General features: G+C 39.9%; 15 non-coding genes across 15 annotated transcripts; all 15 read right to left on the bottom strand.

The window, feature by feature from the left end:
* Positions 1 to 9,208: 9,208 nt before the first annotated feature.
* Positions 9,209 to 9,280, bottom strand: TRNAE-UUC (transfer RNA glutamic acid (anticodon UUC)). Its single transcript has one exon. It is a non-coding gene; the product is annotated as a tRNA-Glu (tRNA).
* Positions 9,281 to 11,620: 2,340 nt separating this feature from the next.
* On the bottom strand, positions 11,621 to 11,692 carry TRNAE-UUC (transfer RNA glutamic acid (anticodon UUC)). The gene has a single exon. It is a non-coding gene; the product is annotated as a tRNA-Glu (tRNA).
* Positions 11,693 to 14,484: 2,792 nt separating this feature from the next.
* TRNAE-UUC (transfer RNA glutamic acid (anticodon UUC)) lies at positions 14,485 to 14,556 on the bottom strand. Its single transcript has one exon. It is a non-coding gene; the product is annotated as a tRNA-Glu (tRNA).
* Positions 14,557 to 16,022: 1,466 nt separating this feature from the next.
* On the bottom strand, positions 16,023 to 16,094 carry TRNAE-CUC (transfer RNA glutamic acid (anticodon CUC)). The gene has a single exon. It is a non-coding gene; the product is annotated as a tRNA-Glu (tRNA).
* Positions 16,095 to 19,331: 3,237 nt separating this feature from the next.
* On the bottom strand, positions 19,332 to 19,403 carry TRNAE-CUC (transfer RNA glutamic acid (anticodon CUC)). The gene has a single exon. It is a non-coding gene; the product is annotated as a tRNA-Glu (tRNA).
* Positions 19,404 to 21,026: 1,623 nt separating this feature from the next.
* On the bottom strand, positions 21,027 to 21,098 carry TRNAE-CUC (transfer RNA glutamic acid (anticodon CUC)). Its single transcript has one exon. It is a non-coding gene; the product is annotated as a tRNA-Glu (tRNA).
* A 735-nt stretch (positions 21,099 to 21,833) lies between these two features.
* Positions 21,834 to 21,905, bottom strand: TRNAE-CUC (transfer RNA glutamic acid (anticodon CUC)). Its single transcript has one exon. It is a non-coding gene; the product is annotated as a tRNA-Glu (tRNA).
* Positions 21,906 to 30,941: 9,036 nt separating this feature from the next.
* Positions 30,942 to 31,013, bottom strand: TRNAE-CUC (transfer RNA glutamic acid (anticodon CUC)). The gene has a single exon. It is a non-coding gene; the product is annotated as a tRNA-Glu (tRNA).
* A 2,541-nt stretch (positions 31,014 to 33,554) lies between these two features.
* Positions 33,555 to 33,626, bottom strand: TRNAE-UUC (transfer RNA glutamic acid (anticodon UUC)). The gene has a single exon. It is a non-coding gene; the product is annotated as a tRNA-Glu (tRNA).
* A 7,997-nt stretch (positions 33,627 to 41,623) lies between these two features.
* Positions 41,624 to 41,695, bottom strand: TRNAE-CUC (transfer RNA glutamic acid (anticodon CUC)). The gene has a single exon. It is a non-coding gene; the product is annotated as a tRNA-Glu (tRNA).
* A 750-nt stretch (positions 41,696 to 42,445) lies between these two features.
* On the bottom strand, positions 42,446 to 42,517 carry TRNAE-CUC (transfer RNA glutamic acid (anticodon CUC)). Its single transcript has one exon. It is a non-coding gene; the product is annotated as a tRNA-Glu (tRNA).
* An 8,440-nt stretch (positions 42,518 to 50,957) lies between these two features.
* On the bottom strand, positions 50,958 to 51,029 carry TRNAE-UUC (transfer RNA glutamic acid (anticodon UUC)). The gene has a single exon. It is a non-coding gene; the product is annotated as a tRNA-Glu (tRNA).
* Positions 51,030 to 51,942: 913 nt separating this feature from the next.
* TRNAE-UUC (transfer RNA glutamic acid (anticodon UUC)) lies at positions 51,943 to 52,014 on the bottom strand. Its single transcript has one exon. It is a non-coding gene; the product is annotated as a tRNA-Glu (tRNA).
* Positions 52,015 to 55,391: 3,377 nt separating this feature from the next.
* TRNAE-UUC (transfer RNA glutamic acid (anticodon UUC)) lies at positions 55,392 to 55,463 on the bottom strand. Its single transcript has one exon. It is a non-coding gene; the product is annotated as a tRNA-Glu (tRNA).
* An 805-nt stretch (positions 55,464 to 56,268) lies between these two features.
* On the bottom strand, positions 56,269 to 56,340 carry TRNAE-UUC (transfer RNA glutamic acid (anticodon UUC)). Its single transcript has one exon. It is a non-coding gene; the product is annotated as a tRNA-Glu (tRNA).
* Positions 56,341 to 72,089: the final 15,749 nt, after the last annotated feature.

The following is a 72,089-nucleotide window of genomic DNA, read 5'->3' as shown; positions in this document are numbered from 1 at the left end:
AAACAGTCTCTTTTAGGATCCTAAAAAAGATTACAAATATGTGTAATCCTTTGCCAGGAATACACATTTGTATGTGTATTCCTGGGGTCATCACTTGGAAGAGACTGCTCTTGTACACTAGTGAAAAAACACAACATGTTTAGCTTTGACTTATGACAATCTTTGGTATAAGGTGTCTTGAACAGCCGTGAATATCATAGGTAAAACAATGTTTTGCATCACACCAGCTGTTCCACTAATTAAAATGAATTAAATGTATTTATTATAACTAAATTACAGTATATTGCAGGAAAAATGAACAAAAGTATTAAAATATATTGCAAAAGAGATAAAATACATAATGCAAAGCTTCTCTAGAGCTTTTGAAAGTACATATTTCAATAGAACTAGTACAGTATTATATACCCTTGTGGGTACAGTATTATATATTGTGGGAACGGCAATCCTACCAGTTGGTATGATTGCTGTTCTCCCCACACTGGGTGAAAAAGACCTGAGTTTGAATCCTGTCAATGATGAATTTTTATGGGTCTTTTTCACAATGTGGCTGAATTAGTCTATCAGGTGAGGGTAGCGTGGATCTTTCTCCTGGAAGCTGGTTTTTGTCCTGCAAACAGAAAATCGCCCTAAGAACACAAACGATGTGGCCTTGGTTGCCAGTGCTAAAACCCAACAGTATTACATGAGCTCTTTAAAGCAGTTTTTGTGGCCAACCAGTGGTCTGATACTTAATTTCTTTGAACAAATGTGTTTTGTTTATAACTACAAGTAACCTATAACTTCTTGGCCATTTGTAGTTATAAACAAAATATGTTAAATGTGCAGTAGAGCTAAATATACATTGGACAAAGCCTGTGGATTGAGACCTGCTAAAAAAAATATGCAAATAAGAATAACCAGGCTATGAATTGCTGACCATTGGCCCCAATCACAAAGTCATTGCCCCTACAGCCATTTTGGAACTTTCTCTTTTCCCTATCTCTTCAGTGTTTGGGTTCAACAGTTACCATGGCTTTTGTCACATTTGTCAACAATTTGTAACCAGGTTATTTGGAGTTGCTGTTTTCACATTTGTTACCAGGTCTGATCCAATGTGTGTTTAGGTTTTGAAGTGAGAATATCAGTTACCGAAATTACATTGGTCATTAAAGTACACTCCCAACATCGAAGAAATCAGTGGCTGTCACATGTCGAGGCAATACAGTGCAGATAGTTACTGAGGAATAGTACAAATGCAGTTTGGTGAGGAAATGAACCAACAAAGTTACCTAAGCTAATATGAGCACAGTATGAAAATATTGGACTCTGTTCTGTGGGAGTATTCAGTGCAACATTGTCCATTGCCATTTGCCATGCGATTTTGTTCCATTACAGTTTTTCTTTTATTTATTATTTTTTTTTAACACAGAAAATTTTCATGTGGCAATTGAAAAAAAAAAAAAAAAGGGGGGGGGTGGACACTGCTGGTCTACAGTACTAAAAATTGGTATGGCACCTCCGTAGCCAGGTGGGAAGGAGCAGCAGTGCGTAGCACGCTCTTCTTGATTAGACCGGGTTTCGAGCCTGTCACCACCAAATACGGAGGATGCGGAAAGGTCAGGGAATGACCACCGCATATCCCGGAGCAATATGGCCTTAGTTGCTAATGCTCCTAAAAAACCATAACAACTAAAAATTGGTCTGCCAGCTGGAAATCCTTTGTGCTCACAGTTTATTCTTATAAAACAGATAATGTGCTGTGTCTAAATCAAGGATTGTTCTGAGATTGTAAGGGCAACTTTGCCATAATTCATCAGCTCACTCAGTCATCAGACTTCAATCTGATTTAGCAACTCAAATGATGGGAATAAGCTGTTTGCAGCAAGGACTGGCCATGGAATTTTAGACAACTTCAAAATGGAATCTATTGTGCATGTGTCGATGATTTAAGGAGAGGTCTGCACGGACCCAATCCTGGCGCTTTGGCCCGAGGGCCAGGCAACACGAAGGATGTTCGGGCTCGGGTACAAAAAATCGTAATGAATTGTTGTCATCTTGGACCTTTTTCAGGCTCTTACATTTTTTAATATTTTTTTAAGAAAAAATGTGCAATATTTATCTATTTTAATTGACCAGTAAGGCCCACTTTGCTGACATCTCCAAAATTCACTGAAATTTGTACTCTTTCGTGGAAATGACCTGCCAGCACTGAAAGAGTGCAAAACTAATTTAAGTAGCGTCAGTGTTGACTTTATTTCTGCACAATTTGCAATAAAAAGCGTGTAAAGAGAAGGTGGATATCTATTCGTTTTAAATTATATTAACTATATGGTATCGGTGTAAATACACCATAGTTAACCTGTATATTTGAACTACGTATGTAGCGTAGAGGGCATCGTTTTAATTGTATCTCATAATGTGGTTGCCTTCACAATGAGATAGCTACTATTGCATTACTTCAAATAAATAACGCTTCTCTAGTAGAGAAGACTACTGCTATTTATTTTCAGCGGTACCACCACCCAGAAGATCGTTTTGAAGCTGTGCGGCTTCATCTGTGGGCGGGCAGGTTCGCTACGTACGTAGTTCAAATATATGGGTTAACTATGGTGTATTTACACCGATACTATATAGTTAATTATTAAAACCCATAAGGATTATGCCCTGTGCATTTAATTTTCCAAATAAATTATATTAAATATAGTAAATTCAAAATTTCTTACATTTTATATTTAATACTGATAATTTTATTGTTATATAATTATTAATTTTGGATCTGAAAGTTTTTTTTTATTATTATGAAACTTCAGAAACTAATGCTAGTGATTTTATTTATATAAAGTTTGGGCTGGGCCGGGCTGGTTAAAATGTATGCCCGTGCAGACCTCTTGGCTGTTTTGAGATCGTAAGGGCAACTTTACCATAATTCATTAGCTCACTCAGTCATCAGACTTCGATCCAATTATGTCAGTGTGTGTTGGCTTCATTTCTGGATTCTGCTTTGGAATTTTATCATTGAGCCATGGGTGAAAATTGCTACTACAATCAAAAACTAATGGTTAGCCTTGATTATAATTAAGAGTACATACAAAATCATTTAGTATCAGTATTAATTTGCCTCAATGTATACTGTGTTAAATGCATTAATAGCCATGGTAACTGTTCAGAGCAAGCATGGTAATGTCTCCAAGACTATGGGAAAAGAGTACTACAAAACCAGTGCAACATTAATTTCTGCTACATGAGCCGAAATACTGTAATATTGTAAATAAAATCATAAGAAAAAGAAGAGTGACTTTCGTAATAAAAATACGGGCATCTAACACTGCACTTTCAAATACTTGTGAATCCTGAAAAGGATCTTATTTCAGTATATGGCCATTATCCAGCCAAATGTCAACAGGTGTCCCTGTATGACCTGATTTCTTTGTGTTAATTCTATTTATTATGATTTCATTTTCAATGCTAATTTGTGTGTGGCCTATACCTGTCATTTAGCTGGGTCAACATTTAAAGTTACATTTTTGTTTTATTTAACCCATAACATACTTTACGATTTGACTTTTGTTGGTTTGTTAATTTATGTTCAAATCATATAGGAATATCTGGCTTTATAGCAGTGAACAGCTGACAATAAGGTTCTTTTCAGAATTCACAAGTGCTTATCTTCCCTGTCTTTGTGTGGTCAAAAAAAAAAGCTGTATTTGGTCCATGGAAATCAGTTCTGTGGAGTGAGGAATCTCATTACACACTATTCTAATTGTGGGTGTGGAGAATGCCTGGAGGACATGTAGCTAAACTGCACTATGCCAACATGAAGTTCAGAGGGGGTTGAGTTATAAAGTGGCAATTCTTTAGTGGAGACCCATGTTTGTTTCAACAGGATAATAACCATACTGCCAGCACTGTTTGGGAATGGTCAGTGGATGTGAATGTACAAAAGTTAGAATGGCTGGTGCAGAGTCCAATTTCAACTGTGTGAAAAATTAGAACATCAAATAACACCTATGTGGAGGGCCAGCCCAATGTGGGTAACTGAACTGATCACTGCTGTGGGAAGAATGAAGCATTACCTGTTGCAGTACATCATTCATTGGTGAAAAACCTATTAGTAGGCACTGGAGGACTAATACTACTGAAATAAGTGGCAGCGATATGCAAAACCAATGTGTTTCCAAACACTTTCTGGAGGGTAATGTATATACTTGTGTTATATCTTTTAGTACTGTAGCCTGTGAATTTGGTGTCTGTGAGGTATGTTCTTCCTCTCCCTTGTGGTCAGAAGGTGAGCTATGGTCTAAATTAACTCATCAGATTTGGAGTCAAAAATCCACCCAACCTTAAAATGCTTAAGTGTGTACAGTAATGAATACTTCTCATTGTATTTCTGATCAACACAATTGTTTTCTCTGTAACTTTAAAATATAATGGCAAAAAAATTAATTTTTGCATACAATTCCACTCAGAAGTATACAATTCTGTAGTGTGCAAATATTTTTGGATGATACTTTTTTTTTTTTTTTTCATTGTTAACATTATGAGTGCTATTTATTTACAGTTAAAAAAAATTGTCATGTTCACAGTTAACAGCAGGTAAATTTTATAAACAAATGCATTTTCCCATTGTAATTACTAACTTTCAAATAATGAGCTAAACACAATCTTTTCTAATGGAAAGTGTGGTGTTTTACTGGCTCAGTGCTCTCAGTTACATTAAAATTTGGTGGTTTAAGCATAAAAAATTGAAAATACATCTTACCATACAGAAGAAGAGGTACATAGGATTAGACTCATGTTATATCTCTGTGGTGTAAATATTTAGGCTCTAAGATTAAAATAACGGTTATCATATTCGAAGAATACAGAAGATTATGCAGTGCTTAATGCCATGTGAGCCCAAGGGCTAGCCGGGTGGGAAAAGTGCCTGCCTGGCAACCCAAAGATCGCGGGTTCGATTCCCACCTCGGGCTTGGATCAAAGTACCGCAAAAACCTTGGGAGGTGCATTATGGCCACAGAAGCCTATGCGCCAACAACTACCAAAAAAATGCCATATGAAAGGAGTGTAAATTTGAAATACAGGAACGAATATTTTAAAATGTAAGAAATGATTCATTGGGAGTTAAGAGTGCGAATCAGCAAGAAAATATGTTTATGGTAAGGAAACATTGTGTGCTTTATGGTTTGGGAGAAAGTCATTTTGAAATACATTGGACATTAATTAGACATTGAATTAGGAAGAAGAGGGATAATAGTGTGACCTTATGAATAAATTCATTGACTGAAGATATAGTAACTACACTGGTGTGCAAAACTTAAGGACCAACACTATTTCTAAAGGTTACAACCACAAAATCTGATTTTTTGTGCCACTAGGCATCTCCCCAGATGCCTAGCGGCACATCTACACTCACCAAAAAATGTTCACCAGCTGAAGATGGTGCTGACAGAGGAATGGACGATGCTACTGCAAGAACTTATCAACAACAAAGTGGTGCAAAGCCTGCATCGACATTAGGGGTGGCCATATCTCCTACTGAGAACCACCTCTTCCCTTGTTCCATCTCTGGCAGGGATGCATCTGTATCATGGCAGCCAGTGCTATGTTGCCATTTTTGAATAAAGTCCCTCTACCGTTTTGTTTCCGTTATTCTGTCGGTGTTGGTTCCTTTGGTATTCTTTCCCCATATCCAGGCCACTCCTATGAGAAGTTACATGTGAAAACTTGACTGGTTCTTAAATTTTGCACACCAGTGTATTTGTGCAAATCTAATGAATAATATTCCGTTTATATACGTAGACGACCTCTGGAAACCAGTTGTAATCAGCCATCTGCACTAAGCAAGGCTCTGCTATAGTCACCTTTCCTCTTCAAGAGGATCTTGTGGGATGCATGATGATTGAAGCCAGCCCCTTTCAAAATCGGCCATGTGGTAGGCAGTGGCATACCACCACATTATATGATGCCACTCCAAAAACTGCTGTTAAAGGAAGGCTGCAACTAGGTAGAAGGATGGGATCAGTGAACTTTACGGCGTGACATTTTGCGATGCCGCTCGTATAGCACACGATCAATGCAGTTGAAGGAATTTGTTGGTGGCTGCAACAGCTCCTCGGAACTATATGATTGAAGAAGATATGGATATATTTTTTTAAAAAGAATACTAAACATCACTACAGCTCTGACTTCTAACATTTATCAGCACACACTGTCAAATATGTTTAAATATCAAATTTTCAAAAGATATTTTATTACCAAATATGAGTAATATAAATTTTCAGTGTTTAGTTTATTTAATTAGTAAATTCTTTTCCCAGTGATGTGCATTTTATTTGTATCTCATTTTTATCACTTCATTGATTTTGTCAAAAGAATTGAGGAATAGTTAGCAAGGAAATGAGGGGAAAAAAAGGGAAATAACATACCCAAAGTAATACACAGATGAAAGTGTTATCCGTTACATGGCTTGTTCAACTATTATTGGTATCCTTATAATATCCTGATTTACAATATCAGTTAATCGTTTACACAAATTCATCAATTACTTTAGGGGCCACATAGATAAAATGCTGATGGTCGTAGGGATGCAAGCAGATTGCAGCCCACAAAACCAGTTCCTTACTGCTAATTAGGTATTTTTTTGAAATAATATTTCATATTTTTTTTTTTTGAGGAAGGGCTCACATCTGGTGAGTATAGGCTTGGCACACCCAGAGTTCTGAGCTGGATATCATCATTCTTTTCTTTCTCTCAGGGTAACTCAGAATTTTTTTTTTTTTTTTGGCTGGTGCAGCATAAGCCTCGGGCTTCCTTGCACCATATGGCTAATAATAATAAGAAATAAATGTAGCCATTGAATATTAAAAATGGATGTTTTCAAAAAATGCAAATTTATTTTCTGACACACTAGCTTTAAACTAGGAGAGGGGGACGTGTAACACTTGAAGGCTGCAGACTGCCCGATGTAAAGGAGTGGGATATGAATTGGAGACCCCTGATTACTTCATTCCATATTTAAAAACTCAAATTCTTGTTAATATCATAAACTTGCCTCCTGATTAAGGACTTTTACTATACATGATTTATCTTTGTGGATGTAAAACTCCAGTTCAATATCATGAACATATTCAGAAACATTTTGATAATTTATAAAAGATTCATAAATATATGGGTTTGTAAATAAAAACAAAATAGAAAATATAAATTAAAAAAAATCGAAGAGGTTAGCATTCCTGGGCCATTAAGCCCAATGATTAATGTGATATTGCTCAGATGGTGTTTTGTTTACAATCACCAAAATTGAGTTCCTTGAAGAGGCACTGAAGCAGATTGAATTTTTAATGTGAAAACATCTTTGGTGGCACCAACTAAATTTATAGCGAGTAGATCGCGCTTACGTTGAGCCCAGTAGTAGGTAGAGTTTGAAATTGTCCTTAGGAAGGCCAAATTGTTTTCGATACAGCTGTTAAATGTATTTGGATTGAACCTGTCCGCGGGTCACTTTAGTATCTTTATCTATGTATTTGAAAGCCACCGTCAAAGAGTCTCTCGTTCTCAATGTCATCTTTATTGCTACATAAAGGAGATGATACAGACGCAGCATCAGATCGTGTGAGCTCGCTCGTAGCCATCATGAACAGACACGAAATTCTCTCTGAATGTTCTTAATTGGAAATTACTCCTTAAGCTAATCGATGAGTTATTATATGCTAACATAGCTATTTTGACAGGGTCACTGAAGAGTTGGATTTACGGATTAATTTCGACATCGCTTATTTGGATTACACATTTGACTCAGTCCCACATCAGTGGTTACTTCATAAGCTGGAACAGGTTGGAATTGGAGAAAATCCTTAGATGGGTGGCTTCAGAGCAGGAGGCAGAGATAAATGATTTTTCTTCAGATTGGATTAATGTAAGAAGTGGGGTTCCCCAAGGATCAGTACTAGGACAACTTGTTTTCGATATTCAAAAGTGACATCGATGAAGGGATAGAGGGCGTGATGATGTCTAAATTTGAAGGTGATGTAAAGATTGGTAGAGTAGTTAATGTTCACCACCAAGCAGATCTTCAGAGTGACCTTTATTGATTTGAGGGATGGTCAGAAAAATGGCAGCTATGCTTTAATTCAGCAAAGTGTAATGTATTATACCTGAGTAATAGTAGCCCCAAAATAACATACACTTGGTGGAGTTAAAACTCAAGCCAGTAGTGAAGGAAGGGGACTTGGGTGTTATGACACGGTCAGACATGAAGTTCCCCGAGGATTGTAGACTGGTTTAAAGGAAGGCCTATGATATATCGAACATTGCTGGTAGAGATAAGGAAGTCATAATCCCATTATATAAGGCTATTGTTACATCATAATTTTTGGAATACTGTGTTCAAGTATGGAGACCACACCTATAGACATCAAGCTTCTTGAAAGGGTCCAAAGATTGGTGAGATCGGCAAAAGGTCATCCATATGAGGAAAGACTGAACATGTGAGTTGCAGAGCTTGGAAACTAGGCAACTTAGAGGAGATTTGATTGAGGTGTTTAAGGCTCTGACTGACGACGAAATTTTCACGTTTTTATAAATGATTCTAGAACTAGGGGCCATAATTTCAAGTTATGTTTGAAGATGCTGACTGGATTGCAGGAAGTGTTATTTGAGTCAGCAAGTTATAAATTACTTGAATAAGTAACCTACATGGGTGGTAGAGGCTGACAGTTTGGACAAATTCAAAGTTTAGCTGGATACCACAGGAGGAAGGAAATGCATAGGTTGTCTGTTTCCTTTTCTCGTATTAATTATTTATTTTTGCTGGTCCAGAATAAGCCATAGGCTTCCTTGCACCATGTGGCCATTACTAATACTAACATAGTAGGAATTGGTTAGTTAGTAAATAAAAAATTTGTACTGAATGCATCTTCAGCCTCAACTTCAATAAGAAACCCCAAATTTTGCTTAAGTAGTACATTCAAAAAGTTCCTGGAATCACAAATTGGTATTTAAATGGTTTGCACTAAATTAAGTTTGATTAAATTTAAACTACAATATATAATTTTACTTAATTTAATTTTATTTGTTTAAATTAATTTAGTTAAATGATATAAATTTAATAGTTAATTTAATTTAATCGAACATTAACTACAATTAAATGTTAACAACATTTAATTGAAACTGGATATTATAATTAAAATTATTTAAATATTAAATAAACAAAAAGGCAAAGTAAAGAACATTCCCATGCCAGGAATTGAACCTGGGTCTCCTGGGTGAAAGCCAGGTATCCTAGCCACTAGACCACATGGGATGATTTAAAGAGTATATGAAATTCTAATGCTGTCTGGGTTCTGCTGAATGGAACAATCTGGATTAGAATTTCATGTGATAATGTACAGAATTCTATATTAATTTTAGGAGGTAACATTAACAATAACTTGTTGGTGATCAATTTTAATGGACGCAAGATATACACTGGTGTGCAAAACTTAAGGACCAGTCAGGTTTTCACCTGTAGCTTCTCATAGCAGTGGCCTGGATATGGGAAAAGCATACCAAAGGAACCTCGTGAGGTACAGAAATGATAAAGGAAACAACACCGACAGTACAATTGAAACAAAACGGTACAGAGGGACTATTAAAAAATGGCAACATAGCATTGGCTCCCATGATACAGGTGCATCACTCACTGCCAAAGATGGAACATAGGGAAGAGGTGGTCCTCAGTAGGAGATATGGCCACCCTTAATGTCGATGCAGGCTTTGCACCGCCTGTCCATACTTAGAACAATGTTGTTGATAATTTCTTGTGGTAACATCGTCCATTCCTCTGTCAGCGCCATCTTCAGCTGGTGGGTGTGGACGTGCCGCTCGGCGTCTCCCCAGAACGTCCCATATCTGTTCGATGGGATTTATATCAATGAAATGGGCAGGCCAATCCATACCAACAATATCCTCATCTTCCAAAAGCATATCAACAGCTAGCTCCACTATTTCCAAAAGAATATCAACAGCTGCAGTGCGATTGGGTGTGGCGTTATCATCCATAAACACGAACTCGGTTCCAATGACACCTCGGAACAGACACACATGGGGAAGGATTACCTCAGTACAGTAGCGTGCACCGGTTACAGTACCGCCTTCCAGTATCTGGAGTTGTGTACATCCATCCAAGGTAACGCCTCCCCAGACGAGAACACCTCGACCACCATATCGATCCCTTTCAGTGATGTTTGCAGGGTGATACCGTGTTCCAACCTCTTGCCAGATTAGCTGACGTCCAGAATCGCTGCTGAGACTGAATCTACTCTCATCAGTAGAGTACCTTACCCCATTGTGCTGCTGTCGATTCCTTGTGTTCAATGCACCACTGTAAACAGGTCTACGATGGGCAGGTGTTAAAGGGACACAGCGTACTAGCCGTCGGGCAAACAGTCCACCTTTGTGGAGTCTCCTGGCCACAGTAAACCGCGATATCGTGCATCCTGTGCAGCTAATTTTCAATGGATCCCGCTATCTGGTGTTGGTCCCTCTTGGCCTGTCAGAGTATACAGCAGTCATCATTGGATGTTGTTTTTCGTGGATGACCACCACTGGTCCTTTGAACAGCTGTACCTGTCGTTCTGAAGGCTGACCACGCACGTAGGACGATGCTATGGGCAATACCGAACTCTGCAGCCACACTCCTCACACTTCGAGCTTCCCAATTATTCGACCCCAGGTAAAGTCATCCAGATGTTGTCTACTGGCCATTTCGTTGTGTGTAGCACTATGAAACAAAATCGAACGTCTGTAACAATCGTGCTCACCATTCGGTAATTTGCACATAACTGCTGAACTGCTGCTTTTATCTGTTTATGTGAGCCCTCTCATCACGATTCAAATTTTTGCATGTGCACCAGCTTTCTACTGAACGGCCACAGTTATGCAAATCGTCACAGGCTGTTTCGTTTGATTTTGTGGTTGTAACCTTTAGAAATAGTGTTGGTCCTTAAGTTTTGCACACCAGTGTATTAGCACGTCTCAGGTCGGCATTAATTGTTTAAGAAGCATTATCCAAATGAGGCGTCTCATACAAATTGCAGATCCAGCATTTCACATTCTGGAAGAAGGTAGAAGGGAATGCATATCTGTCAATGATATGCAGAAACTTTGCTAGAAAGGATAAGCCAATGGTTAGGCCACATTTTGAGTACTGCATTCAGGTTTAGAGGCCTCATTTTAGGATCTGTTGGAACGGGTCTAAAGAACAGTGAGATTGGTGAAGGAACGAAAAGGTTCAGTTCTGCAAGTAAAGTGTTTGGAGACTAGTCACCTGCGAGGTGATGTGACTGAAGTGTTTAAGGCTTTGATGAATTGACCAAGCCCATTGCTGATGGCATTCTTCCTCTTGTTCAAACTATACACAAGGGTACATAAATTGAAATTGGGGAAGGATAGATGTCCAGAGATTTTCCTTCAGCCAGTGGATGCTGATTGAGGTGGTTTCCTTTCTTTTTTGACTTATACTTATAAGCTTCCTTTACTGTATCATATGCCACTACCACTACTACTACTAATAATCATCTTTTGAATGTGCACAAGGGATTTAGGATGCTCATGGTTCCACTGATTTTAAAACCAATGTATGGTTTGAGGGAAAAAAATGAATTTCCCATGCCGGGAATCGAACCCGGGCCTCCTGGGTGAAAGCCAGGTATCCTAACCACTAGACCACATGGGATGATGGAAAAACTTTTAAACCACCAGACATAACAACCACCCTGTGTACTTGGTAGCAATACCCATCACGAGGTGGAACCACAATCAGGGAGAAATAATATAAGAGCAATAATAATAATAATAATATTATTAATCTGCCACTGAAGAACATGGAAATACATGCTTATTTCAATTTGTTGTTCAGAAATACATGATCTAACCAGCAAGACTTCAAATGATGCGTACGATTTTCACATTTTTAATGTTACAATGACAGATTTAACCTTTTACCCACTTCTCAATGTAATCTACGTTGTAAATACCACTCTTGGAACTTCAGAGATGGATTTAAGGCCTAAAACAATAAAATAATGTTCATGTAAACATTGGTCAAATTTCGCTGTTTCAGAATTACAGCCATTTTTGTGTTCCAGCGACTATCTGTTTGATTACAAGAAATGCTCCAAATGACTACCGGTGTGCCTAAATACAATTCTGCAAAAACAACCTCATCCGCTCAAAAGTGCCAGGTGTCTGTTGGTTCTGGTGCTGATGGGTCTATCGCCATCTAAAAATCATTTTCTAAATTAACTAGTTTCCGTAAGGCGTTCTCTTTCCCCCTCTCCCCCTTTAGAATTCCCATGCCGGGAATTCTAAAGTGGGGAGAGAGGTTCCCGCGGCGTATTAAAAAAAAAAAACAGAGAGAGAGAGAGAGAGAAAGGTTCCCGTGGCGTATTAAAAAAAAAGAGAGAGAGAGAGAGAGGGAGAGAAAGAGAGATTCTCTCTCTCCCTCCCTCCCTCTTTTTTAATACGCCACGTATTTAAAAAAAAAAAAAAAAAAAAAGTTGAGCTTTATTCATCTACAGCAATCATGCAGCAAAATCTATTGTTCTATAAACTTGTGAGGACATAGCCAGACAGTTCGTCGTAAACATCAAATTGAATGTCAAGATGGGTTCGGGCCAGAGGCGTGAATAACTGCTGTCATCTGAGACTGTACAAGTCTTCTCATAAAAGTTTCTTTTGGAAAAGACTGCATCGTTCGGTAATTATCAGCATCCTGCACCAACACTGACTCTTGACCAGTTGAAAGATTAGGCACTGCTTCCCTAAGCCTGGCCCTAGAATCCGTATAGTTTGGGCATGAATACAGTACATGTTGCCAGTCTTCAATCTCTCCACACTGACATAGATCTGTTGTTAACAACCTAAATTTATATAATTTCATGTTCATAGAACCGTGACCTGTGAGCAAGAATGAAGTAAACATATCCGTACTGAACCAGACATTCATCTTCTTGTTCATCAATGTATAGGCCTCGGTGAAGAATTTTCTTGTAACACAGCCAACTGATGAAGTGTCCCATCTAGATTGCCAAAGGGTTATTAGTTAATTCCAAATTCTTTTACGATCATATTTGACATCCGAGTCTAAATTAATTGTGATTCCAAAGAGTTATGAGGGAATTTTACGTTTTAGTCTGTAGGTCAATCCTCTGTAGATCACGTGTAAGTTGAGAGGCAGAAAACCCACTACGACCTGAATTGCGGCCGTGAGTCCGTGCGGCAGGCTTTCAGAACACTTAGTAACGTTATTCTCTGAAGTGTCATCAATTTAGCTTCGAACTTTATAATTTTGACCCTGAACCGTGCGCCTGCAGCATAGGCCATCCCAGGGACAAACACAGATGTATAGTAGAGCCTCAATGATCGTCTGGAGAGACTCCCCTCATTTCGAGAAACTCTAACTACAGCATTGGCAAAGTGTTTAAATTTTGCACCAAAGCTTGACAAATGCGCCTCAAAATTCAATTTATGGTCAATAATAACTCCCAGCAATTTAGTTTCTGTGACTATAGGGATTTGAGCATTGCCGATTTTACACATAGGTGGACGCCGGATGTCAAGTTTAACCCTCAAGAACCATGATCTTGGTCTTGGAAGGACTTATCTTCAATTTATTTTCGTGGATCCAAATCTGTAGGTCTTCTAGGACTATTCTAGCTTATGCTTCCAAGGCAGATCTTGAGTTACCACTAAGAAGTACTGTTAGATCATCGGTGTAAGCCATTATCTTGGTATTTTCAAATTTTCTCTTTATCTAGTCCTGTAACACCACGTTCCAGAATAACGGTCCTAAGATGGATCCCTGAGGACACCCTCTAGAAATTTGACGTAGAATCTGGTAATGCTTGAATCTGACTGTGACGAGTCGGTTTGTAAAGTAGCTCTTGACAAGAAGATATAACTGTTGATGGCATTCTACCCAAGTGTCTTCTTCTTCAAAAGGAGTGTTTCCATCTACAATGGGTTCCCTCAACCTAAAGGTTATTTTTTGGTAGAAAAATTTTCCCATCATAAAGTGCGGTTTAAGGCGCCTTGGTCAGTTAAACCTCGGGCTGTCATGCACTCTCGTACTCCATCCATCCATGTCCTCCTAGGTCTTCCTCTTCTCCTTCTTCCAGCAGGTATCCATTCCAGGACAGCCTTTGGATATCTGGTTAAAAGCTTTTCTTTGATAGTATCAATAATATTCTTTTTCACTTCCATTTTCTCTCTTATGTTTTCATTCCGTTTTCTGTCTCTTCTAGAAGTTCTTGCTGAGCTTCACGAAAAATCCATTTCTGTGGAGAACAATTTGTTTCCGCTCCATACAATAAAAGACTTTGTACAATCGTTTACTACCCAAGTGTATTTTCACATTTCTTAAATGCACTTTTTTATTTGAAATTTATTCATTCCATACTTGAACTAAATATTTTTCAATTATAAACACTTATTGTAATTAAAGTATTAAAAAAAAAAGTAATCTAATTCCCATGCCGGGAATCGAACCCGGGCCTCCTGGGTGAAAGCCAGGTAACCTAACCACTAGACCACATGGGAGGACGGTGACATATGCTTTTTTAACTGAACTAGTACCACCATATTATTAAAAGATAATAGTCTGTTAATTATAACTGTTTTAAATATTGTTGCGTGTTTGCAAACGTTTTCGAAGTAGCCACTCTAAGACGATTTATGACAAATTGCAAACAGAACAGAAAAGAGTCCCCGATCTCATGGGGATCCAAACCAGGAGCACTTACAATAATAAAGAAAACAGATATACAGGGTGTACATAACTTCAGGGATGGATTTAGGGCCTAAAACAATAAAATGAAGTTCGTGTAAACATAGATCAGATTTCGCCTTCTTTCCGAGTAATAGCAATTTTTATGTTCCAGCAACTCCCTGCTTGCGATTACAGTAATGCTCAATATTACTGACCACCGTGTACCCAAATACTAGCCTGCATCACATCATAGACTCCCTCCACCCGCTGAAAAGTCCCAGGTGTCCATTGGATTTGCTCTTCTGGTGTTGATGGATCTACCTCCTTGAAACTGTTTTTTTAATTTAACCAGTTTCTGGAAGGTTCATTTATTCTCTGAAGAGTCTTCTTATTTGGCACATGACGGTTTTTGCTAACTATGCTAATCCAGTTTATGAAAAGAATTGCTGTGAAAAGGCAGAATGAGACATACATATAAATGAATTCTTTTATTATTTTTAGGTCCTAAATGCATCGCTGAAGTTGGTCCCGCATGTTATGATACACCCTGTATATTTACAAAAACTACATGATTTCATCGATTTATGTTTAATTTCTTCCTTTTCAATTATTCAGAGAATTCCAAAAACATAATAATAATAATAATAATAGTTACTCTTGATCTAGGATGGCCATTGCCTTATATCAAAAGCTCTTAAAAATATCTGCTAGTGCCCCAGACCAGTTTTTTTTTTTTTTTAGGTAATCTGGAGTAAAGGCCGTTCCAGGTCGACCTGGAACGGCCCTTACTCCAGACTACCTATAATCATCATGGTAGAGAAACCCAAAATTTGAGGAAAGGTCTACTGTGGTCAAAGAATGGCACAAATCTACAATAATAACTGTGAAACTCTTGTTTCGGTTATGCTTTCATGTATCCACGAAAAAAGTTAAACTCTGAATATTCCGCCCCACATTTCGAAGGAACCAAGATTTCAAAATGAAATCGCCCCAAATCCATTTAAATGGTAACTTCCCCTCAATTGCTGGACAACCCAGCACTGAATGTCATGGTTTTAATGCAGTCATTGATTTATTGAGAGAAGAAGTATGTTTTCCGTGTGCCTCATTTGTTCAGCACCAGTTTCACCTGTGAAGTTCTTAGTGAAACGGATTTCACAGGTACATCAACTTCAAGGTTAATGAATTCAACTCTTTTTCTTTTGAATACGTACAACAAATTTAAAATGCTTATGGTCTTAGTTCCATTGATTTTTAACACCAAGTACAGTTTAAAAAAAAAAAAAAAACAATGAATTTCCCATGCCGGGAATCGAAGCCGGGCTTCCTGGGTGAGAGCCAGGTATCCTAACCACTACACCACATGGGACAACAGAAAAACTTTTAAACTGCACTAGTATGCACAATGCACAATTACATTATTTTAGCGTATTGCGTCCTTCCAGAAAAACACAACTTGGGAATTGCCTATAATTGAGAGAGTTTATATGAAATTTTAATGCTTTCTGTTCTGCTGAATGAAATAATTTCGATTGGCGTCCTCTGAGAAACGCTATAAAATGACATTGAAGTAGACAGCAAGGAAATACCTGCCAGCTGCTTCCAAGAGTGGCATTTACAATGTACACCCAAGAAAAACACGCTTTTCGAGCATCAACATTAATTTGAAATTTTTCTACCAATGATTGAAGTGTATTCGGCGATCAGACGCAATCAGCTTGCTAACTTTTCTGCTGACGTCATGCCCCGCATTTTGAGGCATGACATGAAACTAGCTGCAGCTGGTTTGGTCAGTGTGGGATAATAAAACTAAATGCACAGTGCTATCCTCCCTCTCCCACATAAGGCGCCCTGACCCTATGACTTTTTTCTCCCTATAAAAGGTTTTGAAAAAATTTAGATTTCCCATACCGGGAATCGAACCTGGGCCCTAGTTGAAAACCAGGTATCCTAGCCACATGAGAGAATGTAAGAATTTTCTGGGGTAGTGCATTAGGATTTATAGCTTGCGTCAGTGTAAGATTACTAAATGAAATATTCTGTACTCCTGCAGCATACTCCTTACTCGCCCGATCTTGCACCATCTGACTTCTGGCTGTTCCACAAACTGAACCATCGATGTTGGCATTTTACAATGGACTACATAAAAGAAAACGAAAAAAAAAGGGCCTATGTACACTCAAAAAATATTATTTTAAAATATCAAAAGAATGTTTCCAAGCTTGGAAGACCGATGAAGCAAGCTTGTGTGCGATAAATGATTGGGCCAACACTATTAAAAAAAAAAAAAAGTCTGACTGGGGTCACAGGGAGGATCAATTCAACTACCCAAGGGTCTTTTTCTTCTTCAACAGGGCTGTTTCCATTTACAATGGGTTTCCTCAGCCTAAAGGTTATTTTTTGGTAGAAAATTTTTGGTCAGTTAAACCTCGGGCTGTCATGCATTCCCGTACTCCATCCATCCATGTCCTCCTAGGTCTTCCTCTTCTCCGTCTTCCTGGAGGTATCTATTCCAGGATAGCCTTTGGATATCTGGTTTCTTGCATCCGTTTTACATGTCCATACCGTGTTAAACGCTTTTCTTTGATAGTATCAATAATATTCTTTTTCAATTCCATTTTCTCTCTTATGTTTTCATTCCGTTTTCTATCTCTTCTAGAAGTTCTTGCTGAGCGTCTCCAAAAATTTATTTCTGTGGAGGGCAATTTGTTTTCCCCTCGCCTATTCAACGTCCAGGTATCCTAACCACTAGACCACATGGTAAGATACAACCAGGTTTTTGGGGACTGCTCTAGTATAATATTATTAAAAGAAAAGACTGTACAATCGTTTACTACCCAAGTGTATTTTCACTTTTCGTAAATGCACTTTTTTATTTGAAATTTATTCATTCCTAATTTGAATTAAATATTTTTAAATATAAATATTGCAATTAAAAACTATTTAAATATTCAATGAACCAAAGCCAAAGTAAAGTATGAAAAAATTGGCAAAATAATTATAGTTCCCATGGCGGGAATCGAACGCGGGCCTCGTGGGTGAAAACCACGTATCCTAACCACTAGAATACATGGGATAATGGTTCCATTTCACACTGTATGAGAATTCTGTTTTAATTTTAGGAGATGACATTCAAAATAACTTGTTGATCATGAAATTTCAATGGAAGCAAGACGTATTAGCATTTTAGAGATGCCATTAATGCTTAAAAAGCATGATCCAAATAAGACGACTCATACAAACTGAAGATTCATTATTCTGCATTCTGGAAGAAGATATAAGGCTGGATCTCTCAATGATATGCTGGAGCTTTCTTAAAGGGATAACACAATAGGCCACATCTTGAGTAAGGCATACAGATCTGGAGGCCCCATTTTAGAAAGGATGGTGAACTGCTAGAAAGGGTGCAGAAAGGACAACGAGATTGGTGAAGGGAACGAAAGTTTGGTTTTACCAAGGATGGCTTCCGTTCTGCAAGTTGCTGTTGTTTCTGTTGTCGTTGGGTTTTAGGATCATCGGCGACTAAGGCCATTTTCCTCCGTGTATATTGTCTGTAAATTGCGTGTATTCTGAGGTTTATTTTCTGAAAAAAAAAAAAAGCATAAAAATTCGTCCCGTCATCGACGGGATTCGAATTCAGGTGTTTTCCACCCGGGTGGGGAGGTCGGCGAGTCTACCAACTGTGCTACCCACGACGGCCTGGAAGTTGCAGTGTCTAAAGGGTAGAAACTTTCGAGGTGATGTGAATGAAGTGTTTAAGATCCTTTGATAGATTGAGCAATAGAATTCTTCCTCTTGCTCAGACTATACACTAGGGCAGTGTTTCTCAAAGGGTGTGCCGCGTCACATTAGTGTGCCGCAAAATTTTCCAAGTGTGCCGCGAAATTTAGAAATTTCTTCTTCTATGACTACGTAGGTGTGCCGCGAAATTTTTCTTCTTTGGAAAATGTGCCACGAGAGTAAAAAGATTGAGAAACACTGCACTAGGGTACATAAATTGAGGAAGGATGATTTCAGGTAGATGTGCGAAGATACTTCAGCTTTCGGATGTTGATTGAGGGATGGATAGGTGATGTGGGATTTGTTTTTTTTTGTTTTTGTCGGCTGTACTTTATAAGCTTGTTTTACTGTATCACCCACCACTACTACTAATTATAATACTTTATTATTATTTAGTCTGTCACTGAAGAACATGCTCTTTCAATTTGTTTTTTTTAAATTTGTTACTTAAAAATACCTGATCTAACTAGCAAGACTTAGAACGATGCGTATGATTTTCAAAATTTTAATGTTACAATGATAGATTTCCCTTTTCTCCATTTTTCAATGGAATTTCTATGTACCTCCAAGGTAGCAAGACATCTGGATTGCTATGACAACGGCCGGAGAAGCAAGCAACTGTGAGGGGAAGGGATGGAAGGCAAATTAACACATTACAACGCACCTTTTTGAACATTGTTCCATCCCATTAACACTACCTTTGACCATTGGTGTAGTGATTAGATGAGGGTTAATATCTGCGGCCTTTTCACTTTTTTATTAATTACGAATATTAAAAGTAAGGGCGAAAAAAGCAAGGTTTGTAAATATTAATTATAAAAAAAAATTCCCATGCCGGGAATCGAACCCGGGCGTCCTGGGTGAGAGCCAGGTATCCTAACCACTAGACCACATGGGAAGATACAACTAGGTTTTTGGGAACTGCTCTAGTATAATATTATTAAAAGAAATAATCTATGTTAATTGTAACTGTGCTAATTTTGGCATGTTTGCAAAAGTTTTTTTTTGGCCACTCTGAGCTTATTTATGACAACGTGCAAACAGGACACAAAAAAGAGTCCCCGATCTCACGTATCGAAACCAAAAGTACTTATAATAATAAAGAAGAATAGTGTGTATCGTGGTACCCAAAATAAAGTTCATCTAAACATTGATCATATTTCGCCTTCTTTTGAGCTACAGCCATTTTTATGTTCCAGTGACTCTCTGCTTACGATTACAGTTAATGCTCACAATGACCACCATGTGCCTAAATAAGCCTGCCAGCACATCATCGACCACCTCACTCGCTCAAAAGTTTCAGGTGTCCACTGGATTTGCTGGTGCTGATGGGTCTACCGCCATGAAACTCGCTTTTATTTTAAATGAACTAGTTTGCAGGAGGCGTTCATTTATTCTCTGAGAGGTCTTCTTATTGGCACATGACGATTAGGGAAGATTTTTCTGCATACAGACTATCACTAAAAGAAAAATCGAAAATCACTTTGAAGGAACTGAATTCACTCAAAGATAATAATAATAATTTCTGGAGGTTGCCAGTGTTGGGAGGTGCTCAACACTGTCAATCTCTAGAAAACCATTGAGGAATAAATCAAGAAGTATACGAACCTAAGACAGGAGATCAAAGAGATGTGGCATATGCAACAGGTAACGACAATTCCGATCATCGTGTCAATCACCAGTATGGTGCCAAAGACCCTACATAAGAAAGTCGCAATCCTGACCACCTGTAGGATAGTCAGAGTTGCTCGACCAACAGTAACACTAGACATAACAACCACCCTGTGTACTAGCAATACCCGTCACGGGTTGGAACCCCCAATCATGGAGAAATAATAATAATAATACAAAAAATATTCTTGATCTTGGATGCCCGCTACCTTATTTTTAAAGCGTCTAAAAATAGGGGCCAGGGCCCAACACAAGTGGCTAAATCAGGGTTTCAAGCGTTCATTAAACTTTATCATATAGCAGCAAAAAAATGCGGTTCATTTTGATAATGGGGTGCTAAAATCCATTCAATTCCTATCTGGAACAACCCCTACTCCAGACTACCTAAAATCGTCATGGCAGAGAATCCAAAATTTGAGGAAAGTTCTGCTGCAGCCAGACAATGGAACAAATATTATAATAATAACTGTGTGAAAATCTTGTTTCGCTTATTCCACCGAAAGAGTTAAAATTCTGAATACAATGCCCTTCCTTTCGAATGAATCAAGATTCCTAAGTGAAAGGGCTTGAAATCCCTACAAAGCGGGACCTCACCTGAACTCTAGGAACAACCCTGTCTGAATATTATGGTTTTAAAGCAGTCAGTAATGTATTGAAGGGAAAAAACATGACTTCCGTGTGCCTCATTCGTTCAGTATCAGTTTCACCTGTGAAGTTCTTGGTAAAACTCAAATGAAAATTCAACTCTTTTCTATTGAATATGCACAAAAGATTTATGATTCTCGTGCCCTTTTACCCATTGATTTTTAAAACCAAGTATGGTTTGAATTAAAGAAAAAAAAATTTTTTTTTCCCATGCCAGGAATCGAACCCGGGCCTCCTGGGTGAGAGCCAGGTATCCTAACCACTAGACCACATGGGATGACGGAAAAATTATCTTCTCCAGTGCACTAATATGTAAATATACATCGGTGTACGATTATTAAAACAAATTTTCTCTACTCATTATTTTAGCATATTGTATCTTTCCAGAAAAATACTTCATTTCAAACGCAACTTGGGAGATGCCTATAATTCAAAACGTTTGTATGCAATTTTAATGCTTTCTCTTCTGTTCAATGGAACAATTTGGACTGACATCCACAGAGAAAGAGGGAAAGAAACGTGTGCACCTTGTTCTGAATTTTACCAAACAAGCGATGGAGATAGAGCAACCTTAGCATATTTGTTTTACTAATTCGTTATGTTTCAGTAATACTTTTCCGCAACACGACAGCCTGCGAACGACTTACGATATGCAACGGTCATGTAAAGAGTAGTAGTCACACTTGTCACGTCTTGGTCCTATGTGCACACATCATACACATACACACACACACGTATGTAAAAATACGCGTGTGTATGATGTATGCAAAAATACGTGTGTGTATGATGTGTGTGATATGTGAGTTCATATGTATCAGTAATGTATTGAAGGAAAAAAACATGACTTCCGTGTGCCTCATTCGTTCAGTATCACCTGTGAAGTTCTTGATAAAACTTAAATGAAAAGTCAACTCTTTTCTTTTCAATATGCACAAGAGATTTATGATTCTCGTGCCTTTTTTCCATTGATTTTTAAAACCAAGTATGGTTTGAATAAAAGTTAAAAAAAAAATTCTCATGCCGGGAATCGAACCCGGGCCTCCTGGGTGAGAGCCAGGTATCCTAACCACTAGACCACATGGGATGATGAAAAAATTATCTTCTACAGTGCACTAATATGTAAATATACATCAGTGTACGATTATAAAAACAAATTTTATCTACTCATTATTTTAGCATATTGTATCTTTGCAGAAAAATACTTCATTTCAAACGCAACTTGGGAGATGCCTATAATTCAAAACGTTTGTATGAAATTTTAATGCTTTCTGATCTGTTCAATGGAACAATTTGGACTGGCATCCACAGAGAAAGAGGCGCACCTTGTTCTTAAATTTTACCAAACAAGCGATGGAGATAGAGCAACCTTAGCATATTTCTTTTACTAATTCCTTAAGTTTCAGTAGTCTAGGAATCATCCTGGAAACATCCTGGGAACGACTTGTCCAAGTAACAGGAAATACTGAACCCTGGGGAGTGGTGTATAAAATCACCACAAACAAACTCCCCAGAGGCGAAGTGATGACCGCAACAAAGACGGCGCAAGGAACACTCACTGCAACATGGCAGGACTCAATAAAGAATATACTCAGCAATCTAATCCAAGACCCACCAGGCATACTAACAGAGGACCAGAAAGCCATCTGCCAAGCAAACGAAGAATATGAGACCCAACAACTAGAACCCCCTTTCACAGCCAACGAACTACAAGAAGCGGTATCACAAACCAGGAACAAAAAATGCCCCGGCCCCGATCTCATCGAGCCGGAAATGGTCAAGAAAGCAGCGGAGGTTATGCCGGACCTCCTGCTCCGACTGTACAACACCTGTATCAAAGAGGGCCAGTTCCCCACAAGCTGGAGGACGGCCAATCTAAAACTGATCCTCAAAAATCGAAACAGACACCAGGAAAATCCCAATTCATATAGACCCATAGCCTTATTGTCGACACTAAGCAAGCTTTACGAAAGATTATTACATAAAAGGATCCACAACCACTATAATGAGGCAAACCTGAATTCACCCAAGCAATACGGCTTCAAATCGGGATCTTCGACCATAGATGCCGTCCAAGGCCTAATCACCAAAGCGATGCAGTGTACCAAGAAATATTTCCTTGTCATAGCCGTCGACTTTGCTGGGGCGTTCGACACCCTCTGGTGGCCGAGCGTCCTTTGCAGGGTCAGGGCAGCGAGAACACCAAGCAATTTGTACAGGAGCATCAAAACTTATCTCTCGGACAGAAACGTCCAAGTAATAACGCCCTACAAGAAGTTGACCTGGCCGGTCCGCAGGGGCTGCCCTCAGGGATCTGCCCTGGGGCCGCTCCTGTGGAACATAGTGTTTGACGAGTTCCTCACCATGGACCTGGGGGAGGTGGAGGCCCAGGCCGTCGCAGACGACCTCGTACTGACGGTCGCGGCGGATTCCAGACAGAACCTTGAAACGCTTGGAAACCAAGCCCTTGAAACCTTGCAGAACTGGGCAAAACTACACACCTTAACAATCTCGCCAACGAAGACGAACTCAGTACTATTGAGAGGGAGGTTAAACCTTAGAAGGCCACCACAAATCAAGCTGGCAGGACAAACAATCAAACTGTCAACGCAAATTAAATATCTGGGACTGATCATCGATCAGAACTTATCATTTAAACCGCACCTAATCTATCTAAAAGAGAAACTGCGGAAATACACAGCGCTCGTTGCCAGAGTTACACGCAGGGACTGGGGGCTAAACAGGAGAACCCTGTCCCTGTATTATAAAGCCATTTTCGTCCTGATAATAACATATGGATCTTCCATATGGTACAAGAAAGCAGAAAGAGCAGTGAATAAAAGGATACTGGGCACGATCCAACGCAACATATTATTAACAATAACAAGAGCATGTAACACGGTTAGTACGAGTGCCCTACAGGTCCTTGCGGGGACCCTACACTTGGATTTAGAGGTAACCCGCTGCGGACTTATGTATCTACTAGCCAAAGGAACCCAAACCACCTACAACAGTCTTACCATTGATATCACCAATAACAGGAAAAACGAGAAACAAAAAATAGTGGACCACCTCGTACAAATTTGGCAGAGAAGATGGACAGACGGAGAAAAAGGAGCGGTAACAAAAAAATTTATTCCCCAAGTAACCAAGCTGTATCCCAAGGCTGCCGCATGGCTGTACCCAGGCCTAAACACCACTTTTCTACTCACCGGCCACGGGCCTTTCAAGGCCAAATTAAATGCCATGGGCATAATCGAGGAATCACACTGTCTCTGCGGCGAACTAGAAACATGGCATCACGTTATGCATCAGTGTGAAATATACGAAGACATCAGATGTTAAATGATCACGAAAATTAAATACACCCCTAACACCCAGGAACACCATCTCCTGGACACACCAGAAGAATTTGCGGCCTTTAGTCGTTTTGCCCAGGACGTCTTCTCCAGAAGAAAACTACAAATAGCCATCCACCAAGGCCAACAGGAGTAATGAAACCAAATATGGACACCAAGGAATACGGGAAACTAAGGACGGGGATATCAACCAATGATCGATGACCATTGGAATATGCATCAGAGAAGGATGCTGAACCAATGAAAGAGGAACACAAGGATGCGGCTTGCCCCATGAGTGACAATGAAGAGAAACAGACGTGAGACAAAGGCCATATTGGAGACCTGAAGAGGGCACTCTAGCCCTCTTCACCTATAATTCCTAACTCCTCGGGAGGAGGGGACGGCCACACGGTCCCCCCTTCTCGCCATCCCCTGTTTCCTCTCTGGTGGGGCATGGGCATGCCCCACTGAAACTGGGGCCGCCTTCTCTATTGGCTCCATACTTCTGCCTTTTCCCCCCAGTCTTCTGCCTCCTTCCCCTCTATCTTCACGCTAGCGAAGTCCCACACATCAAAATTAATACATCAAAACCGCCATACGTCCAGCATTCGGCCTAAAAAATTAAAGCGATAATATCCCCACGTCAACGCAAATAATAAAAATCACTTTATTTTATTTTCTTGATGACCATTGGAATATGCCACCCAAAGTTTTTTTTTGGTCCTAGCCGCCGAAATCTCAGGAAACTAAGCGGCAGGACCTGCCAGAGTAAACTAAGTCTACGGAGTTCCTGGCCTGCCTCCACGGGGCGTAAGTGGGGCAACGTTGGATCCCAACAGGGGTCCAGCGGCTAAATGGCCAGAAGAACAACGGTACACGACATTACATGATCCAAGATCCATACACTTTTAAATCTCTGGCATTTACAGTGTACTGTAATACACCACAACGTAAACTACGCGGAGATGGGGGGAACCCCAGGTGCCGCTTGACCCTAAAAACACTTACACTTACTTACTTAGTCTAGGAATCAGTTCGGATTTAAGCCGGGTTCCTCCGAAGTGGATGCACTTGGAAACCTGCTTCGGAAGGCACAGGAATGCAGAAAAAAATACCTACTAGTCATTTCAATTGATTTTGCCGGGGCGTTCGACTCACTATGGTGGCCGAGCGTCCTAGGCAGACTAAGGGTGGCTGCAGTCCCTATCAAACTATAGAAGGTAATGGAGGACTACCTATCTTTCAGGAAAGTAGAAATAAATGCCAACTACCAAAAAGTCACAAGATCTATACACAGGGGCTGCCGGCAAGGGTCTGGGTCTTTGGGCCACTCCTTTGGAACATAGTCCTCGACGAGCTCCTCAACCTGGACCTGGGGCTGGTCGGGGCCCAGGCCTTTGCAGACGACCTTATTCTTACCATTGAGGCTGACTCAAGAGCCCAACTCGAAACCACCGCAAACCAAGCTCTATAGAAAATACAAAACTGGGCTACAAGAAACCAGTTAAAAATTTCACCGACTAAAACCACATCTATTCTACTAAAAGGAACCCTGCAAATATGGGGTCCACCCCAAATTAAAATAGAAGGTGTGACCATTAAACTTGCCAACCAAATGAAATATCTAGGAGTTATCCACAAAAACCTATCCTTTCAACCACACCTACAATATATAAGGACGAAGATAAGACATTACTCGGCACTGGTGGCGAGGGTTACGAGAAAAGACTGGGGATTAAAAAAAAACAACACTAATGTTGTATTATAAGGCAACCTTCATCCCTGCGATAACTTATGCTGCTGCAGTGTGGTACAGCAAAACCACGCTTGCTGTCAATAGGAGAACTCTGGATATGATACAAAGGACCATTTTATTAACAACCACACAAGCATGCAGAACAGTAAGCACACCGGCGTTGCAGGTGCTTGCTGGAGCGCTCCACCTCGATTTGGAGACTGTAAAAGCTGGCTTGCTCTTCCTGCACGCCAAGGGGGTTGCTGCCACCATCCAGGATTTCATAATTGACCCAGCGAGTAGTACAAAAACAGAAAAAGTCCGATTACAGGCCTACCTACTTTGGGAGTGACAACAAAGATGGACCGATACAACAAAAGGAGAAATCAAAGAAAATTCCTCCCCGACCCCAGCAAAATTAACCCCAAGCAACCGGCCTAGTACTTTCCGGGGAAGCACTTGACTTCGCTCCTTACTGGTCATTGTCCCTTTAAGGAGAAGCTGCTTGGGTTCGGCCTTGTTGAGGACCCCAACTGCACGTGTGGGGAGATCGAGAACTGGAACCACTTGGTCTACGACTGCCCAGAATACGAAGATCTCAGAGGCATCCTGATCACAAAGATACACCACCTTCCGAAAAGACTGGAATCCCACTTCATTGACACAGAAGAGGAATACAGAGCACTTTCTCAATATGCGCAGGACCTCTTCCAGAGGAGAAAACTGCTAATTACCATAAATCCTGTCTGACGAAAGACCACCACAAGTTAAACTGTACAAGACCATAAAATACTATCCAATGGAGTTACTACAGAGAAAAACCTTGAGACAAGTAAGTGAAAAACACAAGGATGGGGCTTACCCCATGAGCGACTGGACTGAAATCTACTCAACATGGAAGAAAAGAGACTTAACGCAGCACAGCTGCCAAACGGCATTTGGCGACTTGAAGAGGGCACCCTGGCCACCTTCATCTTTAATACCCATATCCCCGGTGTGGCGGGGGAAGAGACGGTCTTACTGTCTCCTCCCCTTCTCACCGTTCCCACTTTTCCTTCTGGTGGGGCATGGGCATACCCCAGAGTGACTTAGAATTGCCTCCTCTCTCGACTCCATACTTCTGTCTTTTCCCCCCAGACTTCAGTCTCCCCACCCACTCTACCTGCACATACGCAAGCGAATGCCCTACATGTCGGAAGTGATTTAATTATCTTCAAATTACGTTTTTCGCCCATACACCCAGCCTTTCAAAAATTTAGTGTTATTCCTCATCGAATTTACCAAAAATAAATATATATATATATATCTATATATTTTTTTTTTCTCTTTTTTTTTTTTTTTTTTTAGGTCCTAGCCGCCGAAATCACAGGAAATTAAGCGGCAGGACCTGCCAGAGTAAATCTTAGTCTACTCGTGTTTCCTGGTCGGCCTCCACGGGGCGAAAGTGGGGCAACGTTGGGCCTCAGTAGGGTCCAGCGGCTAAACGACCAGATGAGCAACGGTACATGACACTACACATATACAATATCCATACACTTTTAAATCTCTGGCATTTCCCAGCGAACTGGTTCACCCACAATGAAAGCAACGCGGAGATGGGGGAAACCCCTGGTGCCGTTTGACCCTAAACATACATTACACTTTAGTACTTTTTCGCAACACGACAGCCTGCGAACGACACAAGACCTGTGTGCAACGGTCATGTAAAGAGTAGTAGTCACACTTGTCAGGTGACACGGCACGTAACATCTTGGTCCTGTGTGCATACATCATACACACACACGCGTATGTAAAATATGTGTGTGTGTGATGTATGCAAAAATACGTGTGTGTATGATGTGTGTGATATGTGAGTTCATATGTGTCAGTAATGTATTGAAGGAAAAACACATGACTTCCGTGTGCCTCATTCGTTCAATATCAGTTTCACCTGTGAAGTTCATGGTAAAACTCAAATTTAGCATTAGCATTAGTAGAGGTATTTGATGCAAGAAAGCAAGCTTATGCAGCATCAGCTAAAAAAAAAAAAAAAGAAATCACTTCTACTTCACCCCTCTGTTCGTTCAAAATACCTGTCCAGCTGAGCCTTAAACTTATTTAGGCTATTAACTTCCACGACAAGGGATGGAAGTCTGTTCCACCAACCAACTACCCGCTGGCTAAACGCAAATTTCCGCACGTCTATCCTACATCTGTCTTTCCTCAATTTCAATTTATGCCCTCTCAGGTGATTATTCTGAGCGAGAGGAAGAATCCCATCAGCATTGAGCATGCTCAAACCATTCAAGGCTTTATACACCTCTATCAGATCACCTAGCTGGTGCCTAGTCTCCAGACACTGTAATTTGCAAAACTTAAGCCTTTCTTCGTAAGAGCACCCCTTTGTTCCATTCACTAATCTTGTTGCCCTTCTCTGTACTCGTTCCAGCAGCTCTACATCCTTCTTAAAATGAGGCCTCCAGACCTGTATACAGTACTCTAGGTGTGGTCTGACCATTGCCTTATACAAGGGAATAATCACCTCCTTATCCCTGCTAGAAAAATTCCTATATATCATTGACAATACACCATGAGCTACTCTTGCAGCCCGTCTGCACGGCTCAGAGAACTTCATATCTGCCTGCACAACCATCCCCAGGTCCCTTTCATTCTCTACCACTGTCAGTGTAGTACCACAGAGTTGATACGTTGCTCTGGGGTTGCTGGTTCCCATGTGTAGTACTTTACATTTGTCAATGTTAAACTTCATTTGCAACCTCTCAGCCCATCTGCTCAACCTTTCCAGATCCTGTTGCAGCAGCATAGTGTCAGTAGTGTCCTTGACAACATTGCCAACCTTCGTGTCGTCTGCAAACTTCGTCATTAAGCTTGATATACCATCATCAATATCATTTATGAATACAGAAAACAATAATGGACCCAACACTGAGCCCTGAGGGACTCCACTAATAACATTAGTCCACGACGAGCAGTGTCCATTGATTACCACTCTCTGTCTTCTCCCCCTCAGCCACCCCTTTATCCACAGCAGCAATTTGCCTCCAATGTCACACTGCTCCAATCTGTGCAGCAGTCTTCCATGTGCAACAGTATCAAAAGTCTTTCTAAGACCCAAGTATATAATATCAAAGTTATTCCCTGCATCCAGTTCCTTTGTGACTGCATCATTGTATCCAATCAAATTGGTCAGGCAAGACTTCCCCTTAACAAAACCATGCTGTGTCCGAGCTATAACTGAAGTCTTGTCTAAATGATCCTGCAGTGCTTCTTTAACCAGTGCCTCCATTAATTTTCCTGGAACAGAAGTTAAGCTCACAGGTCTATAATTACTTGTGTCAGCCTTTGATCCTCCTTTGTGAATTGGGGTCACATTTGCACATCTCCAGTCTGTGGGTACCTCCCCTGAGTCCAAGGAAGCTCTCATAATTATGGCTAAGGGTTTGCTTACTTCCTCTGCTGCCTCCTTTAATATAACTGGATAGATCCCATCCACCCCGGGTGCCTTTCTTGTGTTTATCTTCTACAATTTCTCCTCCACTTTACTCTCAGTTATTACAAGATTCTCTAGCTTACTGCTAGAGTTGAATACACCTCTGGCTTTCCCCTCGCTAAATAACTCCTCATGTGTGAATGTCGATGCAAAATATTCATTTAGTTTGTTAGCTACCTGAGCAGGATCATCAACAGTTGACCCATCGATATCAAGTGGTTCAATCTGATTCATCCCCTTCCTTCTAGAGTTTACATAAGTAAAGAACTCTTTGCTGTTTTTCTTTGCATCCTTTGCCAAGGATTTCTCGTAATCTGCCGTCGCCTGCCTAACCTCCTTTGCAACTTGGTTACAGATCAACTTGTATCTATCATAGGCTTCTGTGTCACGTGTTAATTTGTATGTATCCCATGCATGTTTCTTCTTTGCCATATGCCTCATCAGTTCATCTGACATCCATTTAGGCCTAAACCTTGAACAATATTTCTTGGTTGGTATGTAAAGCCTAGTACGCTTCCAAGATAAGTTCTTTGAGTGCTTCCCATTTTGCATTTGCTGTTGTTAACATCATCAGTTGATCTCTCTGTATAGAATTTAAATACTGTCTCAGTTCATCGTAGTCGCCTTTACGAAAGCAATACCCCTTCCCTTTACCCCTAATGGTAGTTACCTCTTTGAGTAAATCCCACTTCAGCACACTGTGATCACTGCCACCTAGTGGTTCATTTATCTGCAGATTCTTAATGCATGAAGAATCACTGCTGATAATCAAATCAAGAGTATTACTCCCTCTAGTTGCCGCCCGAACATGCTGATGTAGAAAACAATCATCCAATAAATCCACAAAAGCCCTGCTAGTGTGTGAGTAAGCAGCCCCCAAATTCCAGTCAATATCTGGGAAATTAAAATCTCCCATTATAAGACTCTCTGATTTACTGGCCCACTCTATTTCCCTGTACAGTTCCTTATTATACTCATCAGAGTCATTAGGCCTATAGCACACTCCTACTCTCAATTTTGATCTCCCAATGCTTATGTCACACCAAACTGACTCGACACTGCACTGTCCAGCGATGTCGACTGGCTTCACTTCCTTGGTTTTTATGTGTTTCTTAACTAATAGCCCTCCTCCCTTCCTATCCTGTCTATCCTTTCTGTAGACGTTGTACTCCCCAAATTGCAGTTCTGCATCCCTTATATCTGTGTGACACCACGTCTCTGAAATCCCCACAATATCTGCCTTTGATGTTTTGAGCAATACCTCAAATTCATCAAATTTATTTACTAAACTCCTAGCATTGGTGTACACGCAAGTATACATGCACCTATTTCTATTCTTAGCTACCCTAACACAACCCATGTGTTTATTTGTACCGCAATGATTCCCAGCAGTCTCTGAAATATCCTGCATCTTGTTTTTCGGCCTTCTGCTCATTCCAAATGAAAATTGAACTCTTTTCTTTTGAATATGCACAAGAGATTTATGATTCTGGTGCCTTTTTTTCCATTGATTTTTAAAACCAAGTATGATTTTGAATAAGAGAAAAAAATCTTTTCTTCCCATGCCGGGAATCGAACCCGGGCCTCCTGGGTGAGAACCAGGTATCCTAACCACTAGACCACATGGGATGATGAAAAAATTATCTTCTACAGTGCACTAATATGTAAATATGCACCAGTGTACGATTATTAAAACAAATTTCCTCTACTCATTATTTTAGCATATTGCATCTTTGCAGAAAAATACTTCATTTCAAATGCAACTGGAGAGATGCCTATAATTCAAAACGTTTGTATGAAATTTTAATGCTTTCTGTTCTGTTCAATGGAACAATTTGGACTGGCATCCACAGAGAAAGAGGCGCACCTTGTTCTTAAATTTTACCAAACAAGCGATGGAGATACAGCAACCTTAGCATATTTATTTTACTAATTCGTTACGTTTCAGTAGTACTTTTTCGCAACACGACAGCCTGCGAACGACTTACGATATGCAACGGTCATGTAAAGAGTAGTAGTCACAGTTGTCAGGTGACACGGCACGTAACACCTTAGTCCTGTGTGCTTTTACATACGTGTGTGTATGATTTGTGTGATATGTGAGTTCATATGTGAATGTGTTTAAATGTATATGAGTGTTAGCATGTAGCCGCGTCAGTATGTTTCTCTGTATGTATGGATGTACTTAAATGTAGGTATGAGCGAATGTAAGTACTGTATTAACATACACTGGTGGTCAAAGAAAGTGTATCACCTAAGAATTTCATAATTCTAACTATTTGGTTTTTTGCGATGGTATGTTGCATTAATGGCTAACATCACAAATAGAAATATAAACAAAAGATATTTATTAATAGTTAAGGCAAAGCTAAGTAATATTTGACAAGTGCTCTCAAAATATTCCAAAATGAGCATTTGCAACTTTTGTACAACAGTTTTGCTAAACACGACAATTATGGCTGAAATGTTATCAGAAGCCCTCAATTTGCTCCAGTTTATCATTTTAAATGGAAAACAAAATGAAAAGTTCACCAGGTGCAAACTAATATTTAGATGAACAGCCTCTGGCCCTGATGACAGCAGCACACCGTCCAGGGATTGACAAGATAAATTTCTGAAGATAATCAACTGATAGTTCGTGGTTCCAAACATGAATTATGAAGTCCACAAAGGGTCTTTGGTTTCTTTCTGGCAATGGCAGATTCCACACGGTGCCAACAGTTCTCTATAGGATTCAGGTCCCGGCTGTTTCCTGGCCAGCTAACAGTTGTAATGGACCGTTTTTCCAACCATTTTTTCACCTGTAACAAATGTAAACACACTACTGTTGAACCTCTAATGCAGAAATGAAGCTAAAGTAACTACAAAAGTGCCTGCCTAAACTTTTCGCCCGATGACAAGGAGCAGAGTCGTTCTGAAAGATGCACTGGCAGGTTTAAATGGTCTCTAATGGTTGAATTTTCCTTCCAATATAGCCAGGTATCCATTGGCATTTACGGAACCTTTTATAAACTGCAGGTGACCTACTCCGAAATGCACCCTCATATCATTGGGTAGGGAATTTCACTGTAGACACCATACAGTGTGGATTCTTCACCACGTCTACGGCGAATCGTTTGTCTGCCATCAGAGCCATGCAGGTTGAATTTCTTCTCATCCGAGAAAATAACTGACTTCCACTGCTCGGGGGTCCATTTGACATGCTCCTTACACCAAATTAATCAGGCCTGTTCAATCTCAGTCCACACTGGTGATGAAAGTTGGTGTTCATCTAGAACCAGGAGAAGAAGGTGGAATCAGGATGGCACACAAATCTAACGTCTTGCTGGTCGGTTCTTGAGGCAATGAGGTCAAAGTGCACCACGAATTTCTGTCTAGGGTGAAAAGTATTACTGCTGCTTACTTCGTTTTGACACGTTTCAATGAGAATGTGAAGCGAAGACTATCTTAAAAAATGGCAGGAAGCCTGGATCATGCACCATGACAATATGCCCAGTCACACAGCAATGGCAGTTCAGAAGTTCATGGGTACTAAAACAATCACAGCCTTAAAATTGAACTCTTTACTTTTGAATATGCACCAAGCAAATCAAGGAAACTAAGACCTCACGGTCTTAGTTTCCTTGATTTTTAAAACCAAGTGAGATTTGAAAAAAATTTAAATTCCCATTCCGGGAACTGAAAAATGCAAGAATTTTTTAGGGAAACTACACTAGTATTTATAGCGTGCATCAGTGTAAGATTACTAAATGAAATATTCTCTACTCCTGCAGCAACCTCCCTACTCCCCCGAACTTGCACCTTTTGACTTCTGGCTATTCCCAAATCTGAAAATGGAACATCGAGGTCGTCGGTTCGATACAGTGGATGAAAAGGCCAAAGCAGCCTTATGTACGCTCAAAAAACATGAATTCAAAATATCAGTTAGTTTAAATATCAAAAGAATGTTTCAAAGTTTGGAAGACAGATGGAGCAAGCGTGCGTGCAATAAATGGTTGTGTCAATACTATTACAAAAAGTCACACGGATGTCAATTCAACTACCCAAATATATTTTTACATTTCGTAAATGCACTTTTTTATTTGTACTTATTCATTCCATATTTGAATTCAATATTTTTTTCAAAACCACAGTAAAGCACGAAAAAATTGGAGAGGGAAAAAAATATAATTCCCATGCCGGGAATCGAACCCGGGCCTCCTGGGTGAAAGCCAGGTATCCTAACCACTAGACAACATGGGAGGATGGAGTCATATGTTTCTGTAACAGCACTAGTATATTACATTGTAGAAGAAAGGATTGCTATAAAATGGCAGAATGAGAGACATTTATATGAACTCTTTTACTTTTATGTCCTGAATCCATCGCTGCAGTGGATCCCACATGTTATGATACACGTGTATATTTATAAAAACTACAGGATTTCATTGATTTATGTTTAATTTCTCCCTTTTCACAGAATTGCAAAAAACATAATAGTAGTTACTCTTGATCTGGGATGCCCGCTCCTTATATCTAAAGCTTTTAAAAATATCGGCTAGTGCCCCAGACCAGTGGCTAAATGAGTGTTTCAAGTGTTCATTAACTTTTTTTTTATCATCTATGAGTAAAAAATGCACTTCGTTTTGATGTTGGGGCGTGGAGTATAACCTCTTCGATTCCGACCAGGAACGGCCCTTACTTCAGACTACCTATAATCATCATGGTAGAGAAACTCAAAATTTGAGGAAAGTTTTACTACCTTCAAAGAATGGCACGAATCTATAACAATAACTGTGAAAATCTTGTTTCGGTTATTCTTTCATCTTTTTGTCCACGGAAAGAGTTACAACTCTGAATACTCAGCCCCTCCTTTCGAAGGAACCAGGATTTCAAAATGAAAGAGCTCCAAATCCCTTCAAAGGCGAACTGCCCCTCAATTGTAGGACCAACTATGTCTGTGTCATGGTTTTATGCAGTCAGTGTACCTGTGAAATCCGTTTCTTTGTGAAACGTATTTCACGGATTCAAACAACAGATCAACTTCAAGGTTAATGAAAATTCAACTCTTTTCATTTGAATATGCACAACAGATTTAACCACCCAGCAATGAATGTCATAGTTCTAATGCAGTCATTGATTTATTGAGAGAAGAAGTATGTTTTCCATGTTCCTCATTTGTTCAGCACCAGTTTCACCTGTGAAGAAGTTCTTAGTGAAACGGATTTCACAGGTACATCAACTTCAAGGTTAATGAATTCAACTCTTTTTCTTTTGAATATGTACAACGAATTTAAAATGCTTATGGTCTTAGTTCCATTGATTTTTAACACCAAATACAGTTTAAAAAAAAAAAAAAAAACAATTACTTTCCCATGCCGGGAATCGAACACGGGCTTATTGGGTGAGAGCGAGGTATCCCAACCACTAGAGAACATGGGATGACAGAAGAACCTTTAAACTACACTGCTATGCACAGTGCAGAATTACATTATTTTAGCGTATTGCGTCCTTGCAGAAAAAACACAACTTGAGAAATGCCTATAATTCAAAGAGTTTATATGAAATTTTAATGCTTTCTGTTCTGCTGAATGGAATAATTTCGATTGACGTCCTCTGAGAAACGCTATAAAATGGCACTGAAGGAGACAGCAAAGCTACCAGCTGCTTCCAAGAGTGGTATTTACAATGTACACACAAGAAAAACACGCTTTTCTTGCATCAACATTAATTTTAAAATTTTCTACCAATGACTGAAGTGTATTCGACGATCAGACGCAATCAGCTTGCCAACTTTTCTACTGACGTCATGCCACCCACTTTTTGAGGCATGTCATGAAACTAGCTGCAGCTGGTCTGGTCAGTGTGGGATAATAAAACTAAATTCACAGTGCTATCTTCCCTCTCCCACATAAGGCGCCCTGACCCTATGACTTTTTTCTCCCTATAAAAGGTTTTTAAAAAATTTAGATTTCCAATGCCGGGAATCGAACCTGGACCCTAGTTGAAAACAAGGTATCCTAGCCACATGAGAGAATATAAGAATTTTCACTAGGATTTATAGCTTGCGTCAGTGTAAGATTACTAAACGAAATATTCTGTACTCCTGCAGCATACTTCTTACTCCCCCGATCTTGCACCATCTGACTTCTGGCTGTTTCTCAAACTGAAACATCGATGTTGGCGTTTCGATACAAGGGACAACATAAAAGAAAACGAAAAAAAAAGGGCCTATGTACACTCAAAAAATATGATTTTAAAATATCAAAAGAATGTTTCCAAACTTGGAAAACCGAGAAGCAAGCTTTTGTGCGATAAATGATTGAGCCAACACTATTAAAAAAAAAAAAAAAAGTCTGACTGGGGTCACAGGGAGTATCAATTCAACTATCCAAGTGTCTTTTTCTTCTTCAAGAGGGCTGTTTCCATTTACAATGGGTTTTTGGTCAGTTAAAATTTTTGGTCAGTGAAACCTCGGGCTGTCGTGCAGTCCCGTACTCCATCCATCCATCCATGTCCTCCTAGATCTTCCTCTTCTCCGTCTTCCTGGAGGTATCTATTCCAGGATAGCCTTTGGATATCTGGTTTCTTGCATCCGTTTTACATGTCAATACCATGTTAAACGCTTTTCTTTGATAGTATCAATAATATTCTTTTTCGCTTCCATTTTCTCTCTTATGATTTCATTCCGTTTTCTATCTCTTCCAGAAGTTCTTGCTGAGCGTCTCCAAAAATTTATTTCTGTGGAGAGCAATTTGTTTTCCCCTCGCCTATTCAACGTCCAGGTATCCTAACCACTAGACCACATGGGAAAGTACAACCAGATTTTTGGGGACTGTTCTAGTATAATATTTTTAAAAGAAATAGTCTATCAGTCTATGTTAATTGTAACTGTGCTAAATATTTTGGCATGTTTGCAAAAGTTTTTTTGGCCACTCCGAGCTTATTTATGAAAACGTGCAAACAGGACACAAAAGAGTCCCCGATCTCACATATCGAAACCAAAAGTACTTATAATAACAAAGAAGAATAGTGTGTATCGTGGTACCCAAAATAAAGTTCATCTGAACATTGATCATATTTCGCCTTCTTTTGAGCTACAGCCATTTTTATGTTCCAGCGACTCTCTGCTTACGATTACAGTTAATGCTCACAATGACCACCATGTGCCTAAATAAGCCTGCCAAGCACATTGTCGATCACCTCACTCGCTCAAAAGTTTCAGGTATCCACTGGATTTGCTGGTGCTGATGGGTCTACCGCCATGAAACTCGTTTTTATTTTTTTTTTTTTTATTTTTTTTTTTTTATGTGAACCCCAAACACGAGAGGTATTAGAACCTATAGTACTTAGTACCGTGCTTGGGTTGGAGGTTGAGAAGACGAAAGAAGATATTTGTTGACATTGGACTTGAACTTCTGTAGATTGTAATTTTCAGGAAATACGTATGAAGGAAGGTTGTTCCAGAAAACGGCAGTTGAATGAATAAATGAGGAAGATGAAAAGTTGGTTCTGTGGGTTTGAAGTTGGACAGTAAATGGATGTTGGCTGGTGGCGGCACGTGTTCGGACTGTTTTGAAAGAGAGAGCGGGAATTATAGAAGCCAATTCAGAAGAACAGTGCCCATGGAAATATCTGTAGAAGAGGCATGCAGCAGAAACAGTACGCCTATGAGAAAGCGAGTGGAGAGACTCTGTTAGAGATGAATCATTAATTAACCTAACTGCCCTCTTCTGAATGGAATCAAGAAGCCTGAGAGAGGTTTTGGGGGCACCACCCCAAATGTGGGAACAATATTCCATGGCAGGGCGGATTTGCGATTTATACAGAGTGAGCAGCTGTTTGGAAGAAAAGTAACGCCGAGAGCGAAAGAGAAAACCAAGTTTTTTAGATGCAGAGGAAGCAATATTTGTAATGTGCTTGTGCCAAGAGAGATTAGAAGTCAGGGTAATCCCCAAAAGAGATATATCCTTTTGCCTAGAAATTGGAGTGTCACTAAAGATAAGCATAGGAGCAGAAGAATCCTTTTTGCGAGATATAAGACAAGACTGAGTTTTAGAAGGGTTGAAATCAACTAAGTTGTCTTTGCCCCACTGGAGAATTACCTGAAGATCGGCATTTAAAGAATTGGTAGCAGATTTTCGAGAAGTTGAAGCTGATTGAGCAGGGCAAGGTTTCTCAAAATGGAAAGTTGAATGCAATGTGCTATCATCGGCAAAACTATGGATAGGATTTCCAGTCAATGGAAGAAGGTCATTGATATACAAGAGGAAAAGAGTGGGGGAAAGAACTGAACCTTGGGGGACACCGGCATTAGTGGAGAAGTTAGAAGACAGAGAGCCATCTACCATCACCCTCAGTGAGCGATCAGAGAGAAAACTGGATAACCAATTACTAAAAACAGTTGGCAAACCATAAGATGGAAGCTTGTTTAGAAGACCTTTATGCCAAACACGATCGAAAGCCTTTGAGATGTCAAGAGCAACTGCTTGTGTTTCACCGAACCTTTCCATTGAAGTAGTCCATAAATGGGTAACATAAGCCAGAATATCACCAGTGGATCGACACCGACGGAATCCATACTGGCGATCGTTGATCAGACGGAAGGTTTCTAGGTAGTTTAAGAGTTGGTGGTTAATTGATTTCTCCATTACTTTAGAAAGAGTAGAAGTAATTGCAATGGGACGATAATTGGATGGGAGGGATTTGTCACCCTTTTTAGGAACTGGCTGGATATGAGCAAATTTCCAAGCAGAAGGAAAAACACCTTTGGAATAAGAAAGTGAAAAAAGGCGGCAAAGAATAGGAGTAAGTTCAGGAGCACAGATTTTGAGAACAAGTGGAGAAAAACCATCAGGACCTGGAGCTTTCTTAGCATCAAGATTCATCAAAATCCTTCTGATATCCTTTTGACGGAAGACCACAGGAGGCATTGAATGGACCGTGTTGGGAATGGTGGGAGGTGTTTTACCAAGTTCATTAATACATGAGCTGGTAGAAAAATGGGATGCTAGCAGGTCAGCTTTATCCTTGGCTGAAGTGACAACAGAACCATCTGGTTTGGACAGAGGTGGAAGCAGAGATGGGCAAAAGTTGCGGCCAATAGCTTTGGCAAGAGACCAGAATGCTCGGCTACCATTAGGGCAAGAAGCAAGTTTTCTACTCTTAGCCTGTTCAAACTCAAGTTTGGACTGATTAATAACTGCTTTACAATTGTTGCGAGCTTTGGTGTAGGCAGAAAATGAAACTGAAGAATTAGAAACAAGCCAATTACGATATGCAACATTCTTCTCTTGAACAGCCTTAGCACATTTATTGGAAAACCAAGGTTTAGATAAAGGACGAGATTTTAAAGTGGAGTGTGGGATAAAGGATTCCATTCCTGCAAGAATAATTTCACTGACACGATCTGAGCAAACGTTGACATCAGGAGTTTTGAAACAGTAATCCGACCAAGGAAAAGAAGAAAAGAAGTCTCGCAGGTCATCCCATTTTGCATTCTTGTAATGCCAAACAACACGAGGTTGGGAATAGCCATGAGATAAAGGTTCCATTGGAGAAGAGACAATCACCAAGTTGTGATCTGAAGTGCCTAAAGGACCTCTCACTTCGACCGTGTACTTAGAAGGGTTGTTTGTGAGAAAAAGATCAAGCGTATTGGCTGTATGATTCGGATTGTCCGGTATTCTTGTAGGTAAATGAACAATCTGTGCTAGGTCATTAGTAATTGCAAAAGCCTCAGCATCTCGACCTGCTGGGTCGGTGTGACTAGAAAACGGAAGCCAGCTGGAGTTGTGCACATTAAAATCACCAAGGAAAATTACCTCACTGTTAGGAAAGTTGGACTGGAGAAAGTCAAGTTGCAACGAGAGGAAGTCAAAGAGCTCCAAGTAATTAGTGGAGTTGGGAGAACGGTAGAGACAACAGATGAATTTGACACAATGAGGTAGAGAGATTTTAAGCCAGAGAAGATCAAAGAGAGGAGATTCCAAATTGCCAAGTCTCTGACAGGGAATATCAGAACGGACATATGCACAAGTACCACCTTTGAGGCGAAAGGAATCATACAGCGAATAATTTGGGCATCTGAGATGAACAGTAGTTGAATCAACCGATAACTGAGATTCTGTCAGAAAAAGTACATGGGGTTTGGCAGACTGCAAGTGGAAATGAACATCGTTGAGATTAGAATTGAGACCACGTATATTTGTGAAATGAATTAGGAAATCCTTGGGAGGTTTAGATCTTTTCGCAGATAAGCTTGTTCTATTAGTTTGACAATTCATGGTGTATTCAATAGTAAGAAAAAGTGGGTGGGACATGCTGTATGAAGTAATGAAATTTTTGGATATGGCGTACATGTGGGAAGAATATACCCAGATCCTTGACATAACGTGGCCTCGACAATGCTCCCCGCATACACACTACTCGGACTCCCTCCAGTCACTATCTGGCAGAGTAGAGGTAGCAAGATTATACACTAGCTGATCCGGAAGCCTCCTAGAGAGTTACCAATAGGTTCGGTCCGGTGTACTAACTAGCGGCCGGCCTGCGAAAACCGTTTTAGAGCTGTACCCTCGAAATGTAAGGAATATTGGATCTCGCCACAACGTTCATCATAACCTCAAAAGTCATCAATCATACTGCATGATGGAAGAGATAGGGAAGGGTTGACCGGAACTTAGCTCTAGAGACTAAACATGGGTTCCACCACTTCAAGCCTCCAATAAGCAAAGTGGTGGTATTTCACCGGTTGATGAGAGTCATCTACCACCTAGTACTGCCTGGTAACATAGAGGGGCGGCATTCCTCCATGTGGTGTGGGCGCCACACCTCGACCCCTGCTTACGTTGGTTCACACCTGGGTGGTCACCCACCATGTGCTTGTGCATGGAGGTTATACCCAGGATTACTAACAGTCCCACCATCGTGAAGGTGCAAGCAGAGGATTTGGTTGTCACAGACCGTCCGGACTTCGCCGAAATTGGGTCCACTTGACTTGAGTGTCACCCGAATATCAGTTCCATCAGCGTTTTAGACTCCCAGGTAGCAAGTACAGCTTGTCTGGCATATCTGAGAGAATGTCTGTGACAACCTCAAAGACCTTTAAATGAACTAGTTTTCAGAAGGCGTTCATTTATTCCCTGAGTGGTCTTCTTATTGGCATATGACGATTAGGGAAGATTTTTCTGCATACAGACTGAAAGAAAAATCGAAAATCACTTTGAAGGAACTGAATTCACTCAAAGATAATAATAATAATTTCTGGAGGTTGCCAGTGTTGGGCGGTGCTCAACACTGTCAATCTCTAGAAAACCACTGAACAATAAATCAAGAAGATCAAAGAGATGTGGCATATGCAACAGGTAACGACATTCCCGATCACCGTATCAATCACCAGTATGGTGCCAAAGACCCTGCATAAGAAAGTCGCAATCCTGACCACCTGTAGGATAATCAGAGTTGCTCGACCAACAGTAATACTAGACATTACAACCACCCTATGTACTTGGTAGCAATACCCGTCACGGGGTGGAACCCCCAATCATGGAGAAATAATAATAATAATTCAAAAAATATTCTTGATCTTGGATGCCCGCTACCTTATTTTTAAAGCGTCTAAAAATAGGGGCCAGGGCCCAACACAAGTGGCTAAATCAGGGTTTCAAGCGTTCATTAAACTTTAATTATCATACAGCAGCAAAAAAAATGTGGTTCATTTTGATAATGGGGTGCTAAAACCCTTTCAATTCCTATCTGGAACAACCCCTACTCCAGACTACCTAAAATCGTCATGGCAGAGAATCCAAAATTTGAGGAAAGTTCTGCTGCAGCCAGACAATGGAACAAATATTACAATAATAACTGTGTGAAAATCTTGTTTCGCTTATGCTTTGGTCTTACTATTCCACCGAAAGAGTTAAAATTCTGAATACAATGCCCTTCCTTTCGAATGAATCAGGATTTCTAAGTGAAAGGCTTGAAATCCCTACAAAGCGGGACCTCACCTGAACTCTAGGAACAACCCTGTCTGAATATTATGGTTTTAAAGCAGTCAGTAATGTATTGAAGGAAAAAACATGACTTCTGTGTGCCTCATTCGTTCAGTATCAGTTTCACCTGTGTTCTCGTAAAACTCAAATGAAAATTCAACTCTTTTCTTTTGAATATGCACAAAAGATCGATGATTCTCGTGCCCTTTTTCCCAATTGATTTTTAAAAGCAAGTATGGTTTGAATTAAAGAAAAAAAAATTTTTTCTTCCCATGCCGGGAATCGAACCCGGGCCTCCTGGGTGAGAGCCAGGTATCCTAACCACTAGACCACATGGGATAACAGAAAAATTATCTTGTACAGTGCACTAATATCTAAATATGCACCAGTGTACGATTAAAACAAATTTTCTCTACTCATAATTTTAGCATATTGCATCTTTGCAGAAAAATACTTCATTTCAAACGCAACTTGGGAGATGCCTATAACTCGAAACGTTTGTATGAAATTTTAATGCTTTCTGTTCTGTTCAATACAACAATTTGGACTGGCATCCACAGAGAAAGAGGAAGGGAAACGTGTGTACCTTGTTCTGAATTTACCAAATAAGCGATGGAGATAGAGCAACCTTAGCATATTTGTTTTAATAATTCGTTAAGTTTCAGTAATACTTTTCCGCAACACGACAGCCTGCGAACGACTTACGATATGCAACTGTCATGTAAAGAGTAGTAGTCACACTTGTCACGTCTTGGACCTATGTGCGTACACACCTTGGTCCTATGTGCATACATCATACACATACACACGTATGTAAAAATACGCGTGTGTATGATGTATGCAAAAATACGTGTGTATGATGTGTGTGTGTGATATGTGAGTTCATATTTGTCAGTAATGTACTGAAGGAAAAAAACATGACTTCCGTGTGCCTCATTCGTTCAGTATCACCTGTGAAGTTCTTGATAAAACTTAAATGAAAAGTCAACTCTTTTCTTTTCAATATGCACAAGAGATTTATGATTCTCGTGCCTTTTTTCCATTGATTTTTAAAACCAAGTATGGTTTGAATAAAAGTTAAAAAAAAAATTCCCATGCCGGGAATCGAACCCGGGCCTCCTGGGTGAGAGCCAGGTATCCTAACCACTAGACCACATCGGATGATGGAAAAATCATCTTCTACAGTACACTAATATGTAAATATGCACCAGTGTACGATTATTAAAACAAATTTCCTCTACTCATTATATTAGCATATTGTATCTTTCCAGAAAGATACTTCATTTCAAACGCAACTTGGGAGATGCCTATAATTCAAAACGTTTGTATGAAATTTTAATGCTTTCTGTTCTGTTCAATGGAACAATTTGGACTGGCATCCACAGAGATAGAGGCGCACCTTTGTTTGAAGTTTTACCAAACAAGCGATGCAGATAGAGCAACCTTAGCATATTTGTTTTACTAATTCGTTATGTTTCAGTAGTCTAAGAATCAGTTCGGATTTAAGCCGGGTTTCTCCACAGTGGATTTTTTTTTTTTTTTTTTTTTTTTAATGAAAACCCCAAACACGAAAGGTATCAAAACCTATAGTACTTAGTATTGTGCATGGGTTGAAGGATGCCGGACACTTTGCTCTAGAGACTAAACATGGGTCTCACCTTTCAAGTCTCCAATAAGCAAAGTGGTGGTATTTCACCGGTTGATGAAAGTCATCTACCACTATTGCACTTGGAAACCTGCTTTGGAAGGCACAGGAATGCAGAAAAAAAATACCTACTAGTCATTTCAATTGATTTTGCAGGGGCGTTCGACTCACTATGGTGGCCGAGCGTCGTAGGCAAACTAGGAGTAGCTGCAGTCCCTATCAACCTATACATGGTAATGGAGGACTACCTATCTTGCAGGAAAGTAGAAATAAATGCCAACTACCAAAAAGTCACAAGATCTGTACACAAGGGCTGCCCGCAGTGGTCTGTCTTGGGGCCTTTCCTTTGAAACATGGTCCTCGACGAGCTCCTGAACCTGGACCTGTGGCTAGTCGGGGCCCAGGCCTTTGCAGACGACCTTATTCTTACCATTGAGGCTGACTCAAGAGCCCAACTGGAAACCACCGCAAACCAAGCTCTACAGAAAATACAAAACTGGGCTACAAGAAACCAGTTAAAAATTTCACCGACGAAAACCACATCTATTCTGCTAAAAGGAACCCTGCAAATACGGCGTCCACCCCAAATTAAAATAGAAGGTGTCACCATTAAACTTGCCAACCAAATGAAATATCTGGGAGTTATCCACAAAAACATCCTTTCAACCTCACCTACAATATATAAGGACGAAAATAAGACGTTACTCGGCACTGGTGGCGAGGGTTACGAGAAAAGACTGGGGATTAAAAAAAAAACAACACTAATGTTGTATTATAAGCCAACCTTCATCCCTGCGATAACTTATGCTGCTGCAGTGTGGTACAGCAAAACGACGCTTGCTGTCAATAGAACTCTGGATATGATACAAAGGACCATTTTATTAACCACACGAGCATGCAGAACAAGTGTAAAGTGTAAAGTGTGTTTAGGGTCTAACGGCACCAGGGGTTTCCCCCATCTCCGTGTAGTCTACATTGTTGTGTGTTACAGAACACTGTAAAGGCCAGAGATTTAAAAGTGTATGGATATTGTTGGATGTAGTGTAGTGTAGTGTACCGTTGTTCATCTGGCCATTTAGCCACTGGAGCCCTACTGAGGCCCAACGTTGCCCACACTTTGCCCCGTGGAGGCAAGCCAGGTACACCAGTATTTTTAAATAAGTACTCTTGCAGGTCCTGCCACCTAATTTCCTGGGATTTCAGTGGCTAGGACCCGAAAAAAAAAAAAAAAAAAAAATGGGGGGGGTGCGCTAGGGTTTGGGTCAGGCCAAAGGAGTTTTAAGTTATACAGTGTTGGAATTAAGAATTTCGGATGTAGGGCTAGGATAATTTTGACATGGGATGAACGCTAGTTGGAAATCTAGAGGGGGGGAGACTAAAGGCTGGGGGGTGAGAGACAGAAGTATAGGGTCGATAGATTAGATGACCCCAAAATCAGTGAGGCAGGCTCATGCCACACCAGAAGGAAAGAGGGGGCGGCGGAGAGGAAACAAGGGAACCTTCACCTTCTCCCCGCCAGGACAGGGGAGAAAGAGGGCCGTGCAAGGGAGCACGGGTTCAGGATCGCCACGTGGTATTGGCAGCAATGCTGCGTGAAGTCATAGTTGGCAGAGTCCAGTCCAAGAAGGTAAAATCGAGTAGTGCAGTCCTGGGACAGATAGATCTCATCCAGGTGGTGAAGTCATTTCAGTAGTGAGCTGCATGAAGATATATTTGGTAGAGTCAATCCGAGACGATCAAATCCGAGTAGTGTCAATCCTGGTACAAAGAAGTCCCGTCCAGATAGTGGAGTCATTTCAGTGGTGGGTTAACTTGGTGGGAGGTGAAGCCGGAGCGGCAGTCATGGTAGACGGAGGTGATGCATTGTAAAGGCTCAATTTTTGTGCAGGTTGAAAGTCTTCACGGGTATTGCAGTATGCTGCAGCATGTAGTGGTCTTGACACATGGCTGATTAGGCCGTTTCATTGTCTGGTTGGGTCTGATTCTGTGGTTGTGGTAGGGTTTTCCGCCTCGTGAAGAGGCCCTGAGCAAAGTTCGAAAAGGCTGTGTAGGTATGGTGGTCTTCCAGGAGATGTTGCTCCTGATCTCTCGGGATGAAATGAATTTGTGTGATGAGAGAAGATCTGAGGTCATCACGTAGTAGGCAGTCATGCATCAAGTGGTCCCAGGTTTCCTGGGCACCACAGATGCAAAGGGGGTTGTCGGAAAGTCCAAGAAGGTTCAGTTTGCTGCGAAAGGCACCATGCCCTGTTAGGAGGTACGTGGTTAGAAGGCCTGGGGAGAACCAGGATGGTGATTTGGGATATATTTTGCATATGTAAGGTATACATTTGCGGGTGATGGCCCCTTTGGTGGATTCAGACCATCTAGAGCATGCAGAACAGTAAGCACACCGGCGTTGCAGGTGCTTGTTGGAGCGCTCCCCCTCGATTTGGAGACTGTAAAAGTTGGCTTGCTCTGCCTGCACGCCAGGGGGGGGGGGTGCTGCCACCTTACAGGATTTCATAATTGACCCAGCGAGTAGTATAAAAACAGAAAAACTCCAATTACAGACCTACCTACTTCGAGAGTGGCAACAAAGATGGACCCGTACAACAAAAGGAGAAATCACAAGAAAATTCCTCCCCGACCTCAGCAAAATTTACCCCAAGCAACCGGCCTGGTACTTTCCGGGGAAGCACTTGACTTCGCTCCTTACTGGTCATGAGAGAGGAGAAGCTGCTTGGGTTCGACTTTGTTGAGGACCCCAACTGCACGTGTGGGGAGATCGAGAACTGGGACCACTCGGTCTACGACTGCCCAGAATACGAAGATCTCAGAGGCATCCTGATCACAAAGATACACTACCTTCAGAAAGGACTGGAATCCCACTTCATTGACACAGAAGAGGAATACAGAGCACTTTCTCAATATGCGCAGGACCTCTTCGAGAGGAGCAAACTGCTAACTACCATAAATCGTGTCTGACGAAAGACCACCACAAGTTAAACTATACAAGACCATAAAATACTGTCCAATGGAGTTACTACAGAGAAAAACCTTGAGACAAGTAAGCGAAAAACACAAGGACGGGGCTTACCCCATGAGCGACTGGATTGAAATCGACTCAACGTTGAAGAAAAGATACTTCTACAGTGCTCGAATATGTAAATATGCACCAGTGTACGATTATTAAAACAAATTTCCTCTACTCATTATTTTAGTATATTGCATCTTTGCAGAAAAATACTTCATTTCAAATGCAACTGGAGAGATGCCTATAATTCAAAACGTTTGTATGAAATTTTAATGCTTTCTGTTCTGTTCAATGGAACAATTTGGACTGGCATCCACAGAGAAAGAGGCGCACCTTGTTCTGAATGTTTTACCACACAAGTGATGGAGATACAGCAACCTTAGCATATTTATTTTACTAATTCGTTAAGTTTCAGTAGTACTTTTTCGCAACACGACAGCCTGCGAACGACTTACGATATGCAACGGTCATGTAAAGAGTAGTAGTCACAGTTGTCAGGTGACACGGCACGTAACATCTTGGTCCTGTGTGTGTGTGTATGATTTGTGTGATATGTGAGTTCATATGTGAATGTGTTTAAATGTATATGAGTGTTAGCATGTAGACGCGTCAGTATGTTTCTCTGTATGTATGGATGTACTTAAATGTAGGTATGAGCGAATGTAAGTACTGTATTAACATACACTGGTGGTCAAAGAAAGTGCATCACCTAAGAATTTCACATTTCTAACCCTTTTTTTTTTGCGATGGTATGTTACATTAATGACTAACTTCACAAATAGAAATATAAACAGAAGATATTTATTAATAGTTAAGGCAAAGCTAAGTAATATTTGACAGGTGCTCTCAAAATGTTCCAAAATGAACATTTGCAACCTTTATACAACAGTTTTGGGCAATTATGGCTGAAATGTTATCAGAAGCTCTCAATTTGCTTCAGTTTATCATTTTAAATGGAAAACAAAATGAAAAGTTCACCAGGTGCAAACTAATACATATTTAGTTGAACGCCTCTGGCCCTGATGACAGCAGCACACCGTCGAGGGATTGACAAGATCAATTTCTGAAGATCATCAACTGATAGTTCGTGGTTCCAAACATGAATTATGAAGTTCATAAAGGGTCTTTGGTTTCTTTCTGGCAATGGCAGATTCCACACAGTGCCAACAGTTCTCTATAGGATTCAGGTCCCGGCTGATTCCTGGCCAGCTAACAGTTGTAGTGGACCGTTCTTCCAACCATTTTTTCACCTGTAACAAATGTAAACACACTACCGTTGAACCTCTAATGCAGAAATGAAGCTAAAGTAACTACAAAAGTGCCTGCCTAAACTTTTCGCCCGATGACAAGGAGCAGAGTCGTTCTGAAAAATGCACTGGCAGGTTTAAATGGTCTCTAATGGTTGAATTTTCCTTCCAATATAGCCAGGTATCCATTGGCATTTACGGAACCTTTTATAAACTGCAGGTGACCTACTCCGAAATGCACCTCCCATATCATTGGGTAGGGAATTTCACTGTAGACACCATACAGTGTGGATTCTTTACAACGTCTACGGCGAATCGTTTGTCTCCCATCAGAGCCATGCAGGTTTAATTTCTTCTCATCCGAGAAAATAACTGACTTCCATTGCTCGGGGGTCCATTTGACATGCTCCTTACACCAAATTAATCAGACCTGTTTCATTTTTTGTGTGAGGAGGGGCTTCTTCTTAGAACGACGGACTACAAGGCCATTTTTTAAGAGCCGTCTTCTGACTGTTACTGCACTTGTTACCACTCCTGTATGTTCTTCTCATTCTCTTTTCAGCTTAGACGAAGAGCCTTTACGATTTTTAAGGGACAAGCGCTTCAAAACGCAGTCCTGTTCTGGCATAGAGACTCGTTTGCGTCCGGTTCCTTTTTTCCTATCAGTAGAACCAGTATTCTTGAGTTTGGAAAGAAATCTACTCACTGTCGACCGATTACAAGACACTCTTTAAGCAGTATGACGGGAAGAACATCCTTCCTCACGTAAAGCAACAATAGCACTCTTTCTTAGTGGCGCAACTGCACGTAACTCGCCATCCTGACACAAGCAAGGGATGACTCTTGCAGAGCGTGCTTATATAGCTGAAAGTAACAGCTGATGCAATATTAAGTCATCACCTACGCGTGTCAATCTTATCTGATGCAATCCGTAAGAAATATTGCCATATACTTACGTAATTCGGACGACAATTACAATTTCACGGTGTGATGCACTTTCTTCGAACACTAGTGTAGGTTACTATGGATGTTTTGTGCTGGGTAGCAAATGAGTCCCCTTAACCTGCAGAAGGGAACAAAAATGTGAGTGCCGTCCTATACAGGGTACTGTTCAGGCTACAGCCTCTGATGACAGCACTATAAGGCGGCCCCTAAACGTTAGTTCAACTCCGCCATGGTTCTCTGTGATGATATACAAAAATCTGTACAACGGCCACAAATGAGTGTAGTGTGGTGTTGTGTTGTTTACTCGTTTCTGATCTGTAGCTACCAGGAGCAACGATCACCAGAAAGGCTACTTCCCAGTACCCGTCCACTCCACGAGGAGGCGGCATTACTATACTCAAATTAAACTAAATTTATTATTACCAGCAACCATAGGAAGAAGCGCAAGTCGTATGGGTGGAGCAGTCTCCTATAATCACGTACGGTGGTGTAGACCACAAAGAATCCCGCATCCACTGAGAAAGTGAAATACCAGTGGATGCAAGCAGTTCCCGTACCCAGGAAGCCCAAATCTAGCTACCAACAGGTGAAAATCCCGGAGGAATGGCATAAAAAAAAAAAAAAAAAAAAGGTCATGGCCGGCTTTAGGGTAAGGCCGAGTAGGCACTGGCCTAAGGGCGCTAACTGCTCCTAAACCTTGGCGCAATTGGTAAAATTAATCACACTAAAAAATGAAAATCTTCGCATCGGCGGGAGGGAGTGCCATCAGTCAATGGGGCCTAGGGGATAAATATACCCTTCAGTCGGCCTGTAAATGGTTAATCAATGAGAATGTCCAATAAGTGTTAAACGTTAGGCCCAGAACATGTATATATATAAAAAAATTTGAGTGAATGTTTATAATTAGCATATTAGAAAAAAAAAAAAACAATTGTCTACGTAGTTGTTCATATTTAAATGGCACCAGCGTCCTGTCCCTGTAAGATGAATGAATGTAAGATGGTGAACGTGAGAGTAAGAATTGTGCTATGTACTGTCATCAGTCTGTTATCAATTTGCCCCTAAATATGTCTAAAAAAAAAAAAAAAAAAACAGTCTACATTATTTGTGCAAGTGTGGTTGTGCGTTATTCTAGCAAGCCTCCCAAATTAGACTTCAGAGGGGATAACTTAGTAGGAAACCCCTCCTGTCTTAATTACGTCATACCCTCGCTTTTGAGGCATGACGTGGGACTAGCTGACACCTGCTGCAGCTGGTCTAGTTGGTGTGGGATAAAAAAAAACAGAAAAGTACTGAGCACAGTGCGATCTCCACCATCCCATAGGCCGCTCTGACTCTATGACTTTTCTCTCCCCAACCTCCCATCCCAACTTTTCGCCTCTTCGGCTCTACCACCACTATTTTTAATTGTTTTTAACAATCCCCCCCCCTGTGGTGGATGGGAAACTCCAAAAGGGTTGCTCCTCTACCCCTTTGATTTCTTATTTCCAGGTGGAACGTCTTCCTATCATCTACCTTCTTTATTATCATCTGTACGCTTCTAACTTCACTATCTCCCCACTCACAGTCCTTTTCAATAAAAATTACCACCTTTTTTTTTTTTTTTTTTTTTTTTTTCCTGGGGCCCTACCTAGCAAGTTCAAGCTCAGTCCACACTGGTGATGAAAGTGGGTGTTCATCTAGAACCAGGAGAAGAAGGTGGAATCAGAATGGCACACAAATTTAACGTCTTGCTGGTCGGTTTTTGAGGCAATGAGGTCATAGTGCACCCCGAATTTCTGACTAGGGTGAGAAGTATTACTGCTGCTTACTACGTTTTGACACGTTTGAATGAGAATGTGAAGCGAAGACTATCTTAAAAAATGGCAGGAAGCCTGGATCATGCACCATGACAATATGCCCAGTCACACAGCAATGGCAGTTCAGAAGTTCATGAGTACTAAAACAATCACAGCCTTAAAATTTAACTCTTTTCTTTTCAATATGCACCAAGCAAATGAAGGAAACTAAGACCGTGAGGTCTTAAAACCAAGTGAGATTTGAAAAAAATTTAAATTCCCATTCCGGGAACTGAAAAATGGAAGAATTTTTTAGGGAAACTACACTAGTATTTATAGCGTGCATCAGTGTAAGATTACTAAAAGAAATATTCTCTACTCCTGCAGCAACCTCCCTACTCCCCCGAACTTGCACCTTTTGACTTCTGGCTATTCCCAAAACTGAAAATGGAACATCGAGGTCGTCGGTTCGATACAGTGGATGACATCAAAGAAAAGGCCAAAGCAGCCTTACGTACGCTCAAAAAACATGAATTCAAAATATCAGTTAGTTAAAAAAACATTAATTCAAAATATCAGTTAGTTAAAAAAACATTAATTCAAAATATCAGTTAGTTAAAAAAACATGAATTCAAAAACCGCTCAAAAAACATGAATTCAAAAAACGCTCAAAAAACATGAATTCAAAAAACGCTCAAAAAACATGAATTCAAAATATTAGTTAGTTTAAATATCAAAAGAATGTTTCAAAGTTTGGAAGACAGATGGAGCAAGCGTGCGAGCGATAAATTGTTGTGTCAATACTATTACAAAAAGTCACATGGATGTCAATTCAACTACCCAAGTAGATTTTCACATTTCGTAAATGCACTTTTTTATTTGAAATTTATTCATTCCATATTTGAATTCAATATTTTTTTTCAAAACCAAAGTAAAGCACGAAAAAATTGGAGAGAAAAAAATTATGTAATTCCCATGCCGGGAATCGAACCCGGGCCTCCTGGGTGAAAGCCAGGTATCCTAACCACTAGACAACATGGGAGGATAGAATCATACGTTTCTGTAACAGCACTAGTATAATATTACATTGTAGAAGAAAGGATTGCTGTAAAATGGCAGAATGACACACATTAAAATGAACTCTTTTATTTTTATGTCCTAAATACATCGCTGCAGTGGATCCCACATGTGATGATACACCTGTATATTTACAAAAACTACACGATTTCATCGATTTATGTTTAATTTCTCCGTTTTCAGAGAATTGCAAAAAACATAATAATAATAGTTACTCTTGATCTGGGATGCCCGCTCCTTATATCTAAAGCTTTTAAAAATAAATATCGGTTAGTGCCCCAGACTAGTGGCTAAATGAATGTTTCAAGTGTTCATTAACTTTTTTTATCATCTAGGAGTAAAAAATGCACTTCATTTTGATGTTGGGGTGTGGAGTATAACCTCTTCGATTCTGACCTGGAACGGCCCTTACTTCAGACTACCTATGATCATCATAGTAGAGAAACCCAAAATTTGAGGAAAGTTTTACTACCTTCAAAGAATGGCACGAATCTATAATAATAACTGTGAAAATCTTGTTTCGGTTATTCTTTCATCTTTCTGTCCACGGAAAGAGATACAACTCTGAATACTCAGCCCCCTAATTTCGAAGGAACCAGGATTTAAAAATGAAAAAGCCCCAAATCCCTTCAAAGGCTAACTGCCCCTCAATTGTTGGACCAACCATGTCTGTGTCATGGTTTTATGCAGTCATTTCTTGGTGAAACGGATTTCACGGATACAAACAACAGATCAACTTCAAGGTTAATGAAAATTGACTCTTTTCTTTTGAATATGCACAAGAGATTTAAGATTCTCGTGGTCTTTGTTCCATTGATTTTTAAAACCAAGTATTAAATATGGCTTGAATTAAAAACTTCAAAAAAAAAAAAAGCCTTTTCCCATGCCGGGAATCGAACCCGGGCCTCCTGGGTGAAAGCCAGGTATCCTAACCACTAGACCACATGGGATGATCAAAAGTTCCTTGAAACTGGGCTAGTATATGCAGTACACGGCAAAGTACTGTATTAATAAACATATCTTCTACTCATTAATTTAACATATTGCGCCTTTGCAGAAAAATACCTCATTTCCTTGCTAACACAACTTCGGAGATACATATAATTCAGAGAGTTTATATGAAATTTTAATACTTTCTGTTCTGCTGAATGGAACAATTTGGATTGGCGTCCGCAGGAAAGAGGAACGTGATATTACAGAAGCACTAAAGGCAGGGGCAGCCCGTCCCTATGTCGAGAAGGGCGCCAACGTTCAAGGGGCGTCTGAAGACCTGAAACTTACATACACATATGAAGAATATTTTAAATATGTCATATTTTTCTGAATATGGACATGTTACAGAACTTTTGTTGATGTGTACATAATGCTTGTCTACTCCAAAATTTACTATATAAATTAACCCTTCAATACTCGCTCGAGGTCCAGTCCAAGTACTGTACACTGTTTACAATGCCTTTTTAGGAAATTGTGTAGGACTCATTCGTTTATTCCATTTACGAATGGAATTTCGAGGAGGAGCTCATCTGATTAGAAAAGTGCAGCTCGTTCTTTCCCTGGGTCCATATAAGACAAGCTAAGTTATGGAACTACGTTATGAGCGTGCTTTTTCCAAATTAAAAATGGTAAAGAACTACTTAAGATCACCAATGTAATTGTCTACGCAGTTGTTATTCATATTTAGGTGGCGCCTGCGTCCTGTCCCAGTAAGATGCAGAATGCGATAGTGAGAGTTGTGCTATGTGCAATTATCAGTCTATTATCAACTTGCCCCTGAATATATCACAAAAAAAGTGTACTTGTACAAGTGTGAGTATTCCAGGTGCGTAGTCGGATTGAGTGCATGTAGAGTGTGCGTGTGTTGTTCTAGCAAGTCTCCCAAATTAGACTGCGGAGTCTGGAGGCCTCATTTTAGGAAGGAAGTAGAACTGCTGTAAAGAGTGCAGAGAACGGCAACCAAATCAATGAAGAGTACGAAATGGTACTCTTACCAAGAAAGGCTTCAGTTCTGCAAGTTGCAGCGTCTGGAGATTAGGGACCTGCGAGATGATCTGATTGAAGTGTTAAAAGGCTTTGAATGGATTGAGCAAGGCCATTGCTGATGACATTCTTCCTCTTTCTCAGACTATAAACTATGGCAGGCGTGGTGAACCCATGGCACAGACAAATTTCTTGGGAACGCGGAATTCAGAACGTCTCAAAAAATTTCAAACTTAGAAACAACATCACTACAGGAATAAATAAATAAATTTTCTGTTTATACTCCGGGACAACAAAACGGTCAGAGGAGTTCACAAAATAGATAGAATACAAGAAACAGCACCGTATTCAGTAGTCACGGGCTTGAACCCTGGTCACTCAAGGCATGTGTACTTATGCACCCGCGCGCCTGACCACTCGGCCGCCGTAGCCTAGTGGTCAGGCCTAGTGGCCTAGAATCCACCTTGAGTCATGACCTGCGTACGACCGTTCTCTCTGCCAGGCATGCAGTGACGTCACACCATTCGGTAAATACACTGTAGCTGTATTCATGCAATTGATTTGTTTGAAGTTGGAGTGGGAAGACGTACTGACGAAACTGTGTGATTAAATGTCTCGAACATCACCTTCCGAGGCGCACGCAAGGGTAGTTTTTTAAAAGATTTAGCCAATTTTGGCACGCACCCTTAAAAACGTTCGCCATCCCTGCACTATGGTATATGCCCTCTTGGGTAACACAGCTGGTATGAACGCTGTCCTCCCCAAACCGTGTGGAAAATACCCGAGTTCGAGACCCGTCGATGACAGGAGGAATTTTTATGGGCCTTTTTTACAACGTGGCTGAGTTCGTCGGTCTCAGGCGAGGGTACGTGGTTTTTCCTCCTGGAATCTCGGGTTTTTCGTCCAGCAAACAGAAAATCGACCACAGAACACACACACACACAATTTACACAGAATATACACAGAGCAATACGGCCTTAGTCGCCTTATGCTCCTAAAACCCCACAACAACAACAACCACGGTACATAAATTCAAATTGGGGAAAGACAGTCGCAGAATAGATGCGCGAAGATTTTCCTTTTTCCATTGGATGTTGATTGAGGGTATGGACAATAGGTCTCCCAGAGAACACCTACAAGGAACTCCAGAAGGTCGCAATCCTGACAGCTGTAGGACAGTCAGAGAGTTATGTGGTGTTACTGCTGGCGTAACTGCACTCCGAGCAGCTGGGAGTGAAGGGAAATTCACCCACTATATATCCTTCTTCCCTCAAACACTATAACAACAGCTTTGACCATTGGTGTAGCGATTAGATAAAAATTAATATCTGCGTCCTTTTCACTTATTTTATACTAATTACGAAAATTACGTAAGGGTGAAAAATAGTAAGGATTGTAAATATTTTTTTTTTTTTATTATTTTTTTTTAAATTTCTCATGCCGGAAATCGAACCGGGCGAAATTCAGGTATCCTAACCACTAGACCACATGGGATGATACCATATTTTTTTGGAACTGCACTAGTATAATATTATTAAAGGAAACAGTCCATGTTAATTATAACTGTGCTAAATAATTTACTGTATTTTCAAAAGTTTTTTAATTAACCACTCTGAGATGATTTATGACAAGGTAGAAACAGGATACAAAATATGCACTTTATTTTGATCATAGGGGGTGGGCTATATCCCCATCGATTCCAACCTGGAACAGCCCTTGCTCCAAATAACTTATAATTGTCATGGCACAGAACCCAAAATTTGGGGCAACTTCTGCTGCGGCAATAGAATGGGACAAATCTACTATAATAACTGTGTGAAAATCTTGTTTGACTTATGCTTTGATCTTCCTATCCACGGAAAGAGTTACAACTCTGAATACAAGCGCCCTTCCTTTCAAAAGAACCAGGATTCCAAAATGAAAGGCCCCAAAACCGTAACAAACACATCCTCTCAACTATAGGACCAAACTGTCTGACTGTCATAGTTTTAATGCGCTTCCTTTGGAATGCACCAGAACTCCAAGATGAAAGAACCCCAAATCGCTACAAAGGAAAGACCTCACCACAAGTCTAGGAACAGCCCTCTCCAAATATCTTGTTTTACTGCAGTCAGCGATTTACTGTGGGAAAAAATCATATTTTCCATGCGCCTTATTTATTCAGCAATAGTTTCACATGTAAAGAAATACTTGGTGAAACTGAAGTGAATGACATAAACAACAGTATGATAAACTTAAAAGTAAATAAAAATATAACTGTTTTCTTTTGAACATGCATCAGGGAATTAAGATCCTCGTGCTCTTACTTCCAATGATTTTTAAAACTAAAACTTAAAAAGAAAAATTGAATTTCCCATGCAGGGAATCGAACCCGGGCCTCCTGGGTGAAAGCCAGGTATCCTAGCCACTAGACCACATGGGATGATATAAGAATGCTTTTCGGAACTGTACTAGTATGCACCTGGAAGTGAGTAGCAGCAGTCATACATCAGATGAAATGGCGCATTGCATCAAATAAATAAATAAATAAATCTTTATTGTGAAGTAGAATTACAGCACAATATCCCATCACGGCGACGAGCGCCAGGGGTTCACATATAGATAACATAAGTACAAATTCAAATGGCTACAAAATATAGCGAACACATACAAAAGGCTACAAAATACAGATTACAAATGCAAAAAGAAATACAAATACATCATAAAAACAAGGAGCTGAACACAAATAAAGAAAAATCAAGGTCCTATTTGCGTTGACATACATGAAGTTCGAGGACCTGGTCCTCGAACTTCTCAAAACATGTAGTTTATAACCAGGGTCGTGCGATCTAAGTAATACATTCAGAAAAGTTCTCGGGATCATACGCTACTATTTAAATGGTTTGCGCTATGGCCGTAAGGTTTCGTGGGGCGTTAACGCTGACCGTGGAAAGGACACACGTCAATTGGGTACTGGCTCGACCACTTCACTCGTGTGTCACAGCTGACTGATTGCGGAATTTCGCAGTTTGAACAGGGTGCTAACATCAAGTTCTTAAACTTGGGGAAAAAATGCTACAGAGACGCTGCAAACTTTTTTATGGAAATGATGCTTTGAAGAAAACAGCAGTGTTGAGGAGTGGTTTAATCGGTTTAATTAAAGGACAGGAAACACTAAAAGATGAACCTCGCAGTGGACGCCATTCGATATCCATTTTTAAAACCAAGGTTTGAAAAAAAAAAAAAAATTCCCATGCCGGGAATCGAACCCGGGCCTCCTGGGTGAAAGCCAGGTATCCTAGCCACTAGACCACATGGGAGGATACAATAACTCTCCAAGAAACTGCACTAGCAGTTATAACGTGCATTCTCTACTCATGCAGCAACCTCCCTACTTCTCTGTCCTTGCACTGTATTACTTCTGATTATTCCCTAAACTGAAAATGGGTTACGTGGTCGTGGTTGCGATACAGTGGATAACATTAAAGAAAACGCTGAATTAAATAAATTTGTTTTTTTAAATAAATACATTTTATTTAAAAAAAAAAACAAAAAAACAACCCGATTTTAAAGTTTGAAAGGTTGGGAAGTGAGAAGACCGATGGAATAAGCGTGTGTATGCAGAGGGAAGGACTTTGAAGGTGATTAGGTCAGTAAGCTCAACTGTTCACTTAATAAACTTGTAAAAGTAAAATTCTGGGAACTTTCTGAATGTACCTTGTATATGTGTCAACATATGATTGTAAGGAGCTTAACCCAAATCATCCCCCCCCCCATTTATACACCCATGACGATGAATTAGAGACTATATTTCACTCTCACCTTCATTTTTATCTTATTAATAAACATCATTAGGCAGCCCACCTAAACATTCTTTAATGTCTTCTCTACAAATATACCTAATGTGACCTTAAGGGGCCCTGCTTATTTGGCATTCGAAGCGCTCGAAAGAACAGAAGTGGTATTACTCGGTCTATCTAATGGGATAATCGCAAAAATACTGGGCCCTTTCCAGAGTTCTTTTCACACACGATCGATGCTAACGACTTACAATAGAGCAAGGATATCAAGTATTCATGGGAAAAGCATTAAGTTTGCCAGAAGGACCAATCTTATATACCCAAAGAGAAGACCTGTGTAAAAATTCCCCCAAAAACCTCATTTAAGGTTTCTCAAAACTGTATGGACTCCACATGCTATAAGGGACAACTTCCCCCGCCTTCGATTTCCCTCTTGCTGTTCCCCACAGTTTTCTTTCACAACTCCATCTAAAAATCATGCAAGAAAAGCAGCAGGAAAATGCGGTCATTTTTTTTTTTTTTTTTATTTTGTAATATACGGTATACCACATTTTAAAATTCCTACTAGGCTGTACCTACCTTTGATGGTTTACCAAGTTAAATTTACAAATATTTTTTATTTCGTGTTAATTTAATTAATTATCAAATATTTTACATATTTAAAACCTTTCAGTCACTATTTGACGTCACGCTGAGGTCAGATTTAATGTACGTATGGTGATCTACGGGGGGGGGGGGTTGAAAAGTTCGTGGCCCGAGTACGAAAGGGTAGTTTTTGTTGAGGAGGCGCCACAAGCGGGTTTGTCTGCGACATAAGTACTTTTGTGAAGATTACAGTACTCTGTAAAAGCCAGAAAAAGTGTTATGTATGTTATGTGTATAATATTATGTTGGGTTCGGTTGTTGTGTTCTGGCTTTTGGCTGCAGGGCCCCTGGTTGTACCCCACGTTGCCAGTACACACCGCTAGGAGTTAAGCCAGGCTGTCCATTATTCTCTGGTTGGTCTCCACCAGGGTCGCCTGAGCTTCCAGGACGGAGAACAAGTTTAAAAAAAAAACATATACTCAAAGTAAGAGTGAGGGGATGTAGATGAAGGCATTCCCCCTAATAATCGGTAGAACATTGTTCCAACAGGAGAAAAGAGGAAAGGTTAACCGCAGAGATCCAGTAGTTTAAGTAGACCAGTAGTAAACTACTGGATCCTACCCTATTCGAAGACTGGGTTAGCAGCATCCTACCCAGGGTAGATCCGGTTAGCAAGGGGATCGTACCCTGGATAAGCCTCCTCAACAATTCATGTTGAGGGAAATAGACCATAAACTGCCACGCTGGTCCAGTGCGAATTAGCAAATCGACCGTAGCAGTCAGGGGCTTGAACCCCAGTCTACTCAACGAGCGTGTGCTATACTGCATCCCGCTCCTGACCACTCGGCTACGGAGGTCAAGTCCGGTATGAGGGTCCAAGGAAATACTTCAATACAAACATAATGATCCTACCGATTTATTCTCGGGTTAACATTGGTCTTGGGAATTTTACCCAACCCAAATGATCCTACCGATTTATTCTCAGGTTAGTATTGGTCTTGGAATCCTACCCAGCCATAAGACTGGGTTAACTAGCTTGGACAGAGGTATTAGCATATTATCCTATTCTGTGCTAGCAGGATATGCATATTCTACCAAGATGAAGTCAGGGTTGGCTCTCCAATGCCCAGGTGCAACAGGTCCAGTTTCTAGTGGAGATAAAAATTGCAGGGTTAGGAGATGTCACTGCAGAATCCTGCCCAGTTGAGTGGCTGATCTAGCGTGTTTTGTCCAATTATGGGCGTCCAATAATATCCCAGTGGGGATGTTGTAATTTCTAATTAGGGATAATAGTAGAGTCATGCTCAGTTTAAGTCACGTCCAGATTCAGTTAGTAAGAGTTTTAGGTGTGGACTCCCAGTTTGATCCTCAGGTTGAGAGAAAGGTGCAGAGGGAGACATTAGTCACGGTCTGGAAGAGCGTGATTTTCTATGGCCATTATTGTTCTTCTGCGGGTGAAAACTTGGTAGTACTGTTGTTGTGATATAAAAATGTACTCTGTAGCCCTCGTAGGAAGCGCAGTTGGTAGAATCGCCGTCCTCCCCACACCGGGTGGAAAAGATCTGAGTTCAAGTCTCGTCGATGACGTGAGGAATTTTTTTTGGGCCTTTTTCACAACGTGACTTTTTCACAACCTGAGTTTGCAGGAAGCAAAATCCTGAGTCGGATTTTTCTTCCAGCAAACAGAAAATCCTCTTGGATTTTCTGTTTGCAGGGAGGTTCCGGGAGGAAAAACCACGCAACCCGAGCCTGAGACCGACTAACTCAACCACATTGTGAAAAAGGCTCATAAAAATTCCTCACGTCATCGACGGGACTGGAACTCAGGTATTTTCCATACGGTGCGGGGCCAAACACCCCTGGTACATCACGTAATATCTTTTGTTATTCAGTTGGTAGAATCGCCGTCCTCCCCACACCGGATTTAAAGACCTGAGTTCGACTGCCGTCAATGATGTGAGGAATTTGTATGGGCCTTTTTCTCAACGTGGCTACGCTAGTCGGTCTGAGGCGAGGGAAGCATAGTTTTTCACCAGAAAACTCGGGTTTTTCGTCCAACAAATAGAAAATCGACCTCAGAAGACAAGAAATTTACAGAAAGTATATACGGAGCAATACGGCCTTAGTCGCTGATACTCCTAAAATCCTACTACTATAACAACAACAACTTTGCTGTTCCTTCGTCAAGTTTCTTACACAGTAGTTCCAATGTGCTGTGATCGCTGTTTCAAAACACTAATACACTGCTCGACAAAATTTACAGTACAAAATGTGTTTCATGAATACTGTATTGTGCACAGTGTCGCCTAATGCGAATATATGATATAATAGGCATTCTGACATGAACATTTCCGAGTATCCAATAGAAATCGAAAAAAACGGAATGAAGTGATATGAATCACTTCATTCCGTTTTTTGGCTTTCTCAGTGGGATAGCTACATCTCCATTACTCACGATGGCAAGTCATCGTCGTTTAAATGATTCTTTGAGATGGCGGGCCGTTGGACAACTTGAAGCTGGGAAGTTGCACGCGGAGTGGCGTGTTAGTTTAATGTGTCACGCAGTGTTGTCTCCGTATTATGGTAGCAGTTTCAAGAGACAGGAACTATTACAAGAAGAGCTCGCCAAGGTCGCCCGAGAAATACGTCAACCAGATCAGACCGCTATTTGGCTCTTACAGCAGGAACCTTACGATGTTCTGTCATCTATCTCTTGAGTTTGCTGCCGCCACAGGTAAAAACATTTCCAACTGGACTGTGTTAAGAAGACCCAAATCAAGCGGTATCGAGAACAGATCCTCGAACCCTATGTGCGACTTTTTAGGGTTGCGGTTGGCCCAGATTTTCTTTTCATGCAGACAAAGCCACTGCACATAGAGCTGAAGTGATGGAGGAATACCTTGAAACTGAGGATATCCAACGACTGCCGCGGCCAGCGCGATCATCGAATTTAAATCCAATCGATCGTGTGGCCGTGCTCATGGCATGTGACCTTTTTGGTAATTTTTATACAACCCCCTATAAATGTTCCTTATATCTGTCTGAAGTGTCTCGCTCTCTCTTGATTTCATCGTTATTCTAGGATACCCCATCACACCAAATTTTGTCCGGCTTCATCGCAAGCAGCACGAGTTACACCACGTTTTCTACGTGTTCTGTTAATTTTGTCAAGCAGTGTATCAACCTTACACAGCAGCCTTCTTTTAAAGGGACTGGGACTGGAAACAAATTAAAACAAACAAAAAATGGTGGTACACACTCACTGTGGGTGGACTTGTTTAAGGGGGTAAAGTAGTAATTTCCGCTCTCCTCAGAAGTTGTTTTGGTCCAACTAGTTTAACAACATCTGCTCTTGTGTTTGAAGGCGTACTTTAGTTGACCTGTTTCAAGATCATGCGGGTCAAGGTTTTATTCCAAAACACATTGGTGAACAGCTTTGTTTTAGAGCGTACGTGTAGCAGAGAAATATTCACAATTGTAAACATTCAGTGTAAATATTTTATAAACATTTTACAATAAATAAAAAAGTGTAGTTTAAAGGGAATATTGTAAACAATAATTGTTTCAGAAATATATGTTCCTTTGAAAGGCCAGAAATATTTTTAAACAAAAACATGCTTAGTATTAAAGGCTTGACTTTCCTTTGAAATATATAAAATAATTGTTTTGTTTTTGTTCTGTTCATAAGAGTATTTTCTGAGATTTTTTTCCACTCATCCATCGCTACCAAGTAGAAATCAATGGACTTCAAGGTCGTGACCATTACCAGATTCATTGTTCCTTTGCTCAATTCCAATTGCTAAAGGGAAGTTGCTAGATGAGTAGCAAACATAACTCAGTCTTTAAAAAAAAAGGGGGTCAGAGCCTCTAAAAGTAGGACGTCCAGCAAATGGAGTTTGACACAGAAAATTCAGCCGAACGTATTTCGAGCGAGTCTAAGATAGAGCATTTAGACGCATAGATGTTCTTTGTCTTGGCTATAACAACATTTATCATAATAGTTCTTCAAGATTTCATCTCTCCAAATAGTTATCTCATTTTAAGAATGAGATAAATAGCTGAAGAAGTTCAGTATATTTATTCCAAGTCTGCTACGAAGCATGCCTTTTGTTGTAGGCGGTAAAAATAAACAATTATCCTCCAAATTCTAAAATTTAACAATTTTATTCCGAATTTGTAAAATTAAGATGCAATTTGGCTCTCGAATTACCTATCATGCAAATTGCCTCTGGAATTATCCTAAAATTTCAAACAATCTGTAGTGAGCACGCTTAGTTTGTTATTTTAATCGAATGAGGTTGGGCTGAGCCTTAAGGAATTTTTATTTTAATGTTTGAATGTGCATGCGTAAACACTAAAAAATAATAGGATTAACAACTTTTTTTAAAATAAGACAAATATTTATGTTTTATAAATAATAAATTTTAACTTATGAATATTTATTTATATAAATGATAATAAATCAAAACTGCCATTTTCGTTTCACACAGAGGCTTAACACCATCCGGAATAATTATGTGCAGTGAAGACCAAATGACTAAAACTTAAATTTTCTTGCAAGAAATAAATTTGACCCCTTTGATTATCTTCTATCGAAGTTCCGTTTTGCTGTTATTGGTAGTTCAACTTCCTCTGTTTCAGAGATACTTCCAGCGTGCCAGTTTATGTAATATAAACATTTCACTTAAGTTACGTAATTAAATAGTAACCATGAGCATTACAACAGTCACAACCATTATATTTCCTGCAATGATTCAGAGGATCATAGACCAAACTATTATTAGCATTAGTACTGGCAAGGTTGTTTGTTGTACACAAATAAAAATATCCCCTCCATCAAGATATCCTTTGACCCTCCCCACGATGTACTCTAAATCTACTCTAAATCTGACTTGAATCGGACCATAACATCAAATCACTGCAGGAAGTATGGGGTTAAAGTGCGGACTAACTATTGCCTTATAGGATTATCCATTTGCCCTCGTGGGTGGCACAGTTAGTAAAAATACCATCCTCCCCATAGCAGATGGAGAAGGCCTGAGTTCGAGACCCGTCCATGACGTGAGGAATTTTAATGGGACTTTTTCACAACGTGGCTGAGTTAGTCGGTCTCAGGCGAGGGTAGGGTAGTTTTTTCTCCCGGAAATTCGAGTTTTACGTCCATCAAAAAGAAAATCGACCACTATGCATGCGCCAGATGGCCCTCGATTCCGTTGGGAGCCCAAAGTTTAAAAAATAATAACGTAATCACTGCTAAAAAATACTGTCTTAACCGATTTATATTTCATGAATATCACTATGAATTATATAATTATATTATATTAATTATGAATATAACTACATCAAAATATGTATTTCTTAGCCTCGCTCACAGTGCCTGATTAGCTTTAAAAGGAGGACAATGGTTAGCTAAAAGGCAAATGTTTTAGTTAGGCGTAAATTCATGTCATCGAGAAACCTGATAACATAGTCTTCCGTAAATAAACGACGATGGGAACGCAGCTCCTTTCTTTCTTTTTTTCCTTTTCTTCGAAAAGAAATGCCAATTAATGGGATTTTTTATTAATTAAGCTCACGCATCTCATTTCTTGTGACCCAGAAACTCCCAGACAGCAGCTGCGGTATTTGATCCAAGACCCTGATCGTACAGAAGATAAACTAACTATAGCTGGGTTTATTCTGTAAGCAACATGAGACGACATCCCAAAAATATAAGCTAACCATCATTCGACATTAGCCTTCCTCTATTGCTCATTTCATACACCAGAGGGCATCGCTGTTCTAGCTTATGTAGTATTGATTCGCTTGCATTAGTCGCTTAGCGTATTCCAGAAAAATATGTCAATCGACTATAGGAGATCACTTGAGGAATGAAATGAGAGGACAGATAATAGCAGACTTTAGTTATGGATTAATTATTAGCGATTAGTAATTAATAAACTCTTGAAAATCATGCATTTCAAAAGGTTCGATCCATATCCCATTACCGGTTATTTTGTATTTATCGTACGAACGTCTCTCTACTCATCTGTCGTTCCATTTAAACTATTTTTAACGCAGACTAAAGGCGCACAGCGCCTATGTAAACTGCAGTATTCGATTTCTTCTTCGAAACAGATGCATGTTGTATCGTTTCAGTTGCCTGTGAAGCGACCGCGTTACCACAACAGACATACACATACAACTAATACCGGTACTAGACCGGTATTTCGCCGAAACACTTATTTTTAAGCGATACAGGAAGAAATAAAAATGTTTACTTCATAGAAAAACTTCCTCCAAAATCTATAAACAATCGAAAATGTTACTTTTCCGGCTTTTGTTTCTTATTTCATCTGTAAACATGTCAAGTATAGTAAATGTATTCTTCCGCGCAGTTGTTGCCTTTCTCAATGACAGTAACCTACGTCAATGACGTCATGCTTCTTGGTATTTTAAAATGAGAAAGGTGTTGCTAAAAGATTCCGGTTTATCTGGATTGAGCAGAAATGGGAGTTTAACTACAACGAATTTGATTAAAGTAGGTTATAAAAAATTACCCAAAATTTTAATTAGAAGCTGATATCGTAGGTATGATTATCCCAGTTCGTGAAAACTATTCGTTTTTTTTTTTTTTCTTTTTTATCACACATAAGCACGTATTGATGATAATACACAAATTGTCACAAACAGCCCTTTTCTGTTCAATTCAAATCAGCTTAGTGCTTTCACTTGTCATTCATTTGGGCAGGGCTGAATTCGTTCTTTAAGGTCTATTCAGTGCTGGATTTAGTAGTCTGGAGTGCTGGCCCACATATTTTTGGAGGGCCTAAAAATAACGTCACACAGGACCATATACAAAAAGTAATTGCGTTTGTCCACGCCCCCACCCGCGACCTTGGGGCACGGAATTAAATCACTTAGGTGTACCAGCACGACAGGAAATCGTTGAATCGGGCATAAAATGAAATGCATATATTGAATAATCTAGTAGTGTGTACACTACCACTAATTTTATTTGCGGCGGACAGGTGTGCCGCGAAACATCTCATGGTGAACCATATACCCTGTAAATAAAGTTGTTTTATTTAGATTGCAGTTTATAACTTCATTATGGCAGACAATACAACTGTGCTTAATTAATTAATAGCTATATACCCAGGAGGGATAGTCATACATAGGTGGGTGCTTAAGAGGCTATAGCTCTCCCATATGATCAAAATAATGTGAATTTTACTGCTGCATGATGATTATCCCTCCCCCCTTTAAAATGCTTTATCCCTCCCCCATTTAAAATGCTTTAGCTCCCCTTAGAAAATTCTGGACTCGCCCCTGATACCCTGTAATTTTTGTGATTACAGTACGTGTTTAAATTTCAAACATGCGTACCATTGAGCATTTCTGCTACCCAAGAACCAGTCAGGCTGGTACGAAAAAATGGGAGGGGGGATATAAATTATGTATTTTAGATCCCTGAATTTAAAATACAGAAATAGTAATTTACGTGGGGTGTTGGTCCACGCTTCCTGTTTCACACATCTATAAAACTCAAATCTGTACACATTTATGTACAATGATGTATTCCTCCCCGAGTGACCTCCTAAATTCATCATAAATATTTTTTTAAAAATAAGAAAGAAATTTAGAGAAGAAAAACATTTTCAAAAAATTCAATCTATATGAAATCAAAGAAACATTAAATAAAAAAAATTCCTGAAAAACTGATAAAGGTATTATTTATTGTATTGTATATTATTTATTTATTTCCCTGTTGTTTGGTTGTTTGTCTTTCCCGAAATTTAAAATAAATTATGAAGCTTCGAGGTTTTTATATCACCAAAGAAAAACGAAGCAAAGGAAAATTTCCTTCCGAAATCCGATATCGAAAATACGGGCCATCTGGTTTGAATTTGTCCCATGTTGTACAGCTTAATTATTATTGTTAACTAGAGCGACTACGAAAGAAAAAACAGTATCATATCTTAACCCCCGCCCCTTAAAAAAAAATTAACAAAAAACAACAGTTAAATATAGACAACACGATACGCTCTGTTCCAAAGTACTAAAAAGGCCAGAATACAAGCCAAAATATGTGACGTATCATAAACTCTACGTTAAAGAAAATATCAGTTCCGGTTCCTGTTTTGAAAAACGCAAGAACAGCGTTAAAATGTCGAAGATTTCGTGTGACGTCATAACGTTTAGGTTAGCTAGGAATAATTCTGAAAGTGTTTATGTATTTATCCTTTGATAACTTTTTTTTTTTTTTTTTTTGCGCTTGTTGCAGCCATCTTGGAACCTTGCCAAAACGTTGAGAGGAAGAAGTGACCTTGATCAATGATGTAATACGTTGGCCTGGCAAGGAACTTGGTACTCACAGCGCGTTCTGTGTGGAAAATTTTCATGATTGCAGTATGTTGTGAAATGTTTATTTACTGGCGAGCATGATAGTTCTTTAATTTACTAAAGGCATTAGTTTTTGTGTCTTTACACGAACAGGAAGTACGTAATCTTTTAAGTTATGGCGTGATGAATAAACAAGATATTCTCGCACTCGTAATCGATTTTCTTTTCTGTAATTAGAAGGTGAAGAGGAAATCTTTTCATATTACTATTTTTAAGTACAGTACTCTGAAGAAAGGATTTTGCCGAATTCTCAGAAAAAAAATTAAACAGAATATAACACAGTTATCTTCCTATTTTTTTAACTAACCTTTTTGTAGTAAAAATTGCAGAGGAAATACGTACACAGATAATTCAATTTTGATTCCACGTTTAGAGCCGTATTCCGCACATTGCAAAAATTCGAAAATGAAAAGGCGAATCAAAAAATAAAAAAAAAAAATTGTGTATTTTGAGACATCCCCAACCTTCCCTGAACCCCCCGCCTCGCCTTACATACTGAAGTGAACTCCCTGGTTAAGAACTTTTGCTTAAATGATACCATCTACTTTTTCTTCTGGTTCCATGGTTAACCCTATGAAGCCACTTGCATTTTTTAACGTTTATAACGCTCCCATGGGAGAAGACAGAGGGTGGTAATCAATGGGCGCTGCTCTTCGTGGACTAATGTTATTAGTGGCGTCCCACAGGATTCGGTGTTGGGTCCACTGTTGTTTGTACATTTATCAATAATATTGATGAAGGTTGTTGTTGTTATTTGGTTTTTAGGAGCATTAGCAACTAAGGCCATATTGCTCCGGGGATATGCGGTGGTCATTCTCTGACCTTTCCGCATCCTCCGTATTTGGTGGTCCCGGGCTCGAACCCCGGTCTAATGAAGAAGCATGTGCTACGCACTGCTGCTCCTACCCACCTGGCTACAGAGGCGCCATTGATGAAGGTATATCACGCTTAGTGTCGAAGTCTGCAGATGATACAAAAGCTTGGCAGGGTTGTTAACGACGGTAATGGCATTGTGCTACTGCAACAGGATCTAGAAAATTTGGGAAGATGAGCTGAGAAGTGGCAACTGAAAGTTAACATTGACAAATGCAAAGTACTGCATATGGGTAGAAGTAACCCCAGAAGAACATACCAACTGTGTGGTACTACACTGGTAGAAAATGAAAAGGACCTGGGAGTAATTGTGCTGTCAGATATGAAGTTTTCTGAGCAATGCAGACAGGCTGCCAGGCCAGGTCATGGGGTTTTGTCAATGATATACAGGAATTTTGCTAACAGGGAAAAGGGAGTGATTGTCCCTCTGTATAAGGCAATGGTCAGGCCATGCCTTGAGTACTGCGTACAGGTCTGGAGGCCTCATTTTAGGAAGGTTTGTAGATTTGCTTGAGCGTGTACAGAGAAGGACGACAAGATTGGTGAGGGGAATGAAGGGATCCTCTTACCAAGAGAGGCTTAAGTTCTGCAAATTGCAGCGGCTGGAGACTAGGCACCTGCGAGGTGATATGATTGAGGTGTATAAAGCCTTGAATGGGTTAGGCACGTTGAATTCTGATGGGATTCTTCCACTTGTTCAGATTACGAACTTAACGGGGCATAAATTCAAATTGAGCAAAGATAGATATAGAATAGATGTGCGGAAATTGGCCTTTGGCCAGCGGGTGGTTAATTGCTAGAACAAACTTCCACCTGTCGTTGTGGAAGTTGATAGGTCAAATAAATTTAAGGAGGAACTGGACAAACATTTAGAGGGAATGGTTGTGTGAATTTTTTTTTTTTTTTTTTTTTTTGGCTGATGCTGCATAAGCTCATACGTTTGCTTTCTTGCATCACATGCCACTATTACTACTACAGTGCTACGTTTTTCCGATTATATTCGCTTTTCTTAACAACAGCATCATTATTATTATGTAAATATTACATTAACCATGTTTAGTGCAATTGTCATGTTTTTTTGTAAAATGGCATCGTTTTTATCATATCTCATATTGTGAATACCTTCATAACTAGTTATCTGGTATTGCACTACCTCGAATAAGTAACGCTTCACCAATGGAGAAGAATATTGTTACTTATTCTCGGTGGATACCACCACCCAGACGGCCGTTTCAAGGCTATTTGGCCTAGCATCGGTTTAGGTACCCTGCTGTTGTAATAGTGACAACTCAGTTATGAAATATAACTCCACAATATGAGACACACCAGGTGGTATACAACAGTTTAAACTGAAATGCTTTGGTAGGCCTATAGCCTCAACCTATTAATTCACTTACGTGACGCAATTGCACCAACCTTTTCGTTAAGTGAAATCTTTACGTGGGTTGAGGCTATAGGCCTACCAAACCATTTCAGTTTAATTATATACCATCTGGTGTCTCTCATATTGTGGAGTTATATTTCATAACAGGGTTGTCACTATTACAACACCAGGGTACATGCCCACCCACCAATTGGCCAAATAGCCTTAAAACGGCCGTCTGGGTGGTGATGTCCACCGCGAATAAGTAACAGTAGTCTTCTCCATTGGTGAAGCGTTACTTATTCGGGGTAGTGCAATACCAGGCATCTCGTTGTGAACGTATTCACAATATGAGACACGATAAAAACGATGCCATTTTACCAATTTGGTAATTCACTTGCGAAAAAACATTACGAAGTAGCGCCAACCTTTTCATTAAGTGAACTCTTTTATACGTTGAGGCTATAGCCCTACCAAACTATTTCAGTTAACCATGTTTATAATATATATAATAACTAAGATAGGTTTAGTTTAATAAATATTTTAATTTTTTTCTTTTTAATTGCATATTAGAAAAAAAAAAAAAAAAAGGTTTACAGTGCCAAAAAGCCTTAAATGTACAGGTTTTCAACTTACATATAACCATTTCTTCAAACAGCGCAAAAAAATAAATAAATAAAACTGTAAAATCAATGTTATCCATCAAAATATTGACGAAATATGAAAAATAGGCCCCCTCCCGAAAAAGGGGTCCGCTTACAACGCCGTCTCATTATAGTGTTCTTTGGGGGATTAGTTCCCTAGAAAGTGCTATAACAGGAGTTTAAATTTTAAAAAATAAATTTTCTGTTTATACTCCGGGTCAGAGGAGTTTACAATGTAGAAAGATTACAAGAAACAGCGCCGTATTTAGCAGTCACGGGCTTGAACCCCAGTCACTCATGGCACGTGTACTTATGCACCCTCGTGCCTGACCACCAGGCTACTTTACAAAAATTGATTTCGTATAATGTAATATTGTATCTGTTTATGAGGGACGTTTAAGAAATTCCGAGATTGGAGATGATCAATTTCAGAGCTTTAATTGGCTGCGTTGATGTCGTCTGCTTTGCCCATCGGTGAGGCAGACGATCAATTTCAAAGCTAGTAACTTACTGCACTGATGGCGTCTGAAAATGCGGGTTGAATACGAATATGTAGCTACACCCGAGTGAACAGAAAAAGTGGTGATCACTTTGGATAGACCAGGAATATAATAAGGATGTTTTTGAACATTCCGATGGCGATGGAGTACTATGTTATGCAGGAGGTAAACGACGGCACGTTTCAGTTCAGGTTGCTTTCGACTGCAGGCCGCACCCAAATAAGCGAAATTAACGGTAACACGTTCATTTCGCTTATTTGGTCAGGCTTAGTAATTCTCCCCCACCCATCAGGGAAGAACATGCTGTGTATCTTTCAAAGCACCTCTTCCATAGTTATCATTTGATAAACATCAATTATCAAATCGATGGTTATCAAATTTTATAAATTATTAATTTTAGAACTGATTGCAATAAAAATATTAATAAAGCGTGAAATGTAATCATGGTCTGAAAAAACTTGCATTTTTTTCATGATTCACAGCGACTGTGTCAAAGAAAACGATTAGCAGAGGACTGCGAGAAGTGGACTACAATCTTGTTGTCCACTGCCACGTCTACCTCTGACGCCATTCCATTGTCGTCAGCATGTGCAGTGGTGTAGGGGAAAGAGCTTTGGGGACAAGGTTAGTATAGTGTTGCCTTGTGACGAATCACGTTCCAATTTAAAATCGATGCTGTCCTTTCTACAAAACTATTTTCCAGCAGGACAATTCCAGTCCACATGCTTGTCACATCCCGACAGTGTCCACATCTTCTGAATATCTGCTGTATCTCACGTAGGGCGGTTCCTGAACGTTAGTTCAACTCCACGGTAATACAGTGATAAATGTGTGCAGTATGGCCAGATGTGTGTAGTGTTAGGTTTGTGCAGTGTGCGTGTGTTGTTCATGGCCAGTTTGCTATCGGCAAGCAACGATCACCAGGAAGGCTACTTTCCGGTGACCGTTCATGTCACAAAGAGGTGGGCCACAATTATGTGCTCATACGGTTATATCTAAAATAGATGAGACAGAATCCCGCATCCGCTGATGGTGGTACAAGACGAGTGAATGCAGCATAATTGCACTAGCCAGTGGCACCAGCTAGAAAGAAAGAAGAAGAAAAAAAACAGACAGAAAGAGGCGAAGAGAATAGGAGATCCAGGAATTATACAAACATTATAATAATGAATATAAAGTTATTACATCGCTGCCATGTAGTTAAATCAAAATACCACCATCAAAACGGTCAAATTGTCCAATTTGTACAAAAGTACAAAGTGCTGACAAACGTGCAAAGTAATGTAGAAATTCAGTTCAACTCCCAAAGTCGAGTGAGCAAGTCCAATGGAAGGTGCAACATGCAAAGATTGGACTTTACTGGGCCTTCAGTATATGATGTGAATATGATCCTGGACCTACACGTTAATCAGATAAAGGTTTCTTTCCTCACCTACCGATTGTCGCTGCCGCTAAAGGCGGATCTATGTGCTATTAGGTACATCCTCTAATATTTTGGTAGAGCAGTGTATAACTATGCATTGAAATAACACATTTCAAATAAATGGCATCAACAGATTACACATACATATTTATTTTTAGATTTCATTAATTATATCTCTTTTTTTATTATTATTATTAGGCGGGACCCTAGTGGAGTGTACCGAGTACTTTACGTCACGTGATCGAATTCACTTGATGCCACAAAATACAGTAAAATCTTTCTAAAATCACTACAGTAGTTGTAAATACCTTTAACGTTTTTGTGGCCGCTCCTTGATATATAGAGATTGTATTTTTAATATATTTTTATCAACAACATTTTTTCAACTAGACGGGCACTATCCCCTTATTCGGCAGCTCACATTGGGTTTCGCTGCGAACGTACGGACAATCTTTCCCTCTTTGGACTTTCGTTTACCTTTCTCTAACATAAAGATATTTGTATGCAACCGGAAATCCTTCTGCCCACTCCATCGGACTAGAGCTTCATAAATCAAGTACACATTCATTAAGTATAAAATAAATCTTAATCCCCATTATGATATCATCACGCATATCATTTTGCTAGCCACCAGACTGACCAGGTAGAAATCCTGTATCGATTTGTCCTGGTCTTATTGAAATTATTCGTGTAATTTGGATATGTGTCCGGAGCCTACGCGATCTTCCCACTCACCCGATGTCTGTTCAAGTTCAATGAATCCTGTCTCCATAATATTTTCAAGGTCCTATCTAAAGCTCTAATGAGATCTTAACGAAGAAACACAATATTTAATATTCAATGTATATATATATATATATATATATATATATATATATATACTTATATATATATATATACTTATATATATATATATACTTATATATATATATAAATATAAATTTTTTTAAATATTTAGTAAATGAATTATGTTATATTAAAATTATATAATAGAAAAAATATATATTTATTATATATAAAGTAAGTAAAAGTAGTAGAGAAAAAAAAAAAAAACAGAGAAGAGAAAAAAGAGAGGAAAGCTAAAAAAAAAAAAATATATATATATATATATACCAATGAGCCAAAACATTGATTAGCGAGTCGTATTGCAAATCGAAACAACTGCACGTGAACTACGGCGCGGGTCGGAACGTGGTATAAAAAACACCTGATACTGAGCTCCGTTAATCAGTGTTACTCTTGTTCTTCAGATGGGAAAGGCAGCGGACTTAAGCGAGTTTAACAAAGGCCAAATTGTAATGGCCAGAGGACTGGGTCAGAGCATATCCGAAACGGCAAGGCTGGCGGGATGCTCACGGTCAGCCGTGGTTAGCACCTACCGAAAGTGGTCCGAAGAGGGAAAACCCACGAACCGCCGGCAAGGTGTTGGACGACCACGGCTCATCGATGCTCCAAGTGAACGAAGGCTCTCCTGGATGGTACGTGGCAACAGAAGG

Source organism: Mastigoproctus giganteus, chromosome 7 (genome assembly GCF_048544385.1).
Source record: "Mastigoproctus giganteus isolate SK-2022 chromosome 7, ASM4854438v1, whole genome shotgun sequence".
Classification (NCBI taxonomy): Eukaryota; Metazoa; Arthropoda; class Arachnida; order Uropygi; family Thelyphonidae; genus Mastigoproctus; species Mastigoproctus giganteus.
Note: the sequence above shows the minus strand (reverse complement) of the source record. Positions and strands in the feature narration are given on the sequence as shown.